General features: G+C 42.9%; 1 protein-coding gene across 1 annotated transcript; it reads right to left on the bottom strand.

Annotated features, from left to right (window-relative positions):
- Positions 1-27,619: 27,619 nt before the first annotated feature.
- On the bottom strand, positions 27,620-51,985 carry LOC132405907 (adhesion G protein-coupled receptor E1-like). The gene is made up of 10 exons (XM_059990885.1): positions 51,871-51,985; positions 47,780-47,967; positions 46,600-46,794; positions 44,605-44,799; positions 42,983-43,218; positions 41,634-41,700; positions 39,120-39,211; positions 32,043-32,211; positions 30,040-30,126; positions 27,620-27,830 (listed from the first exon to the last, which is right to left on the bottom strand). The coding sequence occupies exons 1-10, from the start codon at positions 51,983-51,985 to the stop codon at positions 27,789-27,791; spliced, it is 1,386 nt and encodes a 461-aa protein (XP_059846868.1). The 3' UTR covers positions 27,620-27,788.
- Between the last annotated feature and the right edge of the window lie 20,104 nt (positions 51,986-72,089).

The following is a 72,089-nucleotide window of genomic DNA, read 5'->3' as shown; positions in this document are numbered from 1 at the left end:
TGAATGTACTCCTGTGCCTGACCAGTACATTATGGAGTGGATGGGAGACATTGTCCAAGATGGCATGCAACTTGGACAGCATCCTCTTTTCGACACCACCGTCAGAGAGTCCAGTTCCACCCCCACAACATCACTGGCCTTATGAATGAGTTTGTTGATTCTGTTGGTGTTTGCTACCCTCAGCCTGTTGCCCCAGCACACAACAGCAAACATGATAGTACTGGCCACCACAGACTCGTCGAACATCCTCAGCATTGTCCAGCAGATGTTAAAGAACCTCAGTCTCCTCAAGAAGTAGAGACAACTCTGACCCTTCTTGTAGACAGCCTCAGTGTTCTTTGACCAGTCCAGTTTATTGTCAATTCTCAGCCAACGAACTGGCACCTTTTAGTAGTGGTTACAGGACTCTTATACTATTGGTGGAATGCAGGTATTCATAATTATTGGAACCTGGGAATAGATTGGGAACTAAACGAGGTGTTAAAGACCCAATTCATGAGTAAGACAGCCAGGTGCCAGAAGGGACCATGACATGGTCATTAAGAAGGAAAAGATGAACTATGAAAGGAAGCTGGCAAATAATATCAAAGAGGATACTAAAAGCTTTTTCCAGTATATAAAGAGTAAAAGACAGGTGAGAGTAGATACAGGACCGTTAGAAAATGATGCTGGAGAAATTGTAATGGGAGATAAGGAGATGGCGGAAGAACTGAATGAGTATTTTGCATCAGTCTTCACTGAGGAAGACATCAGCAATATACTGGACATTCAAGGGTGTCGGGGAAGAGAAATATGCACAGTCACAATTACGACAGAGAAAGTACTCAGGAAGCTGAATAGTCTAAGGGTAGATAAATCTCCTGGACCAGATGGAATGCACCTTCGTGTTCCGAAGGAAGTAGCAGTGGAAATTGCAGAGGCATTAGCAATGATCTTCCAAAAGTTGATAGATTCTGGCCTGGTTTGAAGGACTGGAAGATTGAAAATGTCACTCCGCTATTTAAGAAGGGGGCAAGGAAGCAAAAAGGAAATTATAGACCTGTTAGCTGACATCAGTGGTTGGGAAGTTGTTGGAGTCGATTGTCAAGGATGAGGTTACAAAGTACCTGGAGGCATATGACAAGACAGGCAGAACTCAGCATGGTTTCCTTAAAGGAAAATCCTGCCGGACAAACCTAGTGCAATTTTTTGAGGAAATTACAAGTAGGCTAGACAAGGGAGATGAAGTGGATGTTGTGTATTTGGATTTTCAGAAGACCTTTGACAAGGTGGCGCACATGAGGCTGCTAAACACGATAAGAGCCCATGGAATTATGGGAAAGTTACATACATGGATAGACTGTTAGTTGATTGGCGGGAAACAGAGAGTGGGAATAAGGAGATCCCATTCTGGTTGGCTGCCTGTTACCAGTGGTGTTCCACAGGGTCCGTGTTGGGGCCGCTTCTTTTTACGTTGTATATCAACGATTCGGATTATGGAATAGATGGCTTTGTGGCTAAATTTGCTGATGATACAAAGATAGGTGGAGGGGCTGGTAGTGCTGAGGAAACAGAGAGCCTGCAGAGAGACTTGAATAGATTGGGGGAATGGGCAAAGAAGTGGCAAATGAATTACAATGTCGGAAAGTGAATGGTCATGCACTTTGGTAGATGAAATAAATGGGCAGACTATTATTTAAATGGGGAGAGAATTCAAAGTTCTGAGATGCAACAAGACTTGGGAGTCCTCGTGCAGGATACCCTTAAGGTTAACCTCCAGGTTGAGTCGGTGGTGAAGAAGGCAAATGCAATGTTGGCATTCATTTCTAGAGGAATAGAGTATAGGAGCAGGGATGTGATGTTGAGGCTCTATAAGGCACTGGTAAGACCTCACTTGGAATACTGCATGCTGTTTTGGGCTCCTTATATAAGAAAGGATGTGCTGACATTGGAGAGGGTTCAGAGGAGATTCACTAGAATGATTCCAGGAATCATTAACATATGAGGAATGTTTGACCGCTCTTGGACTGTACTCCTTGGAGTTTAGAAGAATGAGGGGGACCTCATGGAAACATTTTAAATGTTGAAAGGCATGGACAGAGTGGATGTGGCAAAGTTGTTTCCCATGGTGGGGGAGTCTAGTACAGGGGTCAGCAACCTTTACCACTGAAAGAGCCACTTGGACCCGTTTCCCACAGAAAAGAAAACACTGGGAGCCGCAAAACCCGTTTGACATTTAAAATGAAATAACACTGCATACAACGTTTTGTTTTGCCTTTATGCTATGTAGAAACAAACTATAATGTGTTGCATTTATGAAATTGATGAACTCCTGCAGAGAAAACAAAATTACATTTCTGCATGCAACAAAAACATTTTGAACTCCGAAAAAAAGACGTTGGGTTGAAGGTTACTTTTAAGTAAAATACTCAACGTCTATTTGAGTCCTTCTTGTATTTATGAAAAATGCCAAACTTAAATTTGCCGCCAGCAGCAAACCAAAAATAATGTCAGCCAGCTGTCAACCTGAAAAATAAAAGGACTATTTCACTGAACAATGAAAACATATGAATATACGTAAAATAATAGGCAATTAAAATATTTATCATACTTGGTCAGGTTGACTCACACCTGACAATGCAGTCGTATTCAGTAGGGATGGATCGATGCTTAGGGGAGTGACCGGGAAGGATAATGTGTTTTTTTCCTCTCTGAACTCACAGAAGCGTTTCCCAAATGATGTTTGCATTGCATTGCGATGATTGCAGAATGTAAATACTCCGAATTTATCATGTCGTGACCTCGTTTGAACTCTCTCAAATTGGGGAAGTGAGACAATGTGCCTTTCTGTAAATCTCTGGCAAGCACTGTCAACTTGCGCTCGAATGCCAAAACATCCTCCAACATGTGCAGGGCTGTACGTCCTTTCCCCTGAAGAGCTGTGTTCAGCGTGTTCAGGTGCGCTGTCATGTCTACCATGAAGTGTAGCTTTTCCAGCCACTCTGGCTGTTCCAGCTCAGGAAAGTTGAGCCCTTTGCTGCCCAGGAAAGTTTTCACTTCTTCCAGACATGCGACAAAGCGTTTCAGCACCTCCCCTCTGGACAGCCAGCGATAAAAACACGTTGTAGCGGTGTGCAACACGCAGTCAGTAAACTGCAGTCAAAGATAGCTTTATTCGAACTAAACAGCCTTGCTTTTAAGCCTCCCTCAACCCGCCCCCCCATGGGCGCGGATGCTGCAAAAGACACGTACTCACAAACCCCCGTAGGCTATCTCCCTTAGCCTGAACGCTGGCTAATTGTGAGCCGGTTCCAATGTCGCCACAACGTCTTATTTAGATTGTACAAGATCACCATAATCTTCAAATTTAGAATTACATTTCAAAAAATAACAAACTAACATAAAATACTGACCAATTATTTCCCAAAGCAACAGGGAGCCGCAGCACAGACGTAAAAGAGCCACATGTGGCTCCGGAGCCGCGGGTTGCCGACCCCCGGTCTAGTATGAGAGGACATGACTTGAGGATTGCAGGGCGCCCAGTCAGAACGGAGATGCGAAAGAAATTTTGTTAGCCAGAGGGTGGTGAATCTGTGGAATTTGTTGCCACGGGCGGCAGTGGAGGCCAAGTCATTGGGTGTATTTAAGGCAGAGATTGATAGTTATCTGAGTAGTCAGGGCATCAAAGGTTATGGTGAGAAGGCGGGGGAATGGGACTAAAGGGGAGATTGGATCAGCTCATGATGAAATGGCGGAGCAGACTCAATGGGCCAAATGGCCGACTTCTGCTCCTTTGTCTGATGGTCTTATGGTTTTACTAACATTTGGTCTTCTGCAGTTATAGTGACCATAACATTGAGGGCTTATCAAGAAAACACAATTAACATCCTTTAACAAATGAAGGTTACTGTCACCGCCCAGTCCAAATGACATACAGTAAGTGATTACAGAAACGGAGCTCAAGGCTTGGGCTGATGTTTAGACCAGCCCTGGCAGTGAGAACGTACAATGCAGTGTGAATGGGGAGAGAGAGCATTAGGGTACTGTGGAAACAACTTTAACAGCATCCACATCTCCCACTGACTGCTCCTACTACTCAGCTGCAAATTGCTGAGTATTGCAGGATAACAAAGACCTGCAGCTGGCTGGAAAGTGACTGCATTCAGGCCAGGAAGTGCCACTCTCACACTGTTAGCTGCTCACAGTTTTGTTACCACTCAGGAAACTACAAATATGCTACAACAACCACATATGGGGGTGGGGGTGGTGGAGAACATTTGCAGCCTGCGTTTTGCCTCCCGGGACAGCAAGGAGCGATGATGAGTTGGATTGATCTTGTTTATAGCTTTTGTCTGATAACCTACACTCAATGGCCACTTTATTAGTTCCTTCCTGTATCCAATAAAGTGGTCACGAAATGTATGTTCATGGTCTTCTGCTGCAGTGGCAGACCCACTTCACATTCAACGTGTTGTACATTCCGAGATGCTCTTCTGTAGAGCAGTTTGCAATGCATAGTTATTTGATTTATGTTGCCTTATGGTCTTCTTAGACCATAGGACATGGGAGCAGAATTAGGCCATTCAGCCTATTGAGTCTGCTCCGCCATGCCATCATGGCTGATCCCAGATCCTACTCAACCCCATATATCTGCCTTCTCACCATATCACTTGATGCCCTGACCGATCAGGAAACAATCAATCTCTGCCTTAAATATACTCACAGACTTACCCCTGTCCACCGCAGTTTCCAGCAGAGCATTCCACAGATTCACTACTCAAAAGATTAAAAATTCTTGCTTACCTATTTTCCAAAAGGTCACCCCACAACTTTGAGGCTGTGCCCCCTAGTTCATCTTCTTCAGTCAGCAACTCCTCCCCCTCTGAAGGAATTACAGGATGTTTGACCACGAGTCTCTCAGGCTCCATCTGGCTGACTGCCATTTTCATTTCCTTCTAGAGGGTCGCCATTTCACAGCATTCATTGACCACAAACACCTTGGGCACACGATAATCAAAATATCCGACCTTTGATCTGTATAGCAGCAATGTCTTCAGGCCTACCTATCAGTGTTCTCAACAGATATAAGATATAAGAGGGAAAATAATGTCACAACTGATTGCCTCTCATGGCCAGCCACTGAGGCCATACACATAGGGGTTGACTATTCCAGCATGGTAGCCGACCAAATTACTGACCCAGATGCCCAGGCTTACCAAACAACAGTCACAGGCCTGTGGTTAGCTGACATTAGTTTTGGGGAAGCTGGGGCTTCTTTCCTGAGCAATATCTCACCAGTCACACTCGCCGCATAGTGCCCACAGACTGGAGATGGACTGTTTTTGACTCCATACATGGCCTCTCAGTTTGTGTGGAATGGCATTAGGAAGGACGTACGTGATTTGACTGCAGCCTGTAGGGAATGCCAGTCGGCAAAAATTAACTATCACGTTCAAGTGCGTTTGGCATCGTCTGAGATTCCTGAGCAACATTTGACCATGTCAATGTGGACCTTGTTGGTCCTCTTTCCCCATCCCGTAGTTTTACATCCCTCCTTACCATGGTGGATCGTACCACAAAGTAGACAGGGGTCGGCTCTCCAGCAGCAAGAACGGCCACACATGTGGCTCAGGCTTTTGTCGGCCCCTGGGTTGCTCAGTTTGGTAAATGTCTGATATTTCCTCTGACCTCTGTCCCCAATTCATATCAATCCTCTGGGCTGCAATGACCCAGAATCTCGGGGTGAGGGTACATCACACTCTGGTGAATCACATGCAGTCCAATGGCCTTTCCGAGCAGTTTCACCACTCCTCAAAGGCTGCTCTGAGGGCTCCCCCAGTGGATGAGTGTTGGGCTGATCATCTCCCGTGGGTCCTGCTGGGGTTCAGAACAGCCCTCAAAAAGAAGTTGCAGTCGTCCACAGCTGAATTGGTATATGGGCAGCCATTACAAGTGCCAGGTGATCTTCTTCCTGACACCGTGACTGCCTGGCCAGCCTCTCAACAGCATTCCACCCTCCTCAGTAGATTCAATTCCTTTGTTCCTATTCCTTCCTCCCCTCATGGTGTCCAGCACTCTTGGATTCCTGTTGACCTGCATTTCATCTCATTTGTTTTTGTCCTCCATGACGCACACCAACATCTTCTGAGACCTCCTTACAATGGCCCATTCCGAGGCCCCCTTGCGATGCTCAACACACCAATTAGTTTGATCTTAGAATAGGTTAAAAGGTCAGCACAACATTGTGGGATGAAGGGCCTGTACTATGTTGTATTGTTCTATGTTCTAATCTATTTGAAGGTGCCAAAGTATTTCCAGCATTTAGGAATTTTACTGAGCCTCATGGCTAAGGTCTTGATCACAATGTAATGGACAGGCCTGATTCATTGGTGTATGGTCCTGTGCAACCGGTGTTGTTGTTGGTGTCGGTGGAATGGTTTCAGGGACGTAGACAGAAAAACCTGTGTTTTAATGAGGAGTATTTCAGTGAAGTGGATTAATACAGAATAAAGTCTTGTGGCCAAGTTTCACAAAGTTCCTGTGGATATCCTGTCTACCCCCACCCTCACGTCCTTAAAGAGGGCAAGGGGGTGCACCAGTTATAAAGGGATATAAGAGATTTCTAACTGGTTGCATCACTGTCTGGTTTGGGGGGTGGGGGGGCACTGTCCAGCTTGGAAAAAGCTGCAGAATGTTCATTCTCAGCCAGGTCTGTCATCAGAATCAGAATCAGGTTTATTATCACCGCATGTGTTGTGAAATTTGTTAACTTAGCAGCAGCAGTTCAATGCAATACATAATATAGAAGAGAAAAAGTAATAAATAAAATTTTTTAAAATAATAATAAATAAGTAAATCAATTACAGTATATGTAAATTGAATAGCTTAAAATAGTGCAAAAATCAAAAATACTGTATATTAAAAAGTGAGTTAGTGGGGAAGAAACCGTTCCTGAATTGCTAAGTGTGTGCCTTCAGGCTTCTGCACCTCCTATCTGATGGTAACAGTGAGAAAAGGGCATGCTCTAGGTGCTGGAGTTCCTTAATAATGGACGCTGCCCTTCTGAGACACCGCACCTTGAAGATGTCCGGGGTGTTTTGTAGGCTAGTACTCAAGATGGAGCCAACTGAATTTACAACCCTCTGCAGCTTCTTTTGGTCCTGTGATGTAGCCCACCCCAATACCAGACAGTGATGCAGCCTGTTAGAATGCTCTCCATGGTACATCTATGAAAGTTTTTGAATGTATTTTGTTGACATGCCAGATCTCTTCAAACTCCTAATGAAGGATAGCTGCTGTCTTGCCTTCTTTATAACTACATCAATATGTTGGAACCAGGTTAGGTCTGGTCTGACACCCAGGAACTTGAAACTGCTCACTCTCTCCACTTCTGTTCCCTCTATGTGGATTGGTATGTGCTCCTTCATGTAACTGACGTTGAGTGCCAGGTTGCTGCTGCAGCATCACTCCACTAGTTGGCACTTATCACGTCCTCTTTTCACCACCTGAGATTCTACCAACAATGTTGTATCATCAGCAAATTTATAGATGGGTATTTGAGCTATGTCTAGCCATAGAGTCATGCATGTATAGAGAGTGGAGCAGTGGGCTAAGCGCACAGCCCAGATGTGCACCAGTGTTGATCGTCAGTGAGGAAGAAATGTTATCACCAATCCGCACAGACTGTGGTCTTCTGGTTAGGAAGTCAAGGATCCAATTGCAGAGGGAGCTACAGAGGTCCAAGTTCTATAATATCTCAATAAGGATTGTGGGAATAACAGCATATAATGCTGAGCTATAATCGATGAACAGCATCGTGACATTGGTGTTCGTGTTGTCCAGGTGGTACAAAGCCGTGTGGAGAGCCATTGAGACAGCGTCTGCCGTTGTCCAATTGTGGCGATAGGCAAATTGAAATGTCCAGGTCCTCGATGACCAACCTAGTCATGACCAACCTCTCAAAGCATTTCATCACTGTCACTGTCAGCACTATCCTCCCCAGTATCGAGGACAACTTCAAAAGATGATGCCTCAAGAAGGCGGCATTTATCATTGGGGACCCCAGCGCTCAGGAACAGCTTCGTCCTCTCCACATTGAATTTCTGAACAGGCAACCAGCCCATGAACACCACCTCAGTATCTTTGTTCAGATTGATTATTGTAATTTACAGTTTTTAATGTATTGCACTGTAATGCTGCTGAAAAACAAATTGCATGACATAGGCCAGTGATATTAAACCTAATTCTGATTCTGAATAAAGGATAACTTGAAGAATTGTGCAGGAACACACACACACACACACACACACACACACAGAGTAAAGATTAAATAGATAAGAAACAAGAGAAAATCTGCAGTTGCTGGAAATCCAAAGCAACACACAAAATGCAGGAGGAACTCAGCAGGCCAGGAAGCGTCTCTGGAAACGAGTAAACAATTGACGTTTCGGACCGAGACCTTCCCCTCCCCCAACTTCTCATTCTGAATTCTTGCCTTTGTTTCTAGTCTTGATGATTCTGGCTGGCCTGCTGAGTTCCTCCAGCATTTTGTGTGTGTTGCTTTTAACAGATTAGAACTGTGTTCTTTAGGGTTTAGAGAAATTGTAGTGATCTCATTGAAACTTACCAATTCTTATTGCTAGAGAGCCTGTGTTATGATGGGTAAGTTCAGAGGAGATATATGGGAAAGGTTTTTTACACAGAGAGTTGTGGGTGATGCCGGAGGTGGTGCTGGAGGCGTATACTGCATGATAGAGGTGTTTCAAAAGCTCTCAAATAGGCAAATGAATGTGCCGAGGATGGAGGGATAGGCAGGGGTGGGACAGTAGTGTAGTGGTTAGCACAACACTTTTCAGTACAGGTGACCCAGGTTCAGTTCCCACTGCTGCCTGTAAGGGGTTTGTACATTCCTCCCGTGAGCACATTCATTTCCTCCTGGTGCTCCAGTTTCCTCCCACAGTCCAAAGTCGTACCAGTTGGTAGGTTAATTGGTCATTGTAAATTTTCATGTGATTGGACTCAGATTAAATTGGGGAATTGCTGGCCTCGAGGGGGCGGATTGGCCTATCCTACGCTGTATCTCAATAATAATAAATAAAAGAAGGGATTAGGTTAGTCAGGCATTTACCTAGTTTATCAGTTCAGTACAACATTGTGGGCTGAATGGCCTGTTCCTGTACTGTACTGTCCCTATAGTACTTTCTGCCCGTTACACCGCTGGCATTTAGGGCGGCAATGAAGTTCCTCCATCTGTCTGTGTAGAAGGTTTCTTCATTGCTGTTTCTGTAACAATTGTTTTTTTACCAGTCAGGGTGGTTAGTCCAGAGCTTAACCCCCGAACATGGAGAACCAATGGACAACTCTTCATCTGGCCTCTACCCTTTGACCTGTTTAGCACGGGTAGCCCTACGAGCACAACATCCTGATTCCAGCCAACATTGCTCTCAGAATCACTGAGGCACACAAGCCTCCAAACCACAACCAGGCTGTGGTGCTCTTGGAGGATGTTACTATCAGACTCAACAGAAATAGTGTGAAAGTAGAGGATGAGCCATGATGTGGATGAACAGAGGAGCAGATCTGAAGGGTCAGATGTCCTGTGCCTGCTCTTTATTCTTCTGACCCAGCTGATCAGAACTGGGACAGGATTGCTCAGTGGGCTTGAACTGGGAGGTGGGAATTGAAATTCCACAGGCTGTTGTGTTCCACGCTGTTGTGTTCCACACCTTGAGAAGTGTCATGGTCTCGTCTGGCAATTCCCCATCTTGCTATTACCTCAGCAATTGTGCTTCAATACCCTCATCTATCTTCCTATCATTACCAATTCCACTAACTACACACAGCTGCCTTCCATCAGTAAATGTAGGATCGGAACCCTATAATCACAACACGGAGCTGCCAGTTCGTTGGTCGACTCGTTTCATGGTTCTTTAGGACTGTCGGTACTAAGTTCTGCATCATTTTCCTGGATTCTCTACGTGAACCTGGTCTGAACGGAAGGACCCTTCTGGATACCTATTTCATGCTCGAAACTGCAGTAATGCCTCTCGATCCTGCCTCCATGCCCGTGTCCAGCAATTGGGTTCCACGTCCTTGCAAGAGAACGAACTGGCCAAGAACGAACCCAGCGGACTTGGACCCCATGCAACAGGCCCTCGCCAGCCAGGGCCACTTACTGGGCGCCCACGACCAGCTGCTCAGGGAGGTCACGAATACCCTTCGTACGTTATCCACGAATGTGAGGAAGGTCAGTGAACTGGGTGTCTGCTTCCCTTACACCATTCTCTCCAAGAACCCTGACGGACCAAACCACACAGATCGGGATGGCCGCCCCAGGATCGGCAACACCATTCCCTTGAGAGCCGGAACCCTACGCTGGGGACCTAGGGAGGTGCCGGGCTTTCTTATTACAACGCTCCTTGGTCTTTGAGCTACAGCCACGTACGGACGCTCTGGATAGACCAAAGATCACATACATCATGGGGCTGTTACGAGGGGATGCCTTGGCACGGGGCACTGCAATCTGGGATAACCTACCAGAAGTTTGATCCTCCTTCCCCTCCTTCATCTCTGAAATGAGAAAGGTCTTCGAACAGCCCACTCACAGTAAGAATGTCGCAGGGCGATTGCTGACACGTTGTCGGGATTTGCGGAGAGTAGCAAAGTACTCCATCAAGACTCCACCTGCTGTCTAATGGAGTGACACGCAGATCCGTGTGGCTGCAGTTAATTCTTCCTTTTCCCCAGTTTAAACTTTGAATTTCTAACTTTTACTTGTTGGATCTTAGAGGGGAATTGTTGTTACTATGTCACGATCTTTAAGAAGAGGAAAGCAGCTTCCTGAATCCAGCAGTGTGTACCTCAGATAAATACTATGTGGAGATTTGTGACATATATGATTATATGATATATATGTACAATGTCTGAAATATATCTTATGGAAATGTTTGTTTGATGATGAACTTCAATTAAAAAAATTACAAAAAAAAGGAAAAGGGAAAAAGTCGGAGGAAACACCAGCTTGGGCAGAGCGTCTGGAAAATTTGCTGATGGGTCTGCATAAGAAGATAGACAACAACACGGTGTTATGAAGGATGAACAGCTCTGATGGGCAGAAGGGTGCAGAGTTGCCATGCCCCCCCGGGAGAATCACAAACCGTTTATTACTTATTATTATACCCACATTTTAGGTTTATTATTACTAATGTGTATTATCTATATATTTGCATTATTGATATTGATTTGTATATTTTACTAATAAACACTGTTCAAAAATAGTACCACCAGACTCCAATGGATACTTCTTTCTTTGCTGGTTAGACACCCAGTTATGGGGTACATAACAACTGTAAAGCTTGATGCTACCTCTTCTGAGATGAAGTCATTATGAGAGTTTTCAGTTTGTGCAGGAAAACATTATTTCCCTGAATTCTGAATGTAAAGAGGTGAAGTAGCAAATTCTGGAGATCTCAGCTCACTTGGAGAAGTCTCAACATAAGATTATTGATTCGAAAGCAAGATCTCGTTGGAATAATATTCAAATTGTTAGATTGAAGGAAGGATCTGAGACTGGAGATTTATTAGACCATTTTGCTAACTTGTTTCAATCTCTGTTTCCGGATATTTTACCTCAACTTCCTGACATCAAAAGAGCACATAGAATTTTCACTGCGACATCTCACCGAGACAAACCAAGGTCAGTTTTAGTCTCTTTCCTTCATTTTAAAGTTAAAGACCAAATCATAAAATATGCAAGGAAACAGTTTTTAAATTTAAAGATTCTGAGATTCGTTTTTATGATGATTATCCATGCAAGTCATGGACCTGCAGTCTAAATTCATTCCAACCATGAAGATAGCCTATGATAAGAGATTATTCCCATCACTTCAATATACAGCCCGATTAAAATTATTTTCCGAAGATTTGACTCCACCTGTTTTTCTGGACCCCAAAGAGGCATTGGGCTATGTTAACTCTGTTCCGGTTGTAGCTGAGGTTTGAATGGTTTTAGATCTGCAGAATAATCATTATTTCAGAAAGAAGATAAGCTTTCAATATTTCTGATTTGCTTAAGATGTGTTTTGCTCAATCGACCATTTAAAGAAGATGTGAGCTTTGTGAATGATGAATGACTTTCCAAAATCTGTTTGGTCCACTGAGCGAATTAAGACAATGGACAGATTGTTTGATTATTTGTTTTTATCCTCCTTTTTTCATTAATTAAGTGATAGTTTTCATAGTTCTTAAGGTCACACACACACATACATATTAGTTGGAAGTGCTTAGTCGATAGATGATAATTTTTTTTAAATCACTTTTTCATTGGGCGTGTCAGTTAAATGGAAAATAGTGCTGATTTTTCTTCACTAGAGATTACAAAGGTATTTTTCTCTTTGTTTAATTTTATTGCTTTTGGTGTCCTTGGAGATTGTTTTTGAATTCCCCCAGCATGTTTTTAAGGATTAAGTATAAACATTTCTTTCTCTGAACTTTTATGCTGAATATGGGGAACTAGATGTTGTAGAGAAAAACTGAACAGTGCAGGCCCTTTGGCCCATGACGTTCTGCTTACCTTTTAATCTACTTCATGATTAATCTAATGCTTCTGTCCTGTAGATAATTCTATTCATCTTTTACTATGAGCCTATTTAGGATTCTTGAATGTCCTTGTTGATTCTGCCTCTATAACTACCCATGGCAAATCTTTCCATGGACCCACTGGCCGAGGAGAAAAATATCTCTGAGATCCCTATATTTTCTTCTGATCCCTGTAAAGTCATGCCCTCTTGCATTAACCATTTTAGCTGGAAATCTGTTTCATATTTTAATGATTACCCAGTCTCAACAGTGTCCATTTTCCAGCACAATAATACTCTGTAAAGTAATGGAAGGCATTAAAGCCAATTGATATTTAAATTGCATATATATCAGTTAGAAGCAAGGCCTGTAATTTTAATGCTAGATTTGTAGATGGAATCCACTTACACTTTCGTTAGTCAGCCGAATTCATGCAGTTAAAATGATGATTTTAACAAAATTTTTATATGTATTTCAAAATATCCCTTTTTTAACTAAGAAGTTTTTCAATTAAGTTGACTATTATTTCATCTTTTGTTTAGAATAATAAAAGACCAAGAATTGATAAATATTATTTACAAAAATTAAAAGAAGATGAAGATCTCACTTCACCTAATCTAAGAATGTATTATTGGGCTGTTAATATATGTTATATGTGTTTTAGGTTATATTGGGCTGATAGAAATGAACAACTGCCTTGGGCTGATATGGAATTGAATGCTGTGAAACTGTTTCATTTAACCTCATTATTAGGAGTTTCTCTACCTGTACAAATGGACAAAATTACTCATTTAAATTTATATCCTGTGATTAAGCAGTCGTTACAAATTTGGTTCCAGTTTCGTAATTTTTTAATCTCAAAAAATTTAAACTTTTTAGTTTAATTTATCAAAGTTATTTATTTAAACCTTCATTAAGTGATCCTACCTTTCTTCTTTGGAAGAATAAAGGAGTTTATTCCTTCACGGATCTGTTCCAAGATGGCCGATTGATGTCTTTTGAGAAATTAGTAATTAAATACTCTCTCTTGTATTCACATTTCCTGCAATATCTTCAGGTCAGACACTACTTACAAAAACACTTAAGTAATTTTCCATATATACAAGACTCTGACCTGTTAGGTATTACTTTAAAAATGAATCTTTTAGTGAAGGGTTTTATTGGGAAATTTATAATCTATTGTTACAACAGCACAATTACCTTTCACTTAAGATTAAGCAAGATTGGAAGAGAGAGCTTAACATGACCCTGATAACAGAAGATTGGTTGCGGATTTTGAAGTTGGTTAACTCTTCTTCGATTTGTGCCAATCACTCTTTAATTCAATTTAAAATTCTACATCATTACTATTTGACAAAGAAGAGAGTGTCTGAATGTTTCCTAATGTTGACAGTCAGTGTGGCAGATGTAAAACTGAGGCAGCCACATTAACACATACATTTTGGTCATGTTCTGTATTGAAGCGTTTTTGGAAGTCTGCTTTCTCTACAATTTCTAAAGTTCTAAAAATTAATTTACAATCTAATAAATTGACAGTTTTATTTGGTATAATGCCTCAATATATTCATGGTATTTCTCCCTCAGACCAACATGTAATTGCATTTGTTACATTATTGGCCAGAAGGGCTATTCTGTTGAAATGGAAAGATGCTTCCGCTCCTACTTTGATACAATGGTTTTCTCAGGTGATGTTATGTCTCAGTTTGGAGAAAATCAGAAGCCAAACTTTTGATCCTCGATTTGATTTTGAGAAAAGGTGGGGCTCATTTGCCCGCTACTACAATCTGATTTGAGTTAATTAATATGGTTTCCTTCCGATTTTTTCTTTAAGTGGATTTGAGTTGGCAGTTTGATTTGTTTTTGTTTCAGTTTGTATGATGTAAAGCTCTGGGGTTGTGCTCCCAAAGGTTTTTTTCTGTTTTTTTTCCAGTTAGTAGGGGTTTTTCATAGTTAGTAGGGGTTCTTTTTTTTCTTCATTTTCTTTCAAAAAATATTCTTAACACTTTATTTTCTCTTATTATTATTCATATATTGCTTAGCTTTGTTAAGCAATTAGCTTAACAAATTAATTAAATTAGCAATTATTTGCTAATTTAATTCCTTATTGTACATAATGATATATTGACTTAATGTATCTTTTTTCTCAATCTTCAATAATAATTAATGAAAAAGATTTTAAAATGGAATGAAAAATCTTTACATTATGTTTTTGTCTAAATGTGCAATATGCAATTTATAACAAGTAGAATGTAATAGGATAGTATTACATAGACAGGATGGTCAATATAACATAGAAATACAGTTGTGTCAGCATGAGTACATCCGTCTGATGGCCTGGTGGAAGAAGCTGTCCTGGAGCCAGTTAGTCCTGGTTTTTATGCTGCAGCACCATTTCGCAGATGGTAGCAGCTGGAACAGTTTGTGGTTGGGGTGACTCGGGTCCCCAGTGATCTTTCTTACACACCTGTCTTTGTAAATGTTCTGAATAGTGAGAAGTTCACATCTATAGATGTGCTGGGCTGTTAGCACCACTCTCTGCAGAGTCCTGCGATTAAGGGACGTACAGTTCCCATACCAGGCAGTGAAGCAGCCAGCTCTCAGTTGTGTCCCTATAGAAAGTTCATAGGATTTGTTACCAAACTTCTTCAACCATCTGAGGTGGTAGAGGCAATGTTGTGACTTTTTCACCACACGGCCGGTACATACAGACCACGTGAGATCCTTGGTGATGTTCATGGCGATGAACTTAAAACTGTTCACCCTCTTGATCCCAGATCCATTGATGTCAAGAGGGGTGAGCCTGACTCCATTCCTCCTGTAGTCCACAACCAGCTCCTTTGTTTTTCTGAGGGAGAGGTTGTTTTCTTGACAATACTGTGTCAGGGTGATGACTTCTTCTCTGTAAGCTGCCTCATTAATATTTGAGTGTAGTGTAGCCAGCAAATTTAATTAGCAGATTGGAGCGGTGGTTGGTGACACAGTCATGGGTATACACCTCCGATATATACCCACACCAATGCCCAATCATAGCACCACTCCCAACATATAACGACACCCTGATACTTGATGGAAACACGCCAACATATAACCACAACTTGACCAATAATGGAAATACTCCAAATTGTTAACACACTGACTAATGATGGATACATTGAAACATACACCACATAACCACGAGAGTCTGCAGATGCTGGAAATCCAAAGTAACACATACAACTGCTAGAGGAAAAAAGCTGGATGAACTCAGCAGGTTGGGCAGCATCCATTGAAAGAAGCAGTCAGTGTTTCGGGTCGAGACCTTTCATCAGGACTAAAGAAGGAGGGGGCAGAGGCCCTATGAAGAAGGTGGGGGGAGGGTGGAAAACCAATCAGGGGAAAGATCAAGGGGTGGGGGAGGGGATAGGCAGGAGAAGTGAAGAAGGAATCTAAGGGGAAAGCACTATGGGTAGTAGAAGAGAAGGTAGAGTCATGAGAGGTAATAGGCAGCTAGAAGAGGAGACAGAGTGAAGTTGGGATGAGGGAAGGGAGAGGGAGGGAATTGCCAGAAGTTGGAGAATCCGATGATCATGCCAAGGGGCTGGAGACTACCCAGATGGTATATGAGATGTTGTTCCTCCAACCGAAGTTTGGCCTCATCATGGCAGTAGAGGAGGCCATGTATGGACATATCCGAATGGGAATGTGAAGGAAAGTTGAAGTGGGTGGCAACCGGGAGATCCTGTCTGTCGTGGCAGATGGAGCGGAGGTGCTCGACGAAGCGGTCCCCCAATCTGTGTCGGGTCTCGCCGATGTAGAGGAGGCCGCACCGGGAGCACTGGATGCAATAGATTACCCCAACAGACTCCCAAGTGAAGTGTTGCCTCACCTGGAAGGGCTGTTTGGGGCCCTGAATGGTGGTGAGAGAGGAGGTGTAGGGACTGGTGCAGCACTTACGCTTGCAGGGATAAGTGCCAAGTGGGAGATCTGAGGGGAGGGATGTATGGACCAGGGAGTCACGGAGGGAACGATGCCTGCAAAAAGCAGAGAGGGGTAGAGAGGAAAAGATGTGCTGGGTGTTGGGTCCTGTTGAACGTGGCGGATGTTGCGGAGGATAATATGTTGGATCCGGAGGCTGGTGGGATGATAGGTGAGGACAAGGGGAACACGGTCCCTGTTGTGGTGATGGGAGGATGGGGTGAGGGCCAAAGTGTGGAAAATGGAGGAGATGTGGGTGAGGGCATCATTGATGACGGCAGAAGGGAAACCATGATTCTTAAAGAAAGAGGACATTTGGGATGTCCTGGAACGGAAAGCCTCATCCTTGAAGAAAATGTGGTGGAGACGGAGGAACTGGGAATAGGGAATAGAATTTTTGCATTTGGCAGGGTGGGAAGAGGTATAATCAAGGTAGTTATGGGAGTCGGTGGGTTTATAGAAGATGTCAGTGGACAGCCTATCTCCACAGATGGAGACCGAGAGATCGAGAAAGGGGAGAGAAGTGTCTGAGCTGGACCAAGTGAATTTGAGGGCTGAGTGAAAGTTAGAGGCAAAGTCGATGGAATTGATGAGCTCAGCATGGGTGCAGGAAGCAGCACCAATGTAGTCATCAATGTATCGAAGGAAAAGATGGGGAGCAGTACCAGTATAGATTTGGAGCGTAGACTGTTCCACATAACCCACGAAGAAGCAGGCATAGCTGGGGCCCATGCGAGTGCCCATAGCTACACCCTTGGTCTGAAGAAAGTGGGAAGAGCCAAAAGAGAAGTTATTAAGTGTGAGTACCAGTTCCGCCAACCTGAGGAGTGTGGTGGTGTTGGGGAACTGGTGAGGTCTATTGTCCAGAAAGTAACGGAGGGCTTTGAGGCCTTCTTGATGGGGAATTGAAGTGTGATTGTGTGTGTGTGTGTGTGTGTGTGTGTGTGTGTGTGTGTGTGTGTGTGTGTGTGTGTGTGTGTGTGTGTGTGTGTGTGTGTGTGTGTGTACATGGCCACTTTATTAGGTACACCTGTACACTTGCAAGTTAATACATATCTAATCAGCCAATCATGTTGCAGCAAATCAATGCATTAAAACATGCATACATGATCAAGAGGTTCAGTTTTTATTCTGACCAAATATTACAATGTGGAAGAAATGTAATTTTAGTTACTTTGACAGTGAAATAATTGTTGACTCTGATGGGTTGGTTTGAATATCTCTGAAACTGATGATGTCCTGGGATTTTCATACACAGCAGTCTGTAGAGTTTACAGAAAATGACGCCAAAATCAAAAAAAAAAAGAATCCAATGAGCGGTAGTTCTGTGGGTGAAAACACCTTGTGAATGAGAGAGGTCAGAGGAGAATAACTGGACTGGTTGAAGCTGACAGGAAGGCAATAGTAACTCAAATAACCACATGTTACAACAATGGCGTGCAGAGGAGTGTCCCTGAATACACATCACATCGAAGCTTGAAGTGGATGGGCTACACAGCAGAAAACCTCAGCATCTTCCACTCTTGTACCTAATAAAATCACCAGTGATTGTGTAACAACACACCTGACGAATAGTGGAGAAACTGCAGCATATAACCACATGCTGCCCAATAATGGGCACACCTCCAACACATAACCACACCCCAGTGAATATATGACTGCGATTGATAAACACACCCTGAATAATGATAGACACACTCCCACGTATTAGCACACACTGACCATTGATGGAAACACTCACAATATATAACCATATACAAAACAGTGATGGACTCTCACCAACCTATAATCAACTTGATCAATGATAGTCCCACTGCAACATATAACCACATCTACCCAGATGATGGAGTCACACACAACACATAACTCCCTGATCAATTACTAACATAAAACCACATCTTGACAAATGTTGGACACACACACGACACACCCCTCACCAATGATGGACACACCGCCAACATATAACCACACACCAAATCAATGACAGACACACCCCCAACATATAACTGCACACCAGACCAATGATGAACCAATCCCAAACATACCATTGCCAATTACAAACACAGCCACAACATTTCACTACACCACTGACTAACGATACACCCACCCAAAACTACAACTACACCCTGACCAGTGATGCATAGACCATGACTAATAATGAACACTTCCCCAAAATTGAACCACATACCTGGCCAATGATGAACCAATTTCAAACATATAACAATACCATTGCCAATTACTGACATGCTCACAACATAGACACTACACTGCTGACGAACAACGGACCCACCCCGGAACTACAATCACACCCCTTGACCAATGATGGACACATGCTGAACATATAACTGTGCAGCTTTTTACAAGTAAAATGGCAGAGACATTTTGTATTTATGAAAAACCATAGCAACTCATTTATTGAACATCAGGAACTGTACATGACATGGAATAAAACTCAGTTGCATAATTGTGCCATAGTATCAGAACAACCTCTTCAAATGAAGCCTATATAATATTGATGGTTGTCAATTATGGAGGTATCAACCGATTATGTTACCCACCACAGCCCACATGGAAATCACTAAAGACAGAATTGTGAGCCTGATTGGAGCTTGGACAAACTGCCCAGCTCAGGTCCATTGTTCCATGGGCAGAGGTACGGCAGAGTCCTCTGGGTCATCCAGAGGTGCATTGATATTCTCATAGGCGTGTCATAACATAAAGGACATGGGAGCAGGATCCTTCAATTCTTGGTGAGCCAGCTTAAGGCAATCTACCTAAATATATTCCCATTTACCCTTCTTATCTTAAATAAAATTCTTTTTTCTCAGTTCCAAAATGTGGAACTGGCCATCAAAAAGGGGATGTCAGTGGCTGTCATGTTGGACGAAAACAAACAAGGAAGAATGTAAATCAATAGGAACGCAACAATGCTGTTCACAATGATGGGAGGCAGGAATATGAGCAAAGGAGTTTCTGATTGGGGGGCAATACAGTTGAGAGGCCAACCAAGTGGTCGTAGCATCAGGAATAAAATTCACCTGGCACTCCTAAAAGCTGCCCCAATACCAACTCAGCCACAGTCAACTGTGTGTCTTCCTGGTAGCTGTTCTGAGTCACAGCAGGACCCATGGGAGACGATCGTGCCAATTTTTATCCATCAGGGAAGCCCTGAGAACATATTTTGAACAGTGATGATACTGCTTGCATAGGCCATTAGTCTTGTGTGATACGCCGTGGTGTGATGTAGCCTATCACTGAGGTTCTGGGCCATTGCAGCCCAAAAGGTGTTGGTACCTGCAGGTGAACTCAGTCTTTTTGTGTGTTTTCCCCAAGCCATCAGTCTGTGGTTTTGTATTGCCATTTGCTCTCGTTTGTTTTTACGCCCCATGTGCTCCTGTCCCGACCCTAACCCTACTCCAGCCCCTGTAACACTGATTAATACACCCTCATCTGTTTTTCATTATTGCCTGTATTGCTGCCACCTGTGTCTCATTGTGCTCCACCTATCATCTGCCTCTCTGTTCATTGCTGAGTGTACTTTATTTTCATTTTTAGAATCTGCTTATTGATACATAATCTTCTACAGCTATAAAATGATACAAAACTTGCACAAATTGATATATGTACAATTAATAAAGCTGAAGAAATAAAAGCTGATCGTAATATATGACGATGAAAAAATTATATTTTTAATAGGGAAAAGAAGGAAAATAAGAGAACCTCAACTAACTAAACAAACACCACTAACTACAAAAAAAAAGAAAGAAGGGAAAAAAACCCATTTGGAATCAACCCCTGGAGCAATACGTCTTACCATCATCTATATAAATAAAGAAAAAGAATCATCAACTGCCAATTCATGTTTATATAGAATACAATTGGAAGAAACCATATAAAATAATTCAAATTAAATGATAATACTTGGCAAAAGAGCCCCATTGTCTCTCAAAATCGAATCAAGGATCAAAAGTTCTACGAATTTTTTTCCAAACTGAGATATAACATTACTTGAGAAAACCATTGAATTAATGTAGGGACAGAGGTATATTTCCATTTTTATAAAATAGCCCTTCTTGCCAACAATGTAACAAATGCAATTACATGTTGATCTGAAGATGAAATACCCTGAATATGATGTGGATCTGTTCCAAATAGAATAGTCAATGTATTAGGTTGTAAATTGATTTTCAGAGCTTTAGAAATTGTAAAAAATAAAGATTGCCAAAAGGATGTTAATGAAGAACATGACCAGAACATATGTGACAAAGTGGCCATTTCAGTTTTACACCTATCACAGTAATTGTTGAGACTAGGAAATATTTTGGATAGTCTCTCCTTTGATAAATAATAATGGTGAACAATTTTAAATTGAATCAAACAATGATTGGCACATATCAAAAAAGAATTTACCATTTTTAAAACTCACAGCCAATCTTCATTAACAAGGGTCATATTAAGTTCTCCCTCCCAATCTTGTTTAATCTTTAGTCAGAGGTTATCTTTATGTAGTAAAAATAAATTATACATTCTACCAATGGAACCTCTTACTAAAGGATTCAAAATCAAAATGGTATCCAACAAAGCAAATTCTTGCGGATATGGAAACTTAGATAAGTATTGTTGTAAGAAATGTCTAGTCTGAAAATATTGCAGAAAGTGTGTATGAGAGAGGGAATATTTGCTAATTAACTCTCTAAAAGTCATCAATCGACCATCACAAAATAAATCTGTAAAAGAACGTATCCCCTTATTTCTCCATTGGAGAAAATTGGGATTGGTTATCGAAGGCTTAAATAAAAAATTTCGATATAGAGAACTAGACAATTTAAGTTGTTTAAAATTTTAAAAATTGTGAATCTGAAACCAAATCCAGAAGGACTGTTTAATAACAGGGTAGAGATTTAAATTTGTAAGTTCAGTAAGTTGTAAAGATAATTGAGCTCCTAATAATGAGTTTAGATAAAATTGTTTGGCAGCTTTTAATTCCAAATCAATCCAAGCTGGTTTTTGGCTCTTATCGAGCCAAAAATATATCCAAAAACATAATTTTCGGATATTAACAGCCCAATAATACAATCTTAATTTAGGAAGAGCAAGTCCACCATCTTTTTTAGATTTTTGTAAATGATACTTAGTAATTCTTGGTTTTTTATTGTTCCAAATAAAGGATGAAATAATCGAGTTAATTTGATCAAAAAATTTTTTAGTTAAAAAGATAAGTATATTTTTAAAAATATATAAAAATCTAGGTAACATCATCATTTTCACAGCATGGATATGACCTATTAAAGAAAGAGTAAGTGGATTCCATCTAGAAAATAGTTGTTTCATGGAGTCCATTAAAGGAATTACATTAGCATAAAGATTTTATATTCTTTAGTAATCATAATACCTAAATATTTAAAAGAATGAACAATTATAAATGAAATATCATTATATATAAAAACAGATGCATTTAATGGAAACAATTCACTTTTATTCAAGTTGAGTTTATATCCTGAAAATTTTCCAAAATCTTTCAGTATTTCCAAAAGATTAGGAATTGATTCCTCAGGGTTTGAAATAAAAACCAAAAGATCATCTGCATAAAGAGAAATCTTATGTATGGTCCCATTCATAGAAATACCATGAATATTTTAGCTTCACGTAGTTTTATGGCCAAAGGCTCCAGTACAAGTTTAAATAATAAATGGCTTAATGGACATCCCTGTCTAGTACCGTGAAAGTGAAATGAAATTATTAGCAATGAGCATAGCAATAGGATTCTTATAGAGCATTTGAATCTACCTATTGAAATTATTACCAAAGCCAATTTTTTCTAATACTTTAAACAAATATGACCACTCAACTCTATCAAATGCCTTTTCTGCATCAAGAGAAATAACACATTGGGGTTCCTTAGATAATGATGAATATATAATGTTCATCAATCCCTAAACATTGGAGAAAGAGTAACAGCATTTAATAAAGCCTGTTTGATCCATAGAGATGATTTTAGTGAACTATTTTCCAAATGGTTAGCCATTATCTTAGAGAGAATTTTTGTGATCCATATTTAATAATGAAATAGGTTGATATGATGGACATTCAGCAGGATCTTTATCTTTCTTAAGGATTAAGGAAACAGAAGCTTCATAAAAAGAAGGTAAACTACCCTTCTCAAAGCATTCATGAAATATTTCCAAAAGGTATGGAGAAAGTAATCTTCCAAACGTTTTGTAAAATCCTACCGAATAACCATCAAGCCCAGGAGCTTTACGTGATTGCATTGACAACATAATTCTCTGAATTTCATGCTCATTAATTGGAGCATCAAGCATCTATTGATCTTCAATGGTAATTTGAGGAAATTTAATCTTACGTTAAAAAAAAGCCTTCATTTTGGAGGAATTTGCAGGAAATTGGGATCTATAAAGATCAGAATAAAAATCCTGAAAAATATTATTGATGTCTTCATGGTTACTTGTTTTATCTCTATTTTCCTTATGAATCTTTAAAATTTGTCTCTTAGCTCTAGCTGCCCTTAATTAGGAAGCTAAGATCTTATTATTTTTATCCCCAAAAATATTAAACTAACTTTTCAATTTAAGCAAATATCCTTCAATAGGATATGTTAATAATAAATTATATTGTGATTGTAATTACACTCTTCTTTTAAACAAAACAACAGGAGAGGTTGCAATAATGTTATCTAAGTCTTCAATTTGTTTAGAGATTTTATATAATTCCATTCTTGTCTGTTTCTTCAACTTAGCTATATATGAAATAATATGACCACATAAATAAGCTTTTATTGTATCCCAAATTACTAACATTGAGACATTTCCTATATTATTAAAGAGAATGAATTCTTTTATCTGAGTTTCAATAAACTCAAAAAATTCTGAACTTTGTAACAAATGTTCTGGAGAACGCCAAAGTGGTCTGCTAGTAGCAACAACATCTTTCAGTTCAAATATTAGGTTTAGAGGAGCATGTTCAGAGATAACAATTGCATCATATTCACATTTCTGAACATTAAATAGAAGTCAAGGGTTGACTATAAAGTAGTCAATTCTTGAATATTTATTATGAACATGTGAGAAAAAAGAATATTCTGTATCACCAGGATGCATATGCCTCCAAATTTCAAGTAAGCCATAATCAATTAAAAAAGAATTAATAAGTGATACAGAACGATTAGGGTGCTGTTGTTTGGATGATGACTTATCCATTAAGCACCCACTAATAACATATATTCATTTAGATCAGGTAATAGAGCAAAGCTTTAAAAAATGAGGGATAATTTGGTCCATAAATATTAACCAACACCATTTTCCTGTTATGAATTGTTCCTTTTATGATCAAAAATCTACCTTTAATATCAGCTATAATATCCTCCTGGTTAAAAGGAATATTGGAATCAATAAAAATAGAAATACCTCCAATTTAACTTTGAGAGTTTGCATGAAACTGAGAATCCTCCCAAAATAAAAAAAAATCAATTTTTATCACATAATCTGATATGCGTCTCTTGTGCAAAGATTATATCAGGTTGGAATCAGTTAATTGTTTTAAATGTTTTCTTGCACTTAATAGGATGGCTGCAAGCATGGACATTCCAACTTAAAACATTTAACTGTTTAAATATCATCATGAGACTTTGTATCTAAAAAAAATAGTTAGACGCATGTCAAGATACGATAATCGAGAATGGTGGAGATAAACAACAGTAATAATAATTAGCCTAAGCTCCGGAATTCCATAATGGGGATAAAAAATAAAAAAAGAAAAAAGAAAAAAATCCACCCAAACAACAAAGCCCGGAAATAAGTTCATATCAATCGATGCAAGCCCCAAAGAATGCATAAAAAGCATTATAAATTCCACCTGCCTAAATAAAAAGTAAAAATGAAAAAAATTCATTTCTCCCTCTTCCAGATATAAAACTCATTACAGTCGACATATAACTCAATATAATTGATTTGGAAGGAACATTGTTTTTTTAAAGAAAAATGACCTTCAATTTTGAGAATAACTTTCATAATATTAGATAAGTCCAAAAAAATTCTTGAAATATTTGCACAGAAAAACAATTGCCACCTTTAAATTATCCAATCTATCTTGAAAAAGTAAAGAAATCCAAATAATTACTTAAAAGATCTTGACAAAAGCATACAGAGCAAAAAAGCAATTAATTCATTTAAATGCTACAAACAGAATAAAAAATTCTAGATGGTTCAAAGTTATTTACAGTCTTTCAACAGTTCTCCTGCTATGTCTTCTGAGCTTAAAACCATCCAAACCGGTCTGTTTCAGAGATAAAAGTACATTTTAAAGTAAAGGCTTTCTATAACCATCAAATCTTCTGATTTCATCACTCCTTACATTGTGAGACAATCAAACAGTTGAAATCATCCAAATTCAGGCTTCAGACTCGTCAGGCAGAGAATTAATAAAATACAATGCTTCAGCTGGGTCATCAAAAATATGAACCCCAGAATTTTTGACAAAAAGCCTTAATTTAGCTGGGTATTGAAGTGATGGATAATGATGGATACAGCTTTTTTTGATAATCCATACACATAGCCGGAGCAAATCCAGAATGTTTCTTAACAACTTCAGGAGGAAAATCTCGCTTGGAACAACGTGACTGGGTTGCAATCCAGAGTCCAGGTTGATGCTGGGTGGTTCACTCCATTTCACTCTTCCTCTGTTTACAGTAAAGTTGCAACTGAGTCACTTGCTGGGTCATTTCAGAGGGAGGTAAGTGTCAAACATCAGGGCCTGTGAAAGAAATGCTGCACAGAGAGATCTTCTGTTTCAGGATTCGCGCAGAGTTTGACGTCTGGGTCAGTCCCTGGAGGAATAGGATGGCACGGTGCTGTGTGAGGGCAGCACAGTAATGTAGTTAGCATAACACTTTATAGCACAAGTGATCAGAAGATCAGGGTTCAATTCCTGACATTATCTTTAAGGAGTTTACAAGTTCTCCCTGTGATCACGTGGTTTTCTGTCAGGTGATCCAACTTTCCCCCACATTCCAAAAAGACATTCGGGTCAGGGTTGGTAAGCTGTGGGCATGCTACATTGGTGCAAAGTGTAGCAACACCGGTGGGACGCCCAGCACATGTTCGAGCTGTGTTGGACATTAACAGAAACAACACATTTCATTGTATGTTTTGATTTACATGTGATAAATAAAGCTGATCTACATCTTTACCCAGAATGACAGGCAATTGCAGGCTGTTGTTGTAGAATCAGGCTTAGTACACTGACATTCAGTATATCATGAAATGAATTCTTTTGTGGCAGCAGTACAGTACAAACATAAAACTGACTATATGTTACAAAAATAAATAAATAGAGCAGAAGAGGATTTTCACTTTGTGGTCTCCACCGTTTCCCACTCCACCCAGAGCAGAGAGAATGGAGGGGGACCATGGGAGGAGCAGGAATCTATGAAGGATGAGGTTGTAGGAAAGCACCAGAGGTGGAGTTAAGAAAAGTTAATAGGACTGAGAAGGTCAGGAGGATGGGGGTTGAAAGGAGAGTTAGGTAGGGAGAAGTCAGGGCTTAGGAGAGGTCAGGAATGGGTGTGTACCTCAGCAGAGTAGAGCAACTTTAGTAGAAATGGGCCAGCGGCAATGTCTTCAACAAGCCACCTTCATCTTCAGCGGGGGTCGCAATGGAAGGAAACAGAGGGCAATAATGACTGTTCCTATAATTCCTTGGAATTGAACATCAACTCAAAAAACTGAAGGAATATCCTTAGGACCAGGAGGCATTGATCTGGCCCAAAACAGGGTCAATGGACCAACAGAGACAGACTCCTTCTCCAATTCCCTGAGGTTCCAGTTCTACTGGGCCTCCTACAACAGACATTGGTGAGTTGATGGGGAAAGAGGGGAAAGGGATTTGTGGTGGGATTTGCAAACCATTCCATGGTCTTTCCATTGGAGACGTTGATCCCTCCAGCCCCAGCCCCCAGAAGCTGTGCTGGTTGTGGGGAATATCTGGGCTGAAAGGTGGCCTTGCTTGGAGACAGTGATGTCCAGTGTCTGTGGGCAGTGAAGGTGACCGCTGCTCCACCAAGAACACATCTCATGTGTCTTCAGGTCAGTCGAGGACAGACCCCTGATGTAACACTGACTCGTGTTGCCACACCCATTTCTCTAGTATGATGGGGGGGAGGTCATTCCTCTCACCACGTGATAATCCATGTACAACCATCTTTCTACAGTTCAAAATCTCATTCAATTTAATTATTACACAGTGGCCTCAGTACAATAAGATTTATTTATTTAAGACACTTTTATTTTATGAATTTTGAAGAATAGTCCAGTGATTTTCATGCATAAACAAATTCATAACTAAAGAGCTTTATTCCCACTAAAAATATCATATTTATTTCTTGTATAGATGGTTTTAAAAGGGATGTAGCGCACAACACTGGCACTGAGTTGCCATTTATAAAGGCAGAAGAGGAGAGACGTGATGCTTCTCTGGTGCTGAGTTAGCCAATCACAGGATACAATGGGAACTCAAATTGGTGTGTGTGTGTGTGTGTGTGTGTGTGTGTGTGTGTGTCTGTCAGTGTGCATCCATGCGAGTGCGTGCCTGTGTTTTTCTGCTGCATATGTGCTTCAGGTCTGTGTGTGTCTTGGATTGTCTTTTATGTGAGTGTTTGTGCACATGTGCATCTGTGTATGTTTCTGCTATACACGTGCTTTAGGTCTGTGTAGTGAGTGCCTATGTGCGAACACGAATTGTGCACATATCCAAGTTCTGTGCCAATCTACTACATGGGTTTTGTATCCGTTAGAGTCTGGTGTACATTGTGTATCTGATCTTTATGTCGAACCTCTACAGATGCAACATGTTAGGACAAGGTCAAGTTCAAATCTGGTATCTGACTGACTTCAGGTAAACTCTCAACAATGTTGGCACCAAAGTCATAAATCTCATAAGGAACAACAATTAAAATAACAGGATATCTGTGTAAATCTTGGGAATGTAGCAAAATTCCTGACATTTATTTAGAATCACTTATCATAACAGCAAATATCACACATATTCCTATACAGACTCACTTCCATATGCACACACTTCTAGAATTCCAGTTAGATTCTGCCTTTTTACAAGCTCAGTACAAGCCAAATAATTCTGCTGGTGAGACTACTCCCGCAAAGTAGCTTTCCATTCTTTGCAGTGGGTCTTGAATCCACAATCTTCAGAGCCAGATGCAGAGCAAGAGCGAAAGAGTATGAAAGAGAGAAACTCCGCTGAGAAGAATCTTGTCATTGGGTCATGAATGAGTCTGATTGTATTACTTTATAAGTCTAGAAAAAACAAAATGAGATTGCCATTATTTGTCTTGCTCCAGACAAAATTGGGTTAAGTCCAACTTTAAGGAGGTAAAATTCTCCTATTCACTGCCCTGGGGGTTCTGCCAGAAGAGTCAAAGCTCCTTGAGATTCATGGTCAGCAGGAGGGCTTGAATGGGAACAAGAACCACAGTGTGCTCATCACCTGTGTTGGCCCACAATGGTCTGTTGGAAAGCTGGTGCCTACTCGTGTGTGGTGGGCAGAGGATGGGGCAAGGCCAAGGTACCTTGCCGAGACCCTGCAGACACCACTCCCAGCAAGAGGAGCAAACTGACTTGTTATTCAATCATCAGATGTCATGCAACAGCAGAGGGCAGCAAAAAGCCAAGTGGAGGCAGAAACAATCTCATTATTTGCATGGATGAGAGTTTCAGCTGTGTGGGTTCACTGTCCATTGTCAGGAGCAGTAACCCCACCAATGTGGGACTTAAATAGGTGGTTCGGGGATGGGGTGTGGGTCTCGAGCTGAGATCATGAGAGGATGTTGTAGGAATCCAGCAGTGTGTCGGGCCCACTATTGTCACCAAGTGATTCACACTCATAGATTTCCTTATCAGGAGACCAATCATTATGGATCAGTCATAACATCTCCTCCTCACTGACAGTCAAGGATGTGTGCTGAGCTCATGGCTCTACTCTGTCCAGTCTCCTGTGGCTAGGCCCTGCTCAAATACCATCTACTTCATTAGGAGTTTGAGGAGACACAAGAAGGTGCATCCATCTTTAAAGACCCTCAGCATCCGGGACATGTCTTCTTCTTGTTACCACCATCAGGGACGAGGATAGGAGTCTTCTATCATCAGATTTCTGAACACACCATGAACTCTATCCAGTTCCCTTTTGCATTATTTATTTTGTAACTCTTAGTAACTTTTATGTATTGCGGAGTTCTGGGACCACAAATTAAGTAATTTCACAACGTATGTCAGTGATAATAAAACTGTGTTGTCGGGGAAAGAATTGTGAGGGCCAATAATTAATAAATAGTGATGTGTGTTCTGCTAATGTGGAAACAGGAAACCGCAGACTAAAGTAGAGACATTGAATGCAGCATCGATGCTGCCCAAGTTTCAGGGACTTCACTAATTATGAAATAGCAAGTCCTCATCATTGTGTCAGAAAATTGGATTTATTGCTATACCTGTGGTAATCATTTTATTCTGCAATCTGGAACTTGTCAGTTCCTCAATTAACTTCGTCTAGATGTCATTCTGTTGTCGAAATGTACTTTTACAGGTAATCTCATCAACTGAAAATGTAAAAGCTGCATCAAATTCACGTTCAGCTAAATCAGCTTTGCCTGGTTTCCTGGTGTTTAAATGGTTAATTTAATATCAGAGAAAGTATGCAGAATATAGCCTGAAACTCTCACTCTTCGCAGACATCCACAAAACAAATTACACCAAGGATTGACTGACAGGAATATGAGAATCCCAATGACCCACCCTCCCCCTTCCATGCACAAGTAAAGGTTCTCCCCCTCAGCTTCCTCCACCACTTGCACCAGCAAAAGCACTGACACTGCTCCACCTCACCCCCGGCCAACATGCAAGCAATAGCATGGTGTGCGTCGGTTTTTAATCGATTTGCCCATTATTTCAAATACCATCTCTGAGATCTTTCAGGTTGTTCCAAGAAACAGATTCTGAAATCTGATGCTGATACAGCACGGCAACAGGCCTCGTCACGAACTAGCCTATACCAACCAGGATGCCCCATCCAAGCTTATCTCTTTTCTCTAAAATTTTCCTATCCATTTACATCCACCTACCATTTAAAAGTTGCTTTTGTACCTAACTCAAGCAATTCCTCTGGCTGCTCATTCCACATGTATACTACAGTAAATGTGGCTGGTCTGGTTCAGTTAGTTAATGGTGACAGCTCCAGGATGTTGATGGAAGGGACTCAATGACATCATTGAATCTCAGGGGTAAGTGGATTGATGTGCTCTTGATTGAGGGGGCAATTGTGAATTATTTCCCACTTCTCAGCCCATGCCTGATTGGAGGAATGAAGTTCCTGAAACATTCACTCTTTCTTCTTCTACAGAGGTCAAAGGAGACCCATTACTGTCATCGACCCAAGACACTCAGTTTATTTCTGCCTCCGCGGACACAACCTGACCTTCTGAAGATTTCTGTCCTTCTGGATAAAGCTTCTCACCTCAGTAACGCTCATCTCCACCTCTGTGGACATGATGGTGATGTTCTTCCTTTTACTGGTCAACCATTTCCGTAATTCATCAACCACCTTCAATGAAATGAGAATGATACATTAGTCACACCCAGTTTTAATGAATTTTATTTCTACACAATAAGATTGTTTGATTCTTTGTGCTAATTGTGAATTTGCACTTTTTTCCATTTTCTGATATTTATTTTTGCAATGGTCCTCTCTATCTATTTTTGTAATGATTATGTAAGTGTCATAACACAGTTATGAGTGGTGAGAGAAACCTTGACACAATAACTATTATTTTGTAGCAAGCTTTAAAGAATTTGTTAATTTCTGCCTAGTAGAGTAAAACTATCTTTCAATCACCCTTCAGAGTCCCAAGGCCAAGTAAGAATTACAATTTACGTAGTCACTGTGTCCCATTGGCACCTTCAGTGGATCACTCAGAGAGAAGGAAATCTCCAAGATACTCGGTCAGATAGGATTAGACTTTCCACATTGCCTCCCATGGAAGAAGTTCATGGAACTAATACTGGGACTGGAAAGTGCATTGAGGCTTACAGGAAGCAGCTTGCTCAGGTGTCATGCCAAACCACCAACATCAAAAGAAGAGGATAGATTCACATATCAAAAGTATAAATGAATGTGCAGAGGCAACTCAGGATCCAAGTACATAACTCTCCATGCTATCATCTCCAAGGATTTCTGAAACTGCATGTCAAGGGCTCCTTGTCCCTCAAAATTCTTTCAGAACATATCATTCATTGTGTATATCCCACCCTTACTTGTTCTCATCACTTCACACTTACCATCATCAAATTCCATCTGCCACTATTCTGCCCATTTTGCTCACTGATCAAGGTCTGGCTGTAGCCTGAGACTGTGCTCTTCACTAACCACCACACCACCAAATTTCTTTTATCAAAGAGGAATGAAATCATGATCTTGGAAAAAATTTACAGAGGCAGAGAGCTTCTGGGTAAGGGGATGAAAGGTTATTGGGGGGGGGGGGATGAAAATGAAGATTAGAGGTCACAATCACATCAGCCTGATCAGATTAAATCGTGATGAAAACCTAAGGGACTCTTACTTCAAATTCATGGTTCAGTAAAAGACTCTATAACCATTCATCACTATGATAATTATATGCAGAGAGCAAGATCAGGAGGAGAAATTCATTGAGTTCCAGAGTCATAGAGCAATACAGTTTGGATAGAGGCCCTTCGACCCAGCAAGCTCATGCCAACCACAATACCCACCCATTAGTTCCAAATTCCTGTGTTAGACCATGAGACATTGAAGCAGAATTAGTCTATTCGGCCCATTGAGTCTGCTCCTTTCAACCCCCATCCCTCAAAGCCACAACCCTCCATGTACATATCCAAATACTTCTTAAATTATAGTACTGTACCTGCTTCAACCAGTTCTTCTGGCAGCTTATTCCATATACTCACCATCCTCTACCACTCAGGTCCCTTTTTAAATTTTTCCCCCTCACCCTAAGTCTATTACCCCTAGTTCTGGTCTCCCCAACCATCTGGAAAAGACTTATCACCCATCTTCTACAGTATATGTTTCTCATACTTTTAAACATTTCTGCAAGGTTGACTCTCGTTTTCCTACGTTCCAAGGAATAGAGACCTAAGCTGGTCAACCTCTCCGTATAACTCAAGTCCTCTAATCCTGGAAACATCTTTAAATATTGTCTGCCCCCTTTCCAATTTACCATGACTTTCTGATAACAGGGTGACCAAGAGCATATACAGTATTCCAATTGCATCCTCACCAACAACTTATGAAACTACAAAATTATGTTCAATAACCAATGCTCATTGCCCTGACTAATGTAGGTCAGTGTGCCAAGTGCCTCTTTCGCCACCCTGTCCACCTCTGACTCTGCTTTCAAACTCATACTCCTAGGTTCCTCTGGTCTTTTACATCCCAGTTGCCCAAACATTCACAGTATGTGTCTGTAGGGAAGAGATTCTTACCCGGCGATTGAAAACGCAGTAAATAATGAAAACGAACAGTCCCTGGAGACTGTTGATGACTGTGAATAAGTGGGAGAACACTGCAGTGCTCTGGTCAACGTGAAATATTCCAAAGATCCATGTGGTTCCCAAAACAAACATCCGTGCTGCAGCTTTAATGGTTAGGGTTCTGTAGAGAAGAAGGAAAAAGAAACCAGGTGAATGAAAATCACAGGAATGATGAAATTCCTTTCATGTGGAATCTTTCATACCCACAGGACTTTCTCAGAAGCCAACAGCAGATTCTCGTGTTTATTGGATACATTGCTGGGCCCCAGACATCACTGGAAAGGATATTGCTTATTGCATCAAAACTGCCCTTGAGAAGGTGGTGGTGTGTCACTGCCTGGAAGTGCTGCTTTCCGTCTGGTGCAGGTACTCCCATGAAATGGTTGGAAAATGAGTCCCAGGATTTAGACTCAGTTACAGCAGAGGAGCGGTGATATATTTCCAATTCAGGGATGCTGTGCTACATAAGACAAGAAGCAGGTGCAGATGTTGCTTCTCTGAACCTTCCCTGTCATTTGGTAAGGTCATGGTTGGTCTAATCTTGGTGTCCTGTACTCTGCAAACTCCTTGACTCCCAATAACACCAGATCTGCATCACCCTGGGGTAGAGATTAACGATCTTTCAAGTGTCATGTGTGATGAACAAACCTGATGGAAATGGGGTCCAGAGCTGACCCCCCCCCCCCGGGAACTATGCTGCTAATGAGAGAGAGAGATGAAGAACAGAGGTAGAGGCATCTGATACAGATAAGAGACAGAGAGAGACAGATGAGTGAAGTATTATAGCTTCTTCACTGATGGAAAGGTAAAAAATCTTTTGCTATAAGAACACTTCTTTGCACTTTAACATTCTTGCTGAGACAGCAGAGAGTGGACTAGTTTGATGGACATGGACATATTGAGTTGATGGATGACTGATATCCCATCAGTGGGGATAAAAGACGGGTCTGGGGAGACACCCTCAGACACACCAGTGGACACTGAAAGAGTGTTGTGCACCCACAGGAAGGTGGGGGCCTGGAGGATTGGTTCAGGAGAATTGGTCCGGAGTACGGTGGATGAAGGCAGACCGGTGGGTACTTGTGTGTGTGTCCACCCCTGCCTGGGTGACGAGTCCATCACAGAAGAACGGTCTAGCCAGGAATGGAACGGTCACAATCGGTGACCCCAACGGTACAATGGAACAAGAAGATGACGGAAGATTTGCCTGCTGCAGCTGTTCATCTCTTGCTCGCTCTCTCTCTCCAACATTGCAACATAACAACAACTACTTCAGCACGAACTGAACTGAACTGAACTCTATATTCCCTTATGACTATTCTTTTACCCCTAGACTTTGATAGAGCTTGGTTCTGATTCTTATTCTTGCACTTCTGTATTTATCATTGCTAACCTGTTTTATATATATATTTGCATTTTTGATTCTGTTTTGCTTAGTTTACTAATAAACACGTTTAGTTGCAGTAGTACTAGACTCCAACATATCATTCCATTTCTGCTGGTCTGTTAACCCAGTTACGGGGTACGTAACACAAGTAAAAGAGTCTCTCCTGATTCCATTTTGTAATGTGTCACTCACTATCAGAAAGTGTTCATTACAATGAACACCATCCTCTCACACCTTCTCTATCCCCTTCATAATCTTCTATTTTGCAATGTGGGCCCTTCTCACCCTTCTAAACTATAATGAGTGAAATTCCATTCTGCTTAAATGTCTCTCAAACATCAACCCAGCCTAAGAATCAGCCTGGTAAACCTTCTCTGCAGTGCACACCAGTCAATTTGTGCACAAACTGCAACGCAACAATATAAGATCATCTGGTCATGCTGATGTTGAGTAAGTTGGCGTCTTCTTTTCATGAAAAAGCTAGAAGCCAGAATTTGGGTTTCAGACGTCTGATGTGTCGGACACTCAGGATAGACCAGCAGGTTATTGCCTTTGGCCTTTGAGCATCCCTCAGTGTTGATAGACAGGATTAAATCAACTGAATGATAGAGCCCCTAGCTAATAAAGCTTGGAGAGACAGGGCTAGAGATGCTTTACTTGTGTTTAGGGTGACTGATGCATTTGCCTGTGTTGCTGCCAAGCACCCCCCGCCCCATAACCAAGAATGCATCCTGAGGGTGAGTGGGAAGAAGCCTTCAGGGCTGCTCAGAATCACCTCATCTGTCTATGCAGATCTAGCCCCAGAAGGAGTTCTTCTGTCATAAAGTCCAAATGCCTTCAGAAAACCCAATGGCTCCTCCTTCTCTACCTTATTTATTATTAGATTCACGATAGGAAACATGAGTTTCCCTTCATGATACAATGTTGGCTCTGCCTGGTCATGCTCAGATTATTGAAGTGCCTCCTGAATGAGACCTTAATGATGTGTCCCATCTTTTGGTGATACCATCATCTTACATTGTCTGTGCGCCTGTTCCTGGTCATTGGGTTTGAGGGTAAGTGGCAGCAACCGTGTCAGTCCTGACACTGTTCTCACATAGCATGTACACAAGAACATTTCCAACAACAATTGCCGACCAATGACCTGACTAGCTCCCCACTTCCAGTGTCACCATCAGCAGAGATCAGCACCATGGACAGAGAACCTGGGAACCTGGGACCCCACTCACTCACCAGGATCAACTGTAAAACAAAATACTAATATAAAAGATAGAGTTAATTTGTTGTTACAAATCAACAAATATCATGATATACAGTCAGTAGTCACTTTATTAGACACACCTGTAAACCTGTTTGTTAATGCAAATACCTAATCAGCCAATCATGTGGCAGCAATTCAATACATAAAAGCATACAGACATGGTCAAGAGGTTCGGTTGTTTATCAGAATGGGGAAGAAATGTGATCTGGGTGACTTTGAATGTGGAATAATTGCTGGTGCCCTGATGGGGTGGCTTATGTATCTCGGAACTGCTGATACATACCCTAGGATTTTCACACAATACAGTAATTAGATAAGGGAATCTCAACTGAAGTTCCATGGGAGGGTGCTAGAGATCATGATTAAAAAATAAACATTGTTTTTTGACCTTTGCGCAATGCTCACAGTGGTGAGCAGTTGTCAAGCAATCTAATTCGAGGTCTCTCAGCCCAGTGTGGCATTGCGCAGTCGGACCGTGTTTGTTTGCTTGAGTCCATTCTCAGTTCTTAACGCCATATAAAAAGTGATAAAAGGTGAGTGTTGTATTGCGCGGGCGGGAGGATGGGAAGCTTATAATTGGTGAGGGTTGTATTGCACGGAGGAGGGGATGGTAGGCTGATAAGGAGCGTAATGTGTGTTATCCAAATATTGAATGAACTCGCCCAATTTGGGCATCCCAAATTACCTCTCCCAACTTCCCCTTATGGGAGTGAACAAAGTCTGCCGGTGTAGTCTAAAATTGGAAGGAAATTGTGGCGACTTTTGAAGACGAGGTGTGAGTTGGGAGAGGAGAATTCTAGGCCTAGCCCTACGAATAATTCTGATAAGGTTAATGATGAAGAATGACAATCTTCTGAATCATTTCACTGAAGCAACAATGGACACAAAAGTCCGTCTCTTTTAACAAAACGATTCAAGTCTATTTAATCAACAAATACACAAAGTACAAATATTTACAAAACAGTGAGTACATTCAAATTAAGATATGATTATTACTGTCTAAAAAACAGTCAGTTCCCTGGGGAGGGGATACCACTGCTTTCGGAAATCCCCCACTGTACCATTGTGATCGCATGCTCCTTCTCCATGGTCAGCCGGACATGAACGTATCCTCGGTCGAGGGGCGGCAGTCGGCACTGGTGGAGTTCTCGACTTTCCGCCGCCTCGCCCCGTTATGGCCATCTTGGCCAGGCTCAGGAGTAAGCCCAGCAGGTAAACCCCTCCCGTACTGGGGGGCCGCATACAATGAGCGCAGGGCTGAAGTGCAAACAGAACCTGAGCAGCAGCTGCTTCAGATACTCAAACAGGGGCTGCAACCTCTCACACTGCACATGAGCCTGGTACACTGACTCCTCCCAGCCACAGAATGGACAGGGAGACGGAGTGTCAGTGAACCTGCTTAAAGACCTGTTGCACAGTACCGCCCAATGCAACACCTTCCACTCCCCAGTGTACAGGGGAAGGACCCCTGCATAAAGAGGTTTCCACTGGGGACCTCTTTCGCTGACAGATTGTAAAAGAGTTCACCAAGGTGAGTCCGATTGGCAGACAAAGGCAAGGAAGTGAAAGGTGTGCAGGAGTACAAGAAATGCTTCGGAGAGTAGCAGAAGAACATGGTGGACATTCCTGCAAGATTGTTCACATTGTGTGGGACCCTCTCCCGTGTGGTGATCGGGTGGTGATGCAGCCACTGTGATAGGATGGGGACCAGTGCCCCTAGCAGCTAGAGCACCCTCCCTCCACCAGCGCAGGAACACCCTGTCTGGATGAGACTAGACTCTATTCTCAACAGCTCTCGGTAAAAGTTGTAGCAGTTTTCTCAGAGTGACAGGGCTGATGCTGCCCACTGGAAGCCGCCTGTCCTCCTGCAGGCAGAGAAAGGGTGTCGTCTGGAGGGTGGTCGCTATTCAGGTATCTCTGCAGGGTACTGAGGTGGAGAGCTGCCAGCTGGGCTGTGCACACGCACCAATGACCTCGGTGCTCGGGACTGCAGCAGAGACCTAGAATTCGTCCACCAGTCTCCACTGGGTCCTGGAGGCAAAAACAGTCAGCGGGTCTAAAGTAATCAATGGGTTTTACATGGATCGGTGATCCATGTTGTCCTACTCCATTGTGCCTAGTCTGTAGCAAACAACTTACAAATATCGCTACGGCTCCCACAAAATTTAAAAGACACTTAACTACAAATCACATCCATATGACATGTAAAGGTGCTGATTATTTTGAATGACTACTGGAATCTCAAAATAAATAGATGAAATCTTATGAAAATAAATTCACAGTCAGTAAAAGGGTTCAAGAAGCAAATTATTTGATAGCACTAAGACCAGTTCAATTGAGAATATTTAAAAACTGTGTAAAAACCTAACCAAAGAGCACACAAATCCCCTGTTTCATTCAGAAATCCAGTGGCATAGTGGTGGAAGTGTTCTCAACAGGGTGCTTGAGCTGAAGGTTGAATTGCAGGAGCACTTTCAAGAAAATCTAGTAGGCTAGATTTTGCTAAGTGTTTTGAAGATGAAGAAAGGTTGCAGAAGCTAGCCTACATGACATACATTTTTCATCATATGAAAAAGTTGAACAAGGCCCTGGAGAAATATTTTGACTTCAAGGAGCAAGAAATTTGGATTTAAAAGGAAACCAACTTTGGAAAAATCAAGCTGCAAACAGAAAGCTTAAAATATTTCCACTGTTGCTTAAGAGTGAGGAAGGATCGTAAAGTCTCAAGTCTTATTGAAAATGACCTGGAAGAACTGTTGACGAAATTGAAGACTATTTTTCCTTCCTTCCAACACAAGTGTATGACTGGGAGAGGATCTCTTTTCTAGATCTTCTGCTCAGCCTTGGAACTTCTCTTTGAGAGAAGAGGAAGAACTTTGTTAGATGCAGTCGGATCTTGCACTCAAGATGAGATTTACTGACCTGCCCTTGGACAACTTCTGGATATCTGCGAAAAAAAAATCCTGCCTTTCATAAGAAAGCAGTGAACATTTTGCTGCAGTTTCAACTTTTAACACGTGTGAGCAAGCTTTTTCTTGTTTAACAAGCATCAAGAGCAAGGATATAAATCATCTCATTTCAGTTGAAGGTGGAATCCATGTGTGCTTATCTCAAGTTCGACCCAGCATTGAGAAATTTATTATTTTTGGGTTATGAGTTTGTAAAATTTATGAAGGAAAGAAACAGTAATTTTAAGAATGGTAAGCTAAGCTTAACTATCTGTTTAGTTCAAGAAAGCCTGGCTAAAACTTCATTCTCTGCTCAAAAGAGCACAGACAATTGTTTTTGGATGATTATATCTACAACTTACTGATTATGATAATACACTGTGAGCTCTAGATATAATCATTTATATGCAAGGGCTCCTAGAGACCTGAAAATTATTTCAAGGGTTCCTCTAGGACAAAAGTGTTGAGAAAGGCTGATCTAGAGTTTACAGAGAATGGAAAAAAAAGACAAAAAATAGTAGTTCTGTGGGCAGAAACACCTTGTGAGGTCAGAGGAGAAAGGAGGAAGGCCTGACTGGTACAAGCTGAAAGAAAGATAACAGTAACTCAAATAACCACACATTACAACAGTGGTGTTCAGAAAAGGTTCTTTGAACACACAGCACATCAAACCTTGAAGCAGATGGGTTACAGCAGCAGAAGATTTTGGTGCATCTAATAGATATGCCTAATAAAGTATGTCAGTGGTAGTAAATTTTTTCAGTGCTAACAAACCTGATTATGATTCTGAAAGGCGAGGTATGTGCAAGGAGATCTTGGTGTTCCCTTCCTATAATTATCTAAAGAGGATGTAAGTGCATATATTTACTTTGTAACATCAAGGATGCCTCAGACATTTGGGACCTAGCCACATGAGTCATGTGCTGTTGGCTCTCAGTAGGAGTGTCTCTGTGTTTTGCCAGGTCACAAACAACAGCAGCTTCCATGTCAGGACTCTGCCCCATGTCGGGGTCCAGACAGGCTGGGCTAGTGATGGACACGTAGTGGAACACAGAACAGAGAACACAGCACAGTACAGACCCTACAGCTCATGATGTTGTGCTAAACTTTTAACCTACTCCAAGATTAAGCTAACCCTTTCCTCCCACATAGGGCTTCATTCTTCTTTCATCCATGTGCCTATCTAAGAGTCTTTCAAATGCCCCTAATGTACCCCCCTCTACCACCACCCCTGTTAGTGTGTTCCACTCTCACACCACCCTCTGTATGAACAACTTACGTCCAAGATCGTGCCCCACCCCCCGCTAATAATTTTCCTTGAATCACCTTAAAATTATGCCATCTTGTATTAGCCATTGTTGCTCTGGGAGGAAGATGCTAGCTGTCCACTCCATGCTTCATATCATCTTATATATATCCATCAAGTCACTTACTTGGTTTCCTTAAGCTTCGACACCTCCTTGTTGCGCGAGTTGAAATGGCGTCTCAGTAAGTAGACAGTCGAAAATAAAAGGACTGTATTGACCTGGAGAGGGAGAAGGAGAGAGTGCAAGAGTAAAGGGAGAAATTGCAAGAAAGAAATAGTGTGTGTGTTAGAGAGAGAGTGAGGGAATGATAGAGGGAAGAGTAAAAGAGGATGAGAGAGAAGAAGAGTGAGTTTCATGAGAAAGGCAGAGTGGATCCTCCAAATCCCACACTGAATTCACCCCTCCCATTTTCCATTCTCACTCACTGACACTCACACTTACTCCACAATGTTCGTTGGCTTTGCCCATGGCAATCTCTCTTGCTTTATCTAAAATTCTCTTTGTCCCCCATGTCTCCCCCTCAAACTCTCCACACATACACTCTGGAAAACCAACATACCTCTAGTTGTGACTCAGGGATGCAATTTTCCACAGGATGTGGATGCATTGGGATGACTGGGAAAACCAAGAGAGGAATTAATGGGAATTGTTCACCCTTCACCACTAAGATGAGTCAGTGGGATCTGTGTGCTGGGAACTTCGGGCCAGAAGGTTGGGAAGCAGGACCCCAGTATCTCTGCTTTCTTCCATCCTGCCCTGAATCAATGACCCGGTGCCCCTCAACCCGCCTATTCCTCCTCACTGCCCTTCTTACTTATGCCGACAGACACAAACAAACACAAGGACTAGGCCCACCCCTACTCAGTGTTAAATAAAAAGACAATGAAGATGGTGGAAAGAGATCGCAAACTTTAACATAGTTTAACAACAGGAACTTGCTTTTAGATCAAAATCTCCCATCATCTCCAAAGTGTGAAGCATTTGACGAAATGTCCCAACACTTGGGGTAAAGTGGTACCTAATCTGCAAATGTGCCGATGTCTCAAAGGGATGAAAGCAACCATGAAGATTCCGTTATCACTGGGCCCAGTGCACCCACGACTCAGAGGAGGTCTGGGGGTGGGGGGTGGAAATGATGGAGGAAACTACCCAGGATGATTCTAAGATAGGTGGCATTGTGGATAATGAAGTAGGTTTTCAAAGCTTGCAGAGAGATTTAGGCCGATTAGAAGAGTGAGCTGAATGATGGCATATGGAGTTTAATGCTGATGAGTGTGAGGTGTTATATTTTGGTAGGAATTATCCAAATAGGACATACATGGTAAATGGTAGGGCATTGAAGAATGCAGTAGAAAAGAGTGATCTAGGAATAATGGTGCATAGTTCCCCAAAGGTGGAATCTCATGTGGATAGGGTGGTGAAGAAAGCTTTTGGTATGCTGGCCTTTTTAAATCAGAGCATTGAGTATAGGAGTTGGGATGTAATATTAAAATTGTACAAGGCATTGGTAAGGCTGAATTTGGAGTATTGTGTCCAGTTCTTGTCACCAAATTATAGGAAAGATGTCAACAAAATTGAGAGAGAACAGAAAAGATTTACTAGAATGTTACCTGGGTTTCAGCACCTAAGTTACAGAGAAAAGTTGAACAAGTTAGGTCTTTGTTCTTTGGAGCGTAGAAGGTAGAAGGACTTGATAGAGGTATTTAAACTTATGAGGGGGACAGATAGAGTTGACATGGATAGGCTTTTTCCATTGAGAGTAGAAGAGATTCAAACAAGAGGACACGAGTTGAGAGTTAGGGAGCAGAAGTTTAGGGGTAACACGAGGGGGAATTTCTTTACTTAGAGAGAGGTAGCTGTGTGGAATGAGATTCCAGCAGAAGTGGTAGAGGCAGGTTCGATATTGTCATTTAAAGTACGTTTTGGATAGGTATATGGACAGGAAAGGAATGGAGGGTTATGGGCTGAGTGTGGGTCAGTGGGACTAGGTGAGAGTAAGCGTTCCACATGAACCAGAAGGGCCGAGATGGCCTGCTTCCGTGCTGTAATTGTTATATGATTATATGGTTATATGTGTAGGCTGGGTGTACCCTTTGCATTGGTCAGTGACTGGAGTCCTGACAGGGCTGGGGTTGATGGGGTCAGTGGCTCAGGGTTAGGAGTGAAAACAACAGATCAGAGGTCAAAGGCTAACCCCTAGGTCAGAGGTGCAATTGACACACACGCACACACTTGAGGGCCACGTTCACTGATATTTCTTTGGTTATCAGATGTGCTGACCACACTGAGTGTCAGACACATTAACATTGAGAGGACACGATGCTTCTCACAGTCCATGAGAGATTTGTGAGGGGTTGTTGTACTGGACGCAGCCCCACAGCAGAGGCACCACCCTTGGCTGTGGTCCTTCCACACTGAGCTTTTGCAGTGTCTGCGCCGAGCTTCAGTGCATCCCCCAAGCTCGTCCTTCTCAACACTGGACACCGAGAGAGTCCAGTGCACAGTGATATCTGGTGTCTGTGAACCCTGGGGATAGAGACACACCATGTGGACACACACAGGGGCCTGAAAATGAAGCACACAACAAGAGAGAACCCTGGTCTGGAATGTTTGGTGTGTAAAGAGAAACAGGAAGCTTACCAGAATCACAAAACAGACCGGGCCCTGGAAACTCCAGTTAAACCCCGACTCGTGCTTCAGCCAACAGCTGTGAAGATGGAAGAGTTTCGTCACTGGGTGGCAGTCAGTTTGTGAAATACATTGAGAATGTCAGCAGATCTACAGTGCAGGAAGCAGCAGCCAATCTCTGCATGGCAAGATCCCAAAAAAGCAGTGCGTTGATGACCAATCATGCCATTGGTTAAGGGATGTTGGCCTGAATGTGGTGGAAAATGGCCTGTGCTCTTCTTTGATATAGTTTTGTTTGATAAGTTCTGTCCGTCTGAAACTACAGACAGGACTTGGCTCTGATTGCTCCTCCAATGACAGCACAAGTGACAATGTGACTCCCCCTCAGCTCTGAACTGGAACTCAACCTCCGTCCAGAGTTGGGCATCTGCCGTAAAACTGGGAGGGCAGAGCCACTTGAGAGGGATGGGGAGGGTCAGTACCCCGTCTCCCTCTGCCCCACCTGCAGAGACTAGGGTTGATAGTAACCAGGTCTCACAGCATCAGGCAGCTGGTGTTTCAACAGAAGCTTTGTTTGCCTCTCTCATTGTGGTCAATCCCAGAAGAAGATGAGGGAATTAGACGACTGGCTCCGCAATGTTCTGTGATGCTGTGATATCAGTCAGACTCTCTTCTCCATGTCCTTGGATGGAGATCAGTGGGAGATCAGGTCACTGCAAACTCTCCCCTGTGATCACAGGTCAACAGGCTGCAGAAGTGGGTGTTGGATCAGGGTTTAAAGAGCTGTGAACCTAGACTAGGGAAATGGGTTCCAGTGACGGTTGATTGGTAGACTTCTGTTGCCCCTGTGCCTTCTGAGGATTCTCCTCTGGCCCATGGCCAATCTCAGACCTCTCAGTGGTACAGTAGCTGAGATCAGCTGGGACAGGATCTGTCAGCGGTTGAAGTCAAACCCTCCCCAGTCCCTGGCATCATCGTAGAAAATACCCATGATAACCCTCACAAGTCTTTTCCTTTTTACAAGTTTCACGGCAGCTTCCTACACCTCTCCATGGAATCACCACGTGGGGAATATTTAATACAAAATCATCAAGGCTTCAGATGAAGGATATTGGGTGAATTGTATGCTTTGTTCTCAGAGATGGTACACTTGTTATGGTGGGTGAAGAAAGCATCAAAGGGGAATTGATGGCCATGTGTGGGAGGATAATGCAGGGATGGAGGGAGATAAGGAGAAAGGCAATGGGAGTGATGGGCTAAGTCTGCAGGAAGCTAGCAGAGACCTGATGGGCCAAACAGCTTCTTTCCACATCGTAGTCAGTTGCATCACTCTATCCATTTCCTTATCGTTTAATACTCACGCGGTCTCTGTTCCATAGCCTCCAGGGTTTACTGCTGCTGAGATAATGACGATCACAGCAGGAACAGCATAAGCAGAAACGTACAGGTATCTTGGTTTGATGATATGTCTGTGAGTGTAATTGGTGACTGTCAGGTGACTGGATGTGATGAAAAGCTGCAAACTGTCCAGGAACATCCAGACGAAGACGGCAAGGAAGAGGTAATGCAGACACCCGGCAACCAGGGCGCACACAACCTAAAGAAAGAGGCAACACAGTGGATAGTGAGCAGCTCGGGGCAAAAGCAGAGGGCAGTCAGAGACAGGGACGCAGGCAGGAACATGCAGAGACACACAGACGGTTATAGACAAGTGGAAAGAAACAGAGAGATAACCACAGCTAAAGATATTCACACGGACACAGTGAAAAACACAGAGTCAGAAATGGACTGACATTGGAACTGGAACACAGAGCGAAACACAACGTTTTCCAGCTCCCCCTTATGTCTTCTCTTCTCCTCCCCTGCCTATTATATCCTCCGGTTCCCATCATTCCCTTTCTCTCCTGCTCCATGATCCTGTCCGATCAGATTCCTTTTCCTTCAGCCCTTTAACATTTTCACCTATCACCTCCCAGCTGCTGCATTTGTACCCACCCCCACCACCCACACTCCTTCCCCCTCAATTCATCTCACCTATCACCTTCCAGCTTGTATTCCTTCCCCCTCCTCTCCCTCTGATTCTGACTTCTGCCACCTTCCTTTCCAATCCTGATGAAGGGTCTCAGCCTGTAATCTCAACTGTTTATTCACCTCCATAGATGCTGCCTGACCCACTGACTTTCTCCAGTGTTTTGTGTGTGTAACTCAGAGATACTAACACAGAGGCACTGAAGTAAACCAGTACACCAACACATGTACACAATGGAAGAGATAATGTGCAAACATATAAAGAACACGGTGGGGATACACACCAAAGATTTATTAATGAGTAGTAATTCAGTGATATAACTAGAATAATACACAAAGGTGATGGAGGAACTCCAAGGGTCAGTAGGTATCTATGAAGGGACACGGACATTAGACGTTTCACATTACCTGGCCTCCTCTGTTCCTCCAGTTCCTTTGTGATTTTCTCCAGGTTTCCAGTGTTTACAAACTCTTGTGAGTCCATAAACTTAGAACAACTTTGGTACTTTTTACAAAATATCTTGTTGCAGCTCCAGATCTGCAAAGTGTGCTGATGTCACTCATTCTCCAGTGACCGGGAAACTCAGTAACGTGGTTAATCCACTGGACCCCAGGGTGAATGTGAATAGGGAGGTTTGGAGTGTCCCGTGAGGTCATTGGGCAGGAGGGCCAAGGGAGGGAAAGGGCAACGTTCTGAGGTGACAGGACCATGGGGAAAGGGTGGGTCTCCAATGCTCTGAGGCTTTGGCCGCCATTGCAATGAGGATCTGATTAAAGGGATGGCACACTGGTCATGATGGGTCAATGGAAGGAGAGGACACCAGAGGAGAGTGATGGGAGAGCAGGGGCTGTGATCCCACCACTCCCACGTTAAGTCTGGCTTTGCCGCAGAATTTGACTAACTGCACATTCAGAAGACATCTGAGAATTAGAGGCGGTAATTTGGATTTCTTACCTGCTGTTTAATCCGTATTCCAATCAGAAAGATGAACTGTGCCAGGAAGAGGGTGATACTCAGGTGCTTGTGGAGATTGGTGTTAGCATTCTGGATGGATTTGCAGTTGACAAATATGGCGATGGAGGCAGCGAGGCAGAGCAGGGAGATGATGAGGCCGATGTAGGTGATCACCTCCAAGTGCCTGTCGTCAATCTGCAAGCAGAAAGTGTGGAACCACGCTCAGGAATCGGCTGTGATAGAGTCTCCAGAGTCAGCATTAGACAGAGTTACTGCAAGTTCACACTCATGGGATGTCCAGCCCCTACAGTCCTGTGTCAGTGATTCTGTTCCACACATGGCTCCTCCATCTTCTCTTTATACAACCCATCAATTCACCCCTCCACCACTTATCACTGGATACTGACAATCTAGGATCTCCGATTCTGATCCCTTAATCTCTAAGCTTAAAGCAAGATTTGCTTTATTTGTCATTTGTAAACATCAAAACATATTGTGAAATGTGTTATGTTGATAACCAACCCAGACTGAGGATCGTGCTGGGAGCAGCTGACAAATGCTGCCACTCTTCCAGCACTAATATAGCATGTCCACAACTCACTAACCCGAACCCAAACGTATGTCATCGGAACGTGGGAGGGAATCAGGGCACCTCGATGCAACTCTCGCGGTCACGGGGAGAAAGTACAAACCCCTTACAGGCAGCGGTGGGAATCAAACCACAACTGGTGATCACTGGTGCTATAAAGTGATTTTGCTCACCACTACGCTACCGTGTTGCCCACATCTGATACCGTACAGTATCCTTGGCAAAACTAATAAAGGCAGGAACGCTACAGTGCCACCATCAACTAATACCGTACCATAACCTTGGCACGTCTAACAAAGGTAGGAGCAATAATTGATCTGCTGGAGGAACTCAGCGGGTCAAGCAGCATCGGTGGTCCTTCAATTATCTGTAATAAGGGTAGGAATTACAGCATGAATGGTGAGGACCTGGTGTGTAGAGGAACAGTGTGTACAAGTCAATGTATTCCCGAAGGTGGAAATAAAGTTCGCTAAGGCAGTAAAGAAAGCATGGGTTAATTCCCTGTATTAGTCAAGGAATAAAATGTAAGTACAGTACAGACAGGAAATGGTAAAACTTTAAGCAACATTGTGTAGACCACATCTAGAATGCTGCTGAGTGAGCTGCTTGACTTGTTCTCTGAAACTGAGGCTACGTAATTTCCTGAGAAATGGTGACAGAGGGACTCCTCCTCTTACAAGCCCCTTGCCAACATTCGGCGGTTATCCTGTCTCCCTCCGCACTATGGGAAAGTGTCATGAAAAGTATCAGTGGAGAGGGTGAAGAGGTGATTCACAAAGCCCTAGGTCACCCAACCTATTCTCATAAAACATGCTTTCTAATCTGATAAATCCTCCCTAAATCTTCTACATCATTCATATAGTGAGGCAAATCTAACCCACAGTTATATCGAGTTGGAATATTTCTATGTGGTTCATGAACTCAGCCTCTTCCCTCCATCTGACTAAGGAAGGCCACCACACCATATGCCTTCGGAACCATCCTTTTGACTTGCATGGATCAGTGTTTTGTTTTCCTTGCAGCAGAGGATGCTGACGGAGCACAGAATGAATAGATACTGGGAAAATTCAGCAGAAGTGTCGAAATACAGATGGCAGAGGTTGAGCGGACGGGGTAAGGAATTTGAAGGGATTTGTGGAAGGATTGTTTTCACCCATTGGGACACACTGCCTTGACGGGGTGGCAGAGGCAGGTGCATCACCACATCCAGCGATATCTAGACAAGGATTTGTATCACCAGTATATAGAAAGCTACAGAACAAATTTTAATGTAGGTGACCCTTGACGATCAGCATGGAGAATGTGGGCTGAAGGGTCTGTTTCTGTGTTTGTGTCTCTCTCACTCTGACTCCCTTCATTCACCCTTTTCATCTGATTACAGATTTTTCTATTGAATGATTTCTTACCTCAATCTGAACTGGAGCCATTAAAACAGCAAAGCTTGTCAGATGGTTACACTGGCAGATTACATGGGTCTGATTGGAATGGATCCGTTCACAACCATCAGATAACCAGACACTTCTCTGTTTGGTATTACTCCAATAGACACATATTGGCTCTTCACCATCTTCCTTTTCCTGTAATTTCTTTTCCCGTAATTCCTTTTCCAATAATTTGGGACAAATTATTTTAACAATTATTGAAAGCATTCTAATAACAGGTTAAATATTCACACATCCCAAAGTAGTACAAAGGACGAAGTTGTTAGGTACACGCCAATCCCATAGATACAGCAAACAAAATGATCTCCTGTAGGTGGGAAACAAGTCACAGAACTGCATTTAACACAAAAGAGGGAATATCATTCTAACCAATCCCATGACACTGTTCCATCAAACAGCCACGGGACAGGAGACACTGGTTAGAAACAGAGCGAAGCTCCATGTACATTGTCCCATGACCTCGACTTTGGGAGGGGGAGACAAAGTGAATGGAAAATGAAACTCCCAGAATATCCCATCAAAATTGTGAAGTGCAGGTAATAAAATTAGAAAAGATTACCTTTATTTACCACATTAACTTCAAACCTTTGAAACATACAGTGAAATGCATCATTTGTAACAAAAACCAACACAGTCTTTGATGAAACCCATGTGGTCACAAAGAGAAAGAACAAGCTCCTCACAGACACTGGCAGGAATTGAACCCCTGTCTTATTGCTGGCACTGTAAAGTGTTATGTCAACCACTGCTATTCTGCAAACTCGATGGCTGAATGGGTAATTAGAGTAATGCAGTAATGGGTATTTTCCTTTCAATGAAATGGTGGTTGTACTTTGTAATCAATTACTCAATGACCTGAGAAATGATAGCAAGGGACTCCTCCTTTAATGTGTCTCACCACCAGTCTCTAAACATTCCCCCATCTCCCTCAGGTGAGGGATCTCCACTTCCTCTATCAGGCCCCATTGTACTGTCCCTGAGTAATGGTGACTGGAACGGTCACCATAAACTGACCTGAAATGGCCCAAACCCAGTTTCCATAGAAATGTTATACCTAAACCCAGGACCTGCTCCTGTTCAGCCAACCATTTTTAGCAGGAAGTTCATTTTTAATTGGGGAACATCACAGATTGCATCTACAAACCTGGTTGAGTTTCAGAGTCAAATTGAACTTTTCCTTCCGATTAGAGCTGATGGCTTTGTTGCTGATGGTGGCGGCTATCACCTTGGAGTTTAATGACACATTGTTCTGAGATGGACGGCCGCCTTTAACCTCTTGGTTCAGCAGGGATTCCAAGTCTTTGAATACAATTAAGGAAAAGGCCTGAAACTCTGTGGAGATAATAGATCAGCCTTTGGTGAATGTGGAGAGACATCACTGAAACATTGCAGCAACTGGATATAAAGGCAGGTCAACACAAAACATGTCCATTGCAGTAGCACTTTGTAAGTCTTTCGAATATTAAAATCAGCTGTCATTGGGGATGGACAAGGAGACCATCATGTGGGTTGCCCTATCGTGGAAAGTTAATTTGTGTTGATTAAGCTACACTCTTCCGGGTAAATGGGAGTCTATCACATTCCTGACCTGTGTCTTGTGGATTGTTCAAAATCTGGAGATCCACAGAAAATGGTGCGTTTCTGGGAAAGATAAGACCGTAAGTCAAAGATGCAGAATTAGGCCAATTTGTTGTATAGTCAAGATAGTTATGGGAGTCAGACCTTTTTCCATTCTGCCCAATGCAAAAATGCCATTCCCTATTCCCAGTTCCTCCGTCTCCGCCGCATCTGCTCCCAGAATGAGGCTTTCTGTTCCAGGACTTCTCAAATGTCCTCTTTCTTTCAGGATCGTGGTTTCCCTTCTGGTGTCTTCAAAGATGCCCTCACACGCATCTCCTCCACTTCTCACACTTCAGCCCTTAACCCATCCTCCCGTCACCACAACAGGGACAGGGTTCCCCTTGTCCTCACCTACCACCCCACCAGCCTCCGGATCCAACGCATTATCCTCCGCAACTTCCGCCACCTTCAACAGGACCCCACCACTAAGCACATCTTTCCCTCCCTACCCCTCTCAGCTTCTCGCAGGCATCGTTCCCTCCGCGACTACCTGGCCCACACATCCCTCTCCACAGAACTCCCACCTGGCACTTATTCCTGCAAGCGCAAATGCTACACCTGTCCACACACCTCCCCCCTTACCACCATTCCGGGCCCCAGACAGTCCTTCCAGGTGAGGCAACACTTCACCTGCGAGTCTGCTGGAGTCGTCTATTGTATCTGTTGTTCCCGGTGCGGTCTCCTCTACATCGGCAAGACCCGACACAGACTGGGGGACCACTTCATCGAGCACCTACGCTCCGTCTGTCACAATAGACAGGACCTCCCGGTTGCCACCCACTTCAACTCTGCCTCTCATTCCCATCTAGATATGTCCATACATGGCCTCCTCTACTGCCATGATGAGGCCAAACTCAGGTAGGAGGAGCAACACCTCATCTACCATCTGGGTAGACTCCAGCCTGGTGGTATGAACATTGAATTCTCCAATTTCTGGTAATTCCCTCCCCCTCTCCCTTCCCCTATCCCAGGTCCCTCTCTGCCTCTCTCCCCTTTTAACTTTCTGCTTCTTTATCTCTACAGTTCTTTCATGCTTATCCCCTCCCCCCTTTATCTTTCCTCTGATTGGTTTTCCACCTGGTGTCTCTAGGCTCTACCCCCTCCCCTATCTCTATTACTGAGCTTCGGCCCTCTCTTTCCCCCATTCCTGATGAAGGGTCTTGGCCCAAAATGTTGGCTGCTCTTTTCTCATGGATGCTGCCTGACCTGCTGAGTTCTTCCAGCATTGTGTACGTATTCTTTCATCCACAGCATCTGCAGTTGTATTTTTGTGGTTTTTTTTCCTTGCAAAAGGCTTCTAGTTCTGTGGGATTCTTGGGCCATTTTGCATACACTGTTCTTTTGACGTCTATCCACAGATTTTCGATGATGTTTAGGTCGGGGGAGTGTGATAGTTATGACAAAACCTTCAGCTTGCGCCTCTTGAGGTAATCCATTGTGGATTTTGAGGTATGTTTAGGATCATTATGCAGTTGTAGAAGCCATCCTCTTTTGACAGACAGTGTGATGTTTGCTTCCAGAATTTGCTGGTTTTTAATTGAATTCATTCTTCCCTCTACCAGTGAAATCCTCCCCATGCCACTGGCTGCAGCACAAGCCCAAAGCATGATCGATCCACCCCCATGTTTAACAGTTGGAGAGGTGTTCTTTTCATGAAATTCTGCATCCTTTTTTCTCCAAACATACCTTTGTTCATTGCGGCCAAAAAATTCTACTTTAACTTCATCAGTCCTCAGGACTTACTTCCAAAATGCTTCAGGCTTGTTTAGATATTCCTTTGCAATCTTCTGACACTGAATTTTGTGGTGAGGACATAGGGAATGTTTTCTTCTGATGACTCTTCCATGAAGGTCATAATTGGACAGGTGTCACTGCTCAGTAATACAGTGCACCACCACTCCAGATTCTGCTAAATCTTCCTGAAGGTCTTTTGCAGTCAAGCGGGGGTTTTGATTTGCCTTTCTAGCAATTCTCCGAGCAGTTCTCTCAGAAAGTTTTCTTGGTCTTCCAGACCTCAACTTGACCTCCACTGTTCCTGTTAACTACCATTTCTTAATTACATTACAAATCGAGAAAACAGCTACCTGGAAACTCTTTGCTATCTTTTTATAGCCTTCTCCTGCTTTGTGGCCATCATTTATTTTAATTTTCAGAGTGCTAGGCTGCTGAATGTTGGGACAAGGTTTGAGGAGTCAGGGTATTTATAAAGCTTTGAAATTTGCCTCATCTGACCTTTCCTAATGATGACTGTGAACAACCCTAACAAGCTAATTAAGGTCTGAGACCTAGGTAAAAGTTATCTGAGAGCTCAAATCTCTTCAGGTGCCCAAACTTTTGCATGGTGCTCCTTTCCTTTTGTTCACTCCAAAAATTAATACAATACAAAGATGATACACTAATCTTGCTTAAAATGTTGAAAATTAACTTTATGCCTTTAGGAGATCAGTTCATCTTCTACTCACATAACTATTCACAGTAACAGAGATTTTGAGCGGGGTGCCCAAACTTTTGCATTCTACTATATCTCACTCCTGTGCAACTCTTCATCTTCATCTGAAATTCTGTCAACAAGAGTTGTGTTGTCAGCAAATTTATAGATGGAATTTGAGCTGTGCCTAGCCACACAGTCATGGGTGTAGAGAGAGTAGAGCAGTGGGTAAGCACGCATCCCTGAGATGCACCAGTCTTGATTATCAGCAAGGAGGAGGTTATTTCTGATCTGCACTGACTGTGGTTTCCCGATGACGAAGTCAAGGATCCAGTTGGAGAGAGGGGTACAGAAGCCCAGGTTTTGGAGACTGTTGATCAGAATTAAGGGTGTGATTGTGTTGAACGCTGAGCTGGGATCAATAAACAGCAGCCTGACGTAAGTGTTGCTGTTATTCAGGTGATCCAAGGCCGATTGGAGAGCCAGTGAGATTGCATCCTATTGTCTGTGGCAAATTAATTCAACAGATTCTCCCCCCTCTGGCTAAATAAATTCCTCCTAATCTCCATTCTGAAGGGATGTCCTTCTATTCTGAGGCTGTGCTCTGTGTGCAAGACTCTCCCACAACAGAAAGCACCCTCTCCACATCCACACTTTCTAGGCCTTTGAATATTCGATATGTTTCAGTAAGATCTGCTCTCAGTCTTCTAAATTTCAGTGATTACAGGCCCGGGGCTCTCAAACTGCCTCATATGTTAACCCTTTCATTCCCACATTCATTTTATTGAATCTCATGTTGACCTACTCCATGATCAGATGAGCAGATATCTTGAATTTAGCAAATACCTGTCAGTCTGCATATTGAGTTGCCTTAGATTAATACAGAGTTTTATACCATAAATTTGATCTTAATGTTGATTACACATGGATTAAATCAATAGCCAAGCACTGCTCATTCTGAACTACGTTTGATTTCTAGTCAAGGCAGAATTGTCTTCACTGAGGTTTACACAATAAGATCAAACACAGCAGCATATTTTGATGAAGCGGAACAGATCCCACAGAGTAATAGTTCAGTCAACAACCTGGACAAGGTAGAACATCTCCTGTGAATGACTCTATAAATCACTGGTCAAACTCATTCTCATACTGTGTACACAAGCATGGGAAAGAGACAGAAAACTTACCAGCGTTATTTTCTCCAGCAGGGCTTTTCCAGTTCATCTCAAAGGAATTATTCTGAGTTTCCAATTTCACCAGTTGGTCTCCACTCGCTTTGTTCCTTTCAGGCACCTTGACCATAAGAACTATGAGGAAAGTTAAAATAACGTGAAGCATTCAGAGACAAAAGGGATGTTCTCATTTTTTTTCCATCCCTCTCTCCCTCTCTACCTCTACCTGTATGAACTATACTTCTCCGCAAGGTCTTGTCCAGGCTTTCTGAGAATCTCGTCTGATGGATACAATTTGGGCTTTCTTAGGCTGAGTTAGGTTATTGTAGTAAGAAAGCAATTAGACTCAAGTTCCCACAGAACTGAGAGAAAATACTCATGCATGTTCTTCACCCTCTGGGGGCACTGATCAAAAGCAGGTAAAATAATAAATTCTGGCTCAAATATGTTAGTTCACCAGGTCTAATACCCTACCAGCACCTCCTATCCTTGGCACAGACAGTGATCTTGACTCCTTACCAGAGGTAGTGAGGTTTCCCGCTCCCATATCACAAGCACAGAACCTACGCTGAAGTTTCATGATTTTAGTCTTTTTCTCAACTTCAAAACATCCTTCTAGATGTTATTTTTGAAGTATGGTGGAACCTCTATAAAGGAGAATTGAACTACTTTGTATTTGGTTACCATGCTTAGAGGGAGTGAGGAGAAGATAGAGCAGGAAGATGCAGTCGATGAGGAACATCAGATCCATTGACACACCAGAGAATGTGGCATTGTTCTTCTTTAGCAGTGAAGGGTGAGACATAATTTGATAAAAATCTTCAGAATTGGCAATGGTTTGGGCAGAGTTAATGAAGAGAATGGTCTTCCATTGAAGAAGGGTGGAGAACCAAAAACCAGAGATTTAAAGGTGATTATTGTTGAACCAGGGGTGCCAGGAGAGACACCCTTTCCACACAGTGAGTGGTCTCAGAACCCACTGCATGGATGGGAAGTGGAACTGTTTCATCATGAGCTTTCAAGTGGGAGAACACATGGAGTGGTGGAGAGAAAATAATTATAGGGCTATCGAGAAACAGGGGATGAGCAGACTGTAATGTCCCTGGTTTCAATGGGTAGAATGGCCTTCTGCACAACGTTACTATGATACTACACTGTGGGTGAATACTTTGGAGTAGTTTGTTTGCAGACAGTGAGGTCACAAGTAAATTAAATAGTTCATTATATAATGTGAATGAGAGTTTGTGGATAATCTTGTCTGGGACCTTTGGTAGAATTCTCCTGGTCTTCTATGATATAGTGTCCTGTATTCTCACCAACTGAGCAAATGACAGAATGTCCCATACAAAATGAGGCACCTTTGACAGGGTGGCACCCCATCAGTTCTGCACTGGATGGCAGCCTAGACATTGTGAGCAACAGGCAGCAGTGAGGGTGAGGGTAACGTGTGCAACACATGAGAGCGGACACTCACAATCAGCGATGTGGCATGTTTCAGCACAGTCTTCCAAAGCAAATCAGAAATAAAAGCTGGAAATGTTGGTAAATTCAGCAGGTCAGGCAGAAACATTAGAATGAAAAATGGTTAACCTCTTCAGCATGAAACATTAACTATTAACCTTTCCAGTAATGCAGCATGAACTACTGACTACTTCGAGCATTTTTCTTTCTTCCACATTTCCTGCAGCTTGGTTTAAGCATTAGAAATATTAAACAAAGGTTTCTATCAAGAGCCAACATGTAATCATTTTCAAAACCAGCTAATTATTGAGAAAGTAATCACCACATTTACTCTCCTTAACTTGAAACTAGTTTCGCAGACCCAATAACTAGCATTCAGGACCTTTACCCCAGTGGTCAATGTTTTCAGTGTCCAATACTTTACCAAAAGAGTTTGTTTCTATGGTCTCTGCCTTTGAACTGGGTAGTTTCAGAGCAATCGCCATTGCCATGTTCTCCAAGAGGTCCACTGTGGCCGTTGCCACCTCCAGCCTTTGAGTGGTCTGCATGCTATCCAGCCGCGAACTATTAAGAACTTCGTTTACAAATGCTGTCATATCCTAGAGATGAAAATGAACACCTCATCAATTGAGAACCAAAATACTACAGATGTTGAATATCTGGGAAAAAATGGAACATGCTGGTTTTCTAATGAAGGATCATTGAGCAAGAACATTAATCCTGTTTCCCTCTCCACAAATGCTGGCTGACCTGCAGAGTCCAGCAATTTCCATTTGCTCTTCCCCCAGTTCTGTGGAAGGGTGATTGACACAAAATGTTGTCTGGTTTCTCTTTCCATCGATACTGCCAGACTGGCTGAGTTTCTCCAGCATTTTTTTACTTTACTAGGGGCTAGCGGTGGAAAGAGTGAGAAGCTTCATGCCCCTGGGTGTCAACATCTTAGAGATTCTATTCTGGGCCCAACACATTAATGTGATCATGAAGGCACATTGGTAGCTATACTTCATCAGGAGTTTGAGAGATTTGCTATGACACCAAACCTTCCAGCAGTTTTATGCAATGAATTCTGCCAGATTCCAGTACTGCGTGGAATTGAGGCTCTAAAAACAGGATTGAACGAGACTGAAAAGGGTTGTCCACTCTGCCAGACCTATCATGGTACAACCCTCCCCACCACTGAGGACATCGTCAAAAGGTAGTGCCTCAAGAATGCAGCATCCATCACTCAGGACCATCACCACCAGGACAAGCTCTCTTCCCATAACTACCATCAAGGAGATAGAGAAGCCTAAAGATGCATACTCAACATTTCAGGAACAGCTTCTTTCATCACCATCAGATTTCTGAATAGTCCGTGATCCTCACTATTCCACTTTTGCACTATTTGTTTATAATAATTCAAAAGTTCAAAGTACATTTAATATCAAAGTATATATAATATATACAATCTTAAAATTAATTTCCTTACAGGTAGCCACAAAACAAAGAAACCCAATACAGCTCATTAGAAATGAAGACCGTCAAATTATTATAATAATTAGTTATGTTTTGTACTGTACAACTGCTCAAAACAACAGATTTCATGACATGTCAGTGATTCTGTGATTTTCAACACTGAACTGACTCCACAACCAAAAGAATCTCTTTCAAGGACCCTACTACTCAGTATTATTTATTTACATTTTTCATTATTTACATAATTTATTCTCTTTAACATGTTGGTAATTTGTCACACTTTAGTATTTGTAGTTCTTAATAACTTCTATTGTATTTCTTTATTTTCCAGTGAATTTTTTCAAGGAAATGAATTTCAGTGTTGTACATGGTGATGTATATGTTCTTTGATAATAAACTTACTTTGAAAATTGGCAGTTCTATTAGTTTTCCATGACTGTTTATTTTCTTGGGGCTATTGAAAGTTCCCTTCTTTATGGAAAGATTTGTATCCCTTCCTGTTTTTATTCCTACTGCACTAATTGTTGAATCTTTCTCCACCTACATTCTTTTCCACTCCCATTTCTATTACAACTCCCCTTTCCTCTCCCTTCACTTCACATCTTTGATTTCCTCTTTTTCTCCATCATCTTCTGTTCCCTTGCTCCCACTTTCTCAACCCTTTCTCTTTTTCTACCTGTTTTGGACTCCCTTTTCCTCCATCATTCTTTGGTAACCATCCCAGTACAGATACTGTGTGGGCAAGAGTAATGTTGTGTTGTGAATTTCCTATGAATCAATGAGAAAGGTGCTGTAAGAACATTCCACCATTCTGTAAAACCCATGTAACCTAACTCCATCTGGTGATCTTCCCCCATCCCGTTACTACCTCCAGTTAACAAAACCCATCCCTCGCGGATCTAGAATCCACCTTTGACCCAACATTGATGGGTCACTGAGGAGTGTTCTGAGTTTCCACCACCATCTGGGTGTACAAGTCTTTTCAAGTTTCACTCCTGAAAGGCATGGCTCTAACTTCCAGATTCTGCCCACCAGTTCTGTACCTCCCTACACCCTCCCTACCCCCTCCACACTCCATACTCCTTCCCTTCACATCTACTCCTCTCCAGCTCTGTTTTCCATAATACATAGATCATAGAATAGTACAGCACAGGAACAGGCCATTCAGCCCACAATATCTGTGCTGAACATGATGCCAAATTAAAACTATTTCTCTTCTGTATCCACATGATCTATATCCCTCCATTCCCTGAAATGTCACGTGTTTATTGAATAGTGTCTTAAACTCCACTATTCCCACCATTACTTCTGGCAGCCTGTTCCTGACATCCAACACTCTGTGTAAAAACCTGTCCCACACATCTGTTTTAAACTTCCCCACTCTCACCTTAAATGCATGTCCTACAGTATTTGGTGTTTCTACCCTGGAGGAAAGTATCTGTTCAACTTCCTTCCCAACTTTCTTCCAAATACATCTTGTCCATTGTTACTGATGTTCCTGGATAAGTTAAAAGACCTTTACATATCCTCTGTGCTCTCTACTCCAAGGAAGCCAACTTTAACAATCATTCCTCAGTCAAAATTCTCCTGACTATATCCTTGTAAATATTCTCTTCACTCTCTCCACCTCAGGGACACACCACTTTTACCCCAGGATAAAATTGTTGGGCGTCTTATTCCTTACCTTGGTATCGTTTGTCCCACTGAAATTCTGACAGACTTTATCACGGTAGCAATCAGCTAACTTCAGCATACCTGCAGAGTTTAACTGGGCAGAGGAAGAAGACAACAGTTAGATATAATGCAACAACCAAACAGAGAAATAATCAAGAGTAATAAGCAATCTGAAAAAAAGTCTGAAAATGAAGCCTCTAAAACTCCTTGGCTTCACAGGTGAATTTAACACAACTTCCGATGGCAACTCTTACTGGAGGTCACGGGGTTAATTAAAGACACTTCTGTGCAAGGAAAAGCAGAAAGGAATGGCCTAAAATATCCTTTATAAGGTCCAGCAGAACTGTGGTACAAATCTTGGCCAAACAATCCGCAGGCATGGACCAATGATCAGCTGATCAAGTTGAAATTCAGTCATAAATTCAGATATCATGGAAACAGGCCAGCCCACTGAGTGGATGCTGACCCTCAAACTCCCATTGATGCTAATGTTAAACTCATTCCTTTATATTTTCTTTACATTATGATAGAGACATTTAAGAGGCTCTTAGATAAGAACAGGAACGTGCAGAGAATCAGGGATATGGACATTGTGCAGGCAGAACGGATTAGTTTAGTTTGGTGCTTAATAAGTTCAGCACAACATTGCAGGGTGAAGGGCCTGTTGCTCTGCCATACTGTTCCACTTTCCAGATCCAACAATATTCCCTACATGCTACCCTTCAACAACACACTAGGGGCAAGTTATAGCTGGTAATTAATGTACCAAATTGCACATCTTTGGGATGTGGGAGAAAACTGGAGCTCCTGGGAGAGTCCACAGGGTCAGAGAGCAATTGTGCAAACTCCACACAGACAGTGCTGGAGATCTGGATTGAATCCAGGACCCGAGGTGTATAAGGCAGCAACTATATCAGCTGCTGCGCTGTGCTGTCTCACTGTTCCAAGCCTACACTGGTGTCACTTCCCCACCCTTCCTAAACTACAGTGACGACTGCATTGGTGCTGCTTCCTGGACCCATGACAAGCTTTACCTCCAACTTCCAACCTGCCTTCAAATTTACCTGGTCCATTTCTGACACTTTCAATAGACAATAGGTGCAGAAGTAGACCATTCGGCCCTTCAAGCCTGCACCAAAATTTTGAGATCATGGCTGATCAACTACTATCAATACCCGGTTCCTGCCTTGTCCCCATATCCCTTGATTCCCCTATCCATAAGATACCTATCTAGCTCCTTCTTGAAAGCATCCAGAGAATTGGCCTCCACTACCTTCTGAGGCAGTGCATTCCAGACCCCCACAACTCTCTGGGAGAAGAAGTTTTTCCTTAACTCTGTTCTAAATGACCTACCCCTTATTCTCAAACCATGCCCTCTGGTACTAGACTCTCCCAGCATCTGGAACATATTTCCTGCCTCTATCTTGTCCAATCCCTTAATAATCTTATATGTTGCAATCAGATCCCCCTTCAATCTCCTTAATTCCAGCGTGTACAAGCCCAGTCTCTCTAACCTCTCTGCGTAAGACAGTCCAGACATCCCAGGAATTAACCTCGTGAATCTACGCTGCACTTCCTCTACAGCCAGGATGTCTTTCCTTAACCTGGTGTGGTCTCACCAGGGCTCTGTACAATTGCAAGAGGATTTCCTTGCTCTTGTACTCAATTCCCTCTGTCATAAAGGCCAACATTCCATTAGCCTTCTTCACTGCCTGCTGCACTTGCTCATTCACCTTCAGTGACTGATGAACAATGACTCCTAGATCTCTTTGTATTTCTCCCTTACCTAACTCTACTCTGTTCAGATAATAATCTGCCTTCCTGTTCTTACTTCCAAAGTGGATAACCTCACACTTATTCACATTAAACATCATCTGCCAAGTATCTGCCCACTCACCCAGCCTATCCAAGTCACCCTGAATTCTCCTAACATCCTCATCACATGTCACTCTGCCACCCAGCTTAGTATCATCCCCTTTCTTCATCTCACTGTCCTTATCTCTGGAGACAGTTTATCCACTGATGTCTATTACAAACCTTTGACTCTCATAGCTACCTTGCCCATAACTCTTCCCACCCCGTTACTTTTAAAAATGCCATCCCCTTCTCTCAATTCCTCAGTCCACCGCATCTGCTCTCAGGATGAGGCTTTTCATTCCATAATGAAACAGATATCCTCCTTTTTCAAAGAAAGGGTCTTCCCTTCCTCCACTATCAATTCGTCCCTCAACCACATGTCTGTCCTCACCTCATCCTTCCACCATCCCACTGAGGATAGGGCTCCTTAAGTCCTTAACTACCACCCCACCAGCCTCTGCATCCAGCACATAATTCTCAGTAAATTCTGCCAACTCCAATGGGGTTACACCATCAAGCACATCTTTCACTCCCCCCCCCCACACTTTCTGCTCTCCGTGGGGGTCACTCCTTATGAAACTCCCTTGTCTATTTGTCTGTCCCTCCTCCCTCACTACCATCCAGGGCCCCAAACAGTCCTTCCAGGTGAGGCGACACTTCACCCATGAGCCAGCTGGGGTCATCTACTGTATCTGGTGCTTCCAGTGTGGCCTCTTGTATATCAGTGGGACCTGATGTAGATTGGGAGTCTGCTTCGCCAAGCATCTATGCTCCGTCTTCCAGTAAAAGAGGGATCTCCCGGTCGCAACTTTCCATTTTAATTCCACTTCCCGTTCCCAATCCGACATGTCCATCCATGGCCTCCTCTACTGACATGATGAGGCCACACTCAGGTTGAAGGTTATATTCCATCTGGGTAGCATCCAACATTGATTTCTTAAACTTCAGGTAATGACCCCCCCCCCCCCACTCCACCTTCTCTATTTCCCATTTTGATTTCCCTCTCTCATTGTTTCTGCTTGCCTGGCCATCACCTCTCTCCAGTGCTCCTTCTCTTTTCTTTCTTCCATGGCCTTCTATCCTATTAGATTCCCCTTTCTCCAGGCCGGTATCTCTTTCATCAATCAACTTCCCAACTCTTTAATTCACCTCTCCACTTCAGCTTGGGTTTTTCGTTCCCCACCCCCCACTCTCTTACTCTGACTCCTCATCTTTTTTCTCCAGTCCTGCTGAAAGGTTTTGACCCGAAACATCAACTGTACTCTTTTCCATTGATACTGCTTGACCTGCTGAGCTCCTCCAGCATTTTGTGTGTGTTGCTTGGATTTCTAGCATCTGCAGATCTTTTTCTTGTTTGTGATCAGAATAAAAAGGAATGAGTCTTGGATTAGGACAAATCAAGATGAGCAACGGATGTTTGCCAAGCAACCAACATCCACATCTAGAGAGTAACCTGAGCACTCTCAACTTGCTCTAATGCAAAATCAGCAAGCTGGAATTACACAGAATATTCTCACAAAGAGTGAGGAACAGTGTTTAATCTGGTGGGTGAAGAGAAGACATGAATGTAGAGGAGGGTGAAGGGCAGACAAAGGAAGAGTGAAACATCTAGTGAGGACTGCAAACAATGGAAAACATTCCAACTTATCTACATTCGGGTATAATGGAAGTTAAGTTTGCTCCTTGGAGAAACGGAGTGAGTTCTCATACCTGCTGGGCGTTTGCTGAATAATCGAAGTTGCACTGCGACAGCGTAGAGTTCTGCTTCTCAGAGACAGGACAGGAAAGTGGATCCACTGGAATGAAGATGGCATTTTAGAGATCAGTGCGTCTACCTGCCGACTCTACCCCCACCTTCCTGCTGTTCAGCGATCAGACAGGGAAGCGCTGACCTCTGTAACTCCAAGCTGGTGTACTCCCACAACGAGAAGCATCAGACCCGGACACACAGGACTGTGACTTGGTGCCGCATCTTCCAGACCCGAAGAACAACTGTGAATGCGTTGCCCAATCCCACACCCAATGGCACCCAAAGGAACCGATACCATGGTTGGCATTGTACTTGTAATGTTGGCACAAGCCACACTAATGTGGAAATGTTGGTATGGGCCTCATTGCTGGTTTAGGAAGGACAATTTGTAAACATCTCCAGAGCCATGAAACCAGTTAAATGTGTAAGTGATCAGCCCTCTCAGGTTGGAGGAACAACACCTCATATTCTGTCTGCTTAGCGTCCAACCTGACAGCATAAACATTGAATTCTCAAACTTCCAGTAATTTCTCACCCTCCCTCTTCTCTCTTTTCCATTCGCCACTCTGGCTCTCCTCTTATCCCTTCTCTTCTCCTCATGACCCTCATGTGAAGTAAAGGGCTTGAAGACTAGGGGTTGGCCGTACCATGGGGAGAGCATGAGAAAAAAATAGAATGAGTCTGTCTTACAATAGATCATATCATCAATGAGGAACCGATTACATAGGTGCAAATTGTCTGAGAGGTAATGTGATTATTTGGTACCCTGAGCAATGAGGAACTGATTGTATAGGTACTAACATTGTATAAATTGTGGAAACAGTGTGTGGAGACCGGTTGACCTCGTGTGATTAGATTTACTGTATAAATTTGAATTGTAACCTCTTGTTGATGGAGACATGCCCGTGAATTCACGATTTAAGGCGGTAACTAGCTTCGAGCCTACTTTCTCTATGATCAGTACTAAATTCTCTAACAGTATCTGGCAACGAGGATGGGACATGGGATCCCAATGAACCCATCGGAGAAGCTTTCTTATCATCAACACCAGACCAGCTTACCCACCCATGAGACTTGCTTGAAAGATCGAGGTCAGACCGGGGTAGGGACCGGAGCTGCCCCATACCGGCCGGTGATCATCTCTGAGTTCAGACTCAGAACAAGACAGGCTTTGGAAGAAGAGTCCTGAGAGCTCTGATTAAAGACGGTATTAAAACAAAGGCAATTAAAGGATGGTGTTAAAACGAAGGCAACTGAGACCTTGAGATTAGAACCTGGATCCATTGGCCAATGGAAAAGAAATTATATGGAGAGTATGATTGTATGTCTTTGAGTGTATGCCTCTGTTTGTCTTAAGTGTTTACGTCCTTTGTAGAGAACAGTTAACAGGCAGGTAAAATGGATAACAGGAACGGCAAGCCCCAGAAAGGGATTCGGAGAAAGAATTCTGGATCAACACCAGAAGCCAGGACTCAGCCTGTTGATCCCTTAACGATAGCACTCACGAACAGGAACACCTGATAGAAGATAGGGAAAAAAAGGATTGACCCAGCCTCACTCATTACTGTTCTACTGTTCTCTACACACTCAACAGAGACCGAGCCCCAGCCTTCACTCCCACTAACCCCTACTTAACCCTTCTGCCTCTAACACATATTGCACTGACCCAGCCTCCACTACCCCACTGTCCCTACACTTTCCACACTGACCCAGCCTCATTCCCCACTGTCCCGACACACCCACACTGACCCAGCCTCATTCCCCACTGTCCCTACACTTTCCACACTGACCCAGCCTCCACTACCCCACTGTCCTGAAACACTCACACTGACCCAGCCTCATTCCCCACTGAACCCGACAAACCCCATACTGACCCAGCCCCAGCCTCACTCCTCACAATCCACTACACACCCCAATGTGTCTCCTTGACAGTCAATGATAGTCAGAAACTTGTAGAGACACAAGATGCTCTGCAGATTCTGGAAATCCAGAGCAACACACCTACAACTCAGCAGCTTTGTCAGAGACTGCGTAGGGAGAAATGGAGTTGAGGTTTCAAAGTTTAAAATTCTTCATTAGCACTTAGAAACACAAATTCTTTTTCTTTGCACAGGTTCTGAGGACTTATGTAATGGTTTCCACCATTACTTGTCCTGATTCTCAGCTCTTAGTAATCATTCTATTATCACCTGTACAGGCCAGCTGAGTGTCTCCCTGCTTCTGGTGATATCCAGCTTTGCAGACGCAGTAAAAAGACCCAGCAGAGTTACGACAGGTCGTGTTCACTCCACACGCATTTTTATCCTGGCATTCATCCACATCTGTTGTAGAGAGGAAGAGAGGTACAAATATTACCAACACAGATGTAGTCATAGAGTCATAGAGGACTACAGCACAGAAACAGGCCCTGCTGCCCATCTAGTCTGTGCTGAACTGTTATTCTGTCAGTCCCATTGACCTGCACCCAGAACATAGCCCTCCATACCCCTCCCATCTATGTATTTATTCAAATTACCATTAAATGTTGAAATTAAACCCATTTCCAATACTTCGACTGGCAGCTCGTTCCACTCTCACTCCACCCCTCTGAGTGAAGATGATGATAATGACGACTGGAAAGTGAATGGTGTGTGGAGTCCCACAGGAACATCACTCAGATCTTTGTTCCTCATACTCTACATCACAGGTTATTAACCATTTCCTGCACGGATTCCCCTGGATCTAGCATCAGGGAGGCACAGTGCTGCATCTAGTACAGATGCTGCTCCACAGGCCCCAGCACCCCGGGTCCAATCGGAATTCAAATTCCTCCACAGCAGCTGCAACTGAGGAAATGATTTGTCACTGGGACATCTCTCACTAAAATGAACACGTGTCTTAAAAAGTCATCCATAATATCCTCCTGGAATGACCCCCTGGGTTTGGAAATAGGTGTCTGATGTTCGAGGCCTGGTGTTTGGTGAATACTGTCCCCTGGAATCGATGCTGACAATTGAGATCTGATGGTCCAATCAGAAGTCCAGAAGTCAAGGCCCATTGGCTGGAGCCAGATCTGCAGATCTCCATGACTCCACTGGGGAGGAAGAAACCTGGTGTCTGTAGGCCCGTCCGGTCTGCTCGAGGTCTGTCCTGGGGTTAAAGGACTGTGTATGTGCGTCGGTGGGAGGGAGGAACTGGGCTTGTTTTTGCTGTTGTTGCTTTGTTACTTCTTGTGTTCTGTGTTGTTCTTCTGAGCATTGTGGGCTTGCTATGTTGGCACTGGAATGTGTGGTGACACTCATGGGCTGCCCCTAACACAACCTCGGGTATGCTGGTTGTTAGCACAAATGACACATTTCACTCTCGGTTTTATCTACAATCGAGAATCTCAACACCTGAATCTCGGGGATGGATACATGGTGAGCTTGCTAAGTCTAGCCCGACCCACCTTTGGAACTCACAAAGCAGAGGAAAGCTGCTGCAAAGGGTTTCCTTACTGAGGATAGGACTGGTATTTTCTGTTACAATTGTGAAGAAGGTGGACATTCCAAACGAGATTGTGAGCGACAGGAAAATCTTCAAAAAGTAAACCAGTGGGTAAAACAGAAAAAGATGGGAAACAACAGGGGGACCCAGTAAAGGGACAGTCTGACATCCTGGAGCAAACACATTCCAGTCAGTGTATTAACAGCAATACTAAGATGCAAAACATTATTCCTGAAGGCTTAGTGGGGCCAAGTTCTGATGTCTCCAGACAGACTGAAGGTATTTATGCTCGAGTCAGACTTGACACGGGTTCTCTAGTTATTTAACTCTACGGATCCTTTTCAACAGGGATTTGACTCATTTACTGTTGGTTCTGATCAGTGCCATTGAGGTTTGGGGGCTTAGTGCTGACGACTACCCTCATGATGGTTTTTTGTTGTTGACACTGGTGTATTCAGGAGCAGATATTGTGGTAGCTGAGACTACAAATACACTTGTGTTGGTTTGCCCAGATCCAGTTGTCAAAGGTAAAGTTGCCATTCTTGTGGGAACAAACACTTCCATTGTGAGAAAGCTCACGGGAGCATGAAAAGAGAGAAAGGGAGAGAACTTTCTGAGAACTTCATCTATTCTCCCTGTATTCAGAGCTGCTTTTGAGAATGTGCAAGTTTCTCCAGTGCAGGGTGATGAGAATAAAAGAGGAACTGTGTGGTGTACTCAGTCTAAACCAGTCACTTTACCTTCTATTGAAGGAGGTAGAGTGACTGGAACATCCAGATTTTCAGGAGTGCCCAGTGCCCCAGCCACTTTTGTGGATGCTACTGATGTTCAGGAAAAAATCCACTCTTGTCTGCAGGAGTGCTGGTGAGACCTGAACTGCAGAAATCTTTGGCTGTCTATTCTAACAGGAGAACAGTGTTGGTCAGCAACACCTCAGGAGGAGATGTTACCCTCAGACGTGGCATGCAGAATGCATATCTTTTTTCTGTGTGGCAGTTTCTAGTTTCCCAATAGAGAAAGAGGAAGAGAAACTGAGTCCTCTATCGAGAAAGTTGACATCGAAGTCAGTCAAATTTGATGACTCACCAATACCAGAGGAATGGAAAAAAAGAATAACTGATAAGATGTTGGAACACAAAGACATCCATTCTACTGACAAGTTTGCTGTTTGCTTGTTCCATGAGTACTCATCACACTATCAGAGTAACAGAAGACACACCTTTCCAAGAGAGATCTCATCAATTAGCACTAGCAGAGATTAAATTCGCAGTAATAGCTAACTCATTATGAGCCTACACTGAGGCAGTTTCAGCTACAAGGTCTATCTTTAACTCGTTCCCTTCCCTCTCTGGATCACACCAGTATCCCTATGGATTTTCCAGCCCCTCACTGAACCAGCTCCCAGTTGGTGACATTGGATCGTGTGAGAGTTGGTGATCTTGGATTGGAATAGTAACACCATGACAGCTACGGATCACAATTCTGGACAGAATTGTTCCTGGAGAAATTCAGCAGGTCATGAACTCCATGCCCATTACAATAATTCTTCTGCGGGATTGGCACAGGACAGTGCACAGAATACTCTTCTTTACTTCGAGGTATCTGAAGGACAATGTTGAAGGGATGTCAATGACAATCACTACATTGAATTGATTCTCCATGTCGTGGTTATATTAAGTCCTTACATTCACAGATCTTCCCTGCAGTGAGGCTGGCAGTCACAGAAAATGCCAGAAACCCTATGATGCAGTTACACTGGTGGGAACCCACTGTGTTGTTACAAGTTGCATATTTGTCACAGGGCAAGTATTCACAATTGTCGATAACTGCAAGGAAGGACAAAATCGTTCACAATGATAAACACTGTTTGCTCCTTGTGGGTCTGCATGGAGTAAAACATAGGCAGGTTGCTAAACACAGACCAGACCTTCCTTGGAACAAACAATTCAGTGATTTGCTTGGGAAAAGCCTTCAGAGTCGAGTCAGAAAGACGGGTATTAAGGCAAAGGCTACCTTAGATTGAATTGAATCAGGGAACCAATAGCTTTCCACCTGCTGGAGGCCGAGATGGTTGCTGGCCTGTTCACCTGCTTATTGGATCTGGAAGTTGCCTATCAACACCTGCAGATCCCACTGGAGGAATCAGCAGTAGCCCCACCTTCTCTAGTGATGTGACCAGTTAGAATGCTAAAGCTGTGCCATGGAGAACATTCCGACTCGTTGCATCTCCGTTTGGTTTTGAGGGGTCACCACACAGGATGAGAAAAACCTGCAGAGTTGTAAATATAGCCTACACCACTATGGGTAATCGCCTTCCTACTATCAAGGACATCTTCAAAACGCGACGCTTAAAAAAGGCGGCATACATCACTAAGGACCCCCACCACCCAAGACCTGCACCCATTACATTAATATCATCAGGGAGAAGGAACAAGAGTTTGAAGATATACACTCAATGTTTTAGGTAGAGCTTCTTCACCTGCAACACAAGATTTCTGAATGGACAATGAACCCATGAAAACTATTGCACCATTATTGCTCTCTTTCCTCAGTACTTATTTAATTGTTTAATATATATATATTTCTTATCAAGTTGTTATGTATTTTATGTATTGCAGTGTACTGCTGCACATGACATATGGCCCATCTCATCCATGCCAACCACAATGAGCAATTCCCATTTACTCGTGAGTCCATTTTGCCTTCCCATTTGAACTAATGATCAGATTTATCAAAGCAAACAATAGAAAAAACAATGATAACTTTCCTACCTCCCTGCAAGAACTCCTCTGTGTAACTTACAGAGGACAGTGCCCATTACATTCTTTGTTCGTTGTGGGACTCTGCAGGAAAATTATGCAGGACTGATATCCACAATCACTTGGGGTTTATTCTCCATTTTTATGTTGATACCAAGTCCTTACCTTCACAAACTTTCCCTGCCGTGAGGTTGGCGGTCGCAGGTAATGCCTGAAACCCTGCATTGCAGTTGCACTGGTAGGATCCCATTACGTTGATACAAGTTGTGTGTTCATGACAAGGTGAGGACTTGCATTCATCGATATCTGTGTGAAAAGGGAAAATCTCTCTCAATAGTAAACATGGATTGCTCCCTTTTATACCCGGGCTCTGTGGGTCGGGATGGAGTAACTCAGCACTGTGTTGTTTAATCCAGAGAAGACCTCCACTGGAACAAAGGATTGAGTGACTATTCTTGGGAAGGGGCCTTATGGTTTGAGAAAGAACATCAGGTGAATGGAGTTAAGAAGCAGATGGAATTGACTCAAGGAACCAAACGGCCAGTCACCTGTTAGAAACCAGGATGCTTGCTACCCTGCTCTCCATTCTACGGGACTGTCAATAACAGTGTGGAAGGACAGCAGCAGCCCTGCCTTCTGTACCAGAGCTGCTTTTCACTGGATGGGAGCAGGGATGGAAAGAGGACTCTGAGTGCTCCATTCACCTTTAATATGACTGTGGCAAGACCAGGTTTAGTCACATTTAAATTTCAGTTAATTGCCCACTCCCTCCCTGAATCTGCATTGGAAGTACAGCACTGGAAATACTCAGTGGGTCAAGAACTGTCTGTGGGTGAGAAATAGAATGCTGGGAGTAATCAGCACCATCCCTGTTTTCAGATCACCAGCATGCTCGACTCTGCATCTTACATTTTTAATTTACTTTCTCTCTAACTGCAGGCATTCATCCATTACCTGGATGCATTGTGCCTCCTTTACAAACTCGGTCTCACCACTCTATCAGGGACACACTTTCAGCCTCATTTTCTCACTTTTGCAGCTCCCCTCTCCACAGATGCTGTCTGATCCTCTGAGCTTCTCTCTCTCATTTCGGATCACCAGTTTCAAAATTTGCAGTACTTAAGCCATAAGACAAAAGACTGCTTTTAACAGCCCATCGAGTCTACTCCACCATTCCATTATGGCTGATTTATTATCACTCTCAACCCCATTGCCCTGTAACCTTTGATGCACTTCCTAATATACCATCTATCAAATTGCACATTAAATACACCCAATAACTTGATTTCCACACCCATCTGAGGATAGCTCCTGGATCGTTCCCTGTTACACCTGGGCTCTCAGGGTCTGGATGGATAACTCACCTCCCTGTTACTTAAACAGAGAGCAGAACTTCGCTGGAACAAAGGACTGAGAGACGGTTCTTGGGGAGGGAACTTAAGAGAAGACAGAGGAGGGGTAAGAGGGCCAGCATCCATGCTAGGCTAAAAGCTAACCCCACCAGGTCAGCAGTACCGTCCCTCCTGCTCTCAAATGTCCGCTCCATCGACAACAAGCTGGATGAGCTGCATCCGCTGAGAGAAACACGCAAGGAATTTAAAGTCTGCTGTGTGTATGTCTTAACGGAATCCTGGCTCAATGACAACATACTGGATGCAGCGATACAGCTAGAGGGAATAACAATGTTTCATGTGGACAGAGAGGCAGCTAGCTCCGGCAAGAGCCAAGGAGGAGGTCTGTGTGTTTATATAAACAAAGACTGGTGTGTGAACGCACAGTAGCTGCTAAACACTGCTCACCGCTGGCTGAATTTCTCATTGTGAAATGCCGGCCATTCTATCACCATGGGAATTCACCATCGTGCTTGTGGCAGCTGTTTACGTAGCTCCCAGTGCTAGTGCTAAGGCTAATTCTAACGAGGCACTGGGAGGCCTACATGAAGCCATCAGTGAGCTACTGACTACACATCCTGACAGCTTTGTGGTGATTGCTGGGGACTTTAACCATACCAGCTTACAGACTGTGTTCCTCAAATTCCTGTAATATGTGGATTTCAAAACCAGGGGAGACAACACACTGGACTTGGTTTATACAAACACACCACAGACATACAAAGCAGCCCCTACCCCCATCATGCCCACTCTGACCACATATCTGTCATGTTAACACCAGCATATAAACCACTGCTTAAACGTGTGAGAGCAGAGAAAAGACAGATAAGGGTCTGGCCGGAAGGAGCAGCCTCAGCACTACAAGACTATTTTTTTGCACACAGACAGGGACATATTCAAAACAGCAGCCTCCTATGATGACCATATAGACATTGAGGAGTATGCGGAGGCAGTAATCAGCTACAGAGCCAAATGCACGGAGGATGTCACTGTGATGAAGACCTTCACCGCACGTGGTTATAAAAAGCCATGGATGACAACAGAGGTGCGTTCACTAATGAAGGCCTGTGACACAGCCTACAGATCGGGGGACAGGAGTGCGCTTCACTCAGCCAGGTCTGCGCTTTCACTAGGGATCAGGAAAGCGAAAAGAGCCTACACGGGCAAAATACATGGACACTTCTGTGACACAGGTGACACCAGACGGATGTGGCAGGGAATTAAAGCTCTGACAGACTACAAGATCAAGCAGAAAACTGATGACAGTGACGCCTCTCTTCCTAACAGGCTTAACAAATTCTTTGCACGCTTCGAAGCATCAAACACTACAGCAAGGGGGAGAGCCAGTCCCTTCTTACCATCTGACCAGCCGGCTCAAATCATTGATTCAGAGCAAACACAGAGGACCCTTGCCAGGGTTAACCCACGAAAAGTCAGAGGTCCCGACAACATCTCTGGACGTGTGCTCAAGGAATGTGCTGATGTATTAGCAGATGTCCTGACAGACATTTTCAACATCTCCCTTAGTCAAGCCATAGTCCCCAGATGCTTCAAAACCTCCACAATCACCCCTGTAGCAAAGAAATCAGTTGTAGCCTGTCCGAATGATTACCGTCCCGTTGTCCTGACCCCCTTAGTGATGAAATGTTTTGAACGGCTTGTCCAGCCTCATATCACAGCCAGCCTCCCCTCATCGCTGGACCCTCTACAGTTTGCTTATCATCCAAATCGCCCTACGGAGGACGCAACATCCACCACACTGCACACAGTTCTCTCTCACTTGGACAACAAAGACACTTATGCCAGAGTCCTGTACATTGATTTCAGTTCAGCGTTCAATACCATCATCCCACAGAGACTAGTGGAGAAACTGTCGCTGCTTGGCTTTAACACTGCCATGTGTCGCTGGATTCCGGATTTCTTGCTAGAGAGACCACAGTCAGTCCGTGTTGGCAGGAACATCTCTGACTCCATCACACTGAGCACTGGATCCCCACAAGGCTGTGTGCTTAGCCCACTGCTGTTTATACTGCTAACACATGACTGTGCAGCCAGATTCAAGGAGAACCTGATCATTAAATTTGCTGATGATACCACAGTGGTGGGGCTCATCAGCAAAAATGATGAAACAATGTACAGGGAGGAGGTCAAACACCTAGAGAGCTGGTGCAGTGACAACTTGATGCTTAATGCCACCAAAACCAAGGAGATGATCATCGATTTCAGACGGTCTCAGCCTGAGCACACACCCCTCAGCATCCGCGGCTTCACAGTGGAGAGAGTGGAAAACAAGTTCCTTGGGGTTCAGATCTTGGACAATCTCACCTGGTCCAGGACACCACTGGGATTGTGAAACGAGCCCAGCAGAGATTGCACTTTTTGAGGAAGCTTAAACAAGCATAACTCCCCACTAACATCGTAACTACATTCCACAGAGGTGTGGTTGAGAGTGTGCTGACCTTTAGCATCATAACCTGGTACTCCAGCTGCAGTGCTGCCAACAAAAAAGCCTTGCAGAGGGTGGTTAGGGGAGCAGAGAAGGTTATTGGGGTCTCCCTACCACTTGTCCTCTTTCAGAGTTGATGCCTCCAGAAGACACGGTACATCATTAAAGACCCCTCACACCCTCTCCATGAACTGTTTGTTCTTCTGCCATCAGGTAAACGTTACAGGAGCATCAAAACTAAAACTACAAGGCTACTAAACAGCTTCCTCCCACAGGCAGTCAGACTGCTAAATAGCTGCTCTACCTGACTCTGCTTTGGACACTTTTAAATTGCACTGGACACTTACAACTTGTTTTTAACTGACATATGGCTGCTGTGTTTTACTATTTATTGTTATGTTTATTATATAGTGTTGCATCTGTTATGTTATGATTGCACTGCTCCTGGGAAAGGCTGTTTCATTCTGCCCTGAAGAGCTGATGTACAGTTAGAATGACAATAAAGTTTTTGAATCTTGAGTCTTAAGGGTTGAGACAGAAAATCAGTTCAAATTACAAAGTAAGTTTTATTATCAAAGTACAAGAGATGACACCACATAAAACCCTGAGATTAATTTCCTGCCATCTACCTTTAACCATTGACACCCTTGTTAATTGAGAACCTATCAACCTCTGCCTCAAATTTAAATGACTTGGCCTCCACGATTATCATTTCAGCTGCTAATGTTACAAGCTGCCTTCATTGTTACATGGTCCATCTCTAACCTATTTTCCTTCCCTTTCTGGATCATACCTGTGTTCCCATGGATTTCCCAGCCCCTCACTAAAACTCTCTTAGGTGGTAATGTTGAATTGTGAGAGCTTGGGATCAGAATTGGAATAGTAACCAGCTACAGATGCCAGCTCCAGTCAGACCTGTTCCTGACCATCATGTTACACCATCAGCTGTTCACAAAGGAACATGATTGGTCACTAAATTTATTTAACAAACTAAAATATTCAGACCTGATCATCAGTTGTGTCAAAACAAACAAAATAAAAACACTTCAGATACAAAATGCTGGAGGAACTCAGCAGGTTATGAACTCAACAGACATCACAGTGATTCTCCTGTGGGAAGTGCACAGAGCAGTGCCTGTGATATTCCTCTTTATCCCGGGAATCTGCAGGACAATCCTTTAAGGATGTCAACTATAACCTCTACTCAGGCTTGCTTCTCTATGTTTACATTGAGTCCTTAACTTCACAAACCTTTCCTGCAGTGAGGCAGGTGGTCACAGGCAATGCCTGAAAACCTGCAGTGCAGTTGCACTGGAAGGAGCCCACTATGTTGTTCAAAGTTGTGTGTTTGTTACAGGCCAAGGATTCATACTCGTCAATATCTGTGTGAACAGACAAACTCCTTCACAATGATAAACACTGGTTGCTCCCTGTTACACATGGACTCTGTGGGTCTGAACTAAGCAAAGTGTAAACATGGAGCTTAAACATGGAGCACAATCATCTAGGAACAAACAATTTATCGGTTTTCTTGCAAAAGTTGATGCAAAAAGACAGGTGGACGGGGTAAAAGAACAGACAACCCAAGATTGAACCGAATCAGCAAACCATTGACTTCCCATCTGCTTGAGGCTGAGATGGTGTGTAGTTCATTGGATTCAGAAGCTGTGTGTCATCATCTCAAGATCCCAATGGAGAAGGTCAGCAGTAGACCCACCTTCTCTGGTGATGCAATGGATTACAGAAACATTGATGAACTCCAACCGTACCATTGGCTTTGTGAGGTCGTCGATGACCTATGATCCACTTGGAGCTAAGGGCTAAAGAAGAACCATCAGGCTCTTGAACCAAAAGTGATACATTCACTCAACTTAACTTGCCCCATCACTGAAATGTTCCCACGACCAACTGGCTCAATTTCAAGGAATCTTCATCTCATGTTCTCAATATTTATGCTTGCTTGCTTGCTTCTTTGT

This window comes from Hypanus sabinus, chromosome 16 (assembly GCF_030144855.1).
Source record: "Hypanus sabinus isolate sHypSab1 chromosome 16, sHypSab1.hap1, whole genome shotgun sequence".
Classification (NCBI taxonomy): domain Eukaryota; kingdom Metazoa; phylum Chordata; class Chondrichthyes; order Myliobatiformes; family Dasyatidae; genus Hypanus; species Hypanus sabinus.
The sequence above is the reverse complement of the archived record's forward strand: the minus strand, read 5'-3'. Positions and strand labels throughout refer to the sequence as shown.

Excerpts from the sequence above, each read along its gene's own strand:
- LOC132405907 (XM_059990885.1), bottom strand. The coding sequence starts at position 51,985 with ATGGTCAAGGTGCCTGAAAGGAACAAAGCGAGTGGAGACCAACTGGTG. Across the intron at positions 32,212-39,119 it reads TCGAAGCTTAAGGAAACCAA|AACCCTAACCATTAAAGCTG; the intron begins GTAAGTGACTTG and ends TCTTCTCTACAG. Across the intron at positions 30,127-32,042 it reads ACTGCGTTTTCAATCGCCGG|GTGGTTGATGAATTACGGAA; the intron begins GTAAGAATCTCT and ends ATTTCATTGAAG.